Source organism: Dama dama, chromosome 10 (genome assembly GCF_033118175.1).
Source record: "Dama dama isolate Ldn47 chromosome 10, ASM3311817v1, whole genome shotgun sequence".
Taxonomy (NCBI): Eukaryota; Metazoa; Chordata; class Mammalia; order Artiodactyla; family Cervidae; genus Dama; species Dama dama.
In genome coordinates, this window is record NC_083690.1 from 7510207 (window position 1) to 7582295 (window position 72089).

A 72089-nucleotide genomic window follows, 5' to 3' on the forward strand; every position below is an offset into this window, starting at 1 on the left:
TTTCAGTTGCAATAAGAGAGCGGTTCAGACTGGAGTCACTGAATGGCTTGAAAGGGCTGGACATCCAAGGAGGCTTCTTTTCTCACTTGCCTAGCATCTGGGTCAGGTTAGCTGAAATAGCTCCTGGAGGGCCAGGCATCTGTCTTTTCTTAGAACCTCTCTACGTAGATAGCTTGGGCTTCCTTACAGCATGGCTGTCTCAGATACCTTAGCTTCCTTAAATGGTACCTAGTTTTCTCCGGAGTGCAGATTCCAAGGGACTTCAGGGGAAGCTGCGAGACTTCTTACCAAGACCTAGACTCTGAAGTCACATAGCATCCCTTCCAGCACATTCCATTGGTCACAATGTGGGAGGGGGGCCAAAGCAGGGGTGAAGACAGATGGAGGCACAGTCCATGGAAGGGGCATCTTTGGAGACCAGCTTTCAGTGACATGAGAGGCAGCACTCCTGTGAACTGCAAAACCAACCAGGTGATGAGATTTTATACCTTTTCTGAAAAGCAAGGGGAGGGGAAAGTTAACTTCATCTTGGAGGCTCTGAAAGTTGAGGCACAGCATTTTTTCCAGTAAGCTTGGCCGTCTTTGCTGAGCCCTGCACTATGCAGCCATTAGCAGGCGGCCAATGCTTTGCTTTATGAGGCAATTATTCCAACACACTCTATTCAAAATACACATTAGAACTTAACCTTCTGAATCCTGAAGTAGCATTTTTATCACCCAACATTAGAAAAGAGACAGAGTCAGCATATTTCCCCCCCCTTTTATGATCTGGTATCATTAATAAAGCATTGGGTAAGGACCTTCTCACAATTCTTCCAGATAATTTGCGACATGAAAGGCGTCCTGTGATACAATTGTCTGTTGGCTTATTCACATAACAGAGGAAACACATGGATCGTTTAAAAAATAAAGCCAAGGGATGAAAACAGCCAAAAGGAATATTTCCTCCCAGTGCTGTGAATGCACGTCAAGAATAGAGATGTGACGTTCTTGGAAATGCACAAGTAGAAATGGGAAGTTAATATGGAATTTCTAATTAGGGTCACATGCTAATGAACTCCCTCTTCATGTTAGTTTTATGCCGCTTCAGAAATTTTTTATCATATGCTTAAAAATTTATGGCCAGAAACATTAATGAAAATGAGGCGTGAATTGGAAATTGTGTCATTATGGAGATGAGGGTGGCCCGGCATTACTGACTTTCAAGGAGGTATCTTTTATTGCCTTTTTGGAGAACGAGAGAAATGATACAGGTAAAATTAATGGCAAGACTTATCCTCCATCCCGACATAGACAGCCTGGTTATATGTATAGTTATAAAAGTTTGATTTTAATAAGATTTTGAATTAATTATAAGGAGAATATTAATCACCATTGACAGTCATTTTTTTTTCTTTTTTTTAGAATAAAACGTCCCCAGCTAAGTAATATTATAGTTCTTAAGTGCACAAAGATAGGCATTTTCTTTTTCTCTCAGCTTTGTCTTTTCGGAAATTAAAATCCACCTTTTCAGAAACCTGTGGATGGGAAGGCATATGCCGTTTCGTCTGTGAAATAGTCACTGGGTTTCACATTGTATTTTAAAAGTGTCTCTGCTTGCTGAGCTCAGGGGACCAGCAGATTTCATGAGCAGCTGCCGTGTTTATAAGGAGGGGAAGGAACCTGGGTATATTAAACTTACTTTGTTTTTAATCTCTCAGAAACTATTGTTTTCAATTCATCTGATAACTGTCATATTTGAATAGATTTTCAGCAAAGCGCATTTCGAGTTTCTAGGAATTATCTCTGAAACTTATCACGGCAGAGATGAGCACAGAAGTCAGAATAAAATCCCATTTCTAGGCTGATCTCTAGGGAGTGGCTTCTTTCTCTCTCACTAATTCCAGGAACATCAGACCCAGGGCTTTAGCGGCTCCTCAAATGCCACCTCCTTCCTCTGGGTCTTTTCCAGCTCCATCCAAACTCAGGACTCTTGTCTGCAGAGGAGACCACTTCTTTCTCCCTTCCTGCCTTCTTACCACTCCTCCCTCCTTCCCCGTCTCTCTATTTTTCTTTAAAATGATTCCAGTACCAAGACCCTGATGCTGGGAAGGATTGAGGACAGGAGGAGAAGGGGACAGCAGAGGATGAGATGGTTGGATGGCATCACCGACTCAATGGACGTGAGTTTGAGCAAACTCTGGGAGATGGTGAAGGACAGGGAAGCCTGGCGTGCCGCAGTTCATGGGGTCACACAGAGTCGGACACTACTGAGCGACTGAACACCACCAACCAAGTACAAATGGCTCAGCGGTAAAGACTCTGCCTGCCAATGCGGGAGAAGGTGGGTTCGGTTCCTGGGTCTGGAAGATCCCCTGGGGTAGGAAATGGCTACCCACTCCAGTATTCTTGCTTGGGAAATCTCATGGACAGAGGAGCCTGGTGGATTGCAAGAGCCTGGGGTCAGAGAGAGTCAGACACAACTTGGTTACTTAGTGATAATGAAGTACAAAGTGCATTGGTTTTTTCCTGACCAACCCCTGGTTGTCGCACCGTTCATGGCAGTTCTGACCCAGAGGTAGCATCAGATGCCACAGGTTGAGGGCTCAGTCCCACAAGCCTCTCCCCTCCCCCCGTCCCAAGTCACCTGTGATTGTCACCCGTGTGTCTGACCCGCTGATTGTAGAAGGGAGGTTCTGACGAGCTCCTCCTTGGGTTCAATTCGTTTGCTAGCTCCCAGAACTCAGACACATCAACTACTCTATCACCGGTTTATTACAAAAGATGACTCAGGAACAGCCTGATAGAAGAGTTGCACAAGGCTAGGCCTACGGGAAGGGGGTGCAGGGCTTCTAAGCTCTCTCCACCACCTCCCTCTCCCCAGATCTGCACCTGCTTAGCAGCCTAGATGCTCCTCAAACCCTGTGCCTTGAAGTTTCTACGGAGACTTCATTACACAGGCGTGATTCGTGAAATCCTTGGCCACTGGTGACTGAACTCAGTATCTAACCCCTCTCCTCTCCCAGGAGCTCTGTGATGACTGCAATGGGTAGAGTGATGGGGGAGGGGGAGGGCCATGGGGGAGGGGATATATGTGTGCATACAGCCGATTCACTTTGTGGTAGAGCAGAAAGTAAGACAACGTCTTAAAGCAATTATCCTCCTATAAAGAAGTAAATAAACATGGGGGACACAGAAAAGTTTTTGTGCCCAGAAGCCCCACAGGGTCCTGTTTGGTATCACTTTCTCTTTAAAGAACACACTTATTGGATTCAGTGAATGCGTGTCTGCATGCAATGAAGACGCTTGCTTCAGTGTATCCAACTCTTTGCGACTACATGGACTATTGTCCACCCGGCTCCTCTGTCCATGGGATTCTCCAGGCAAGAATATTGGAGTAGGTTGCCATGCCCTCCTCCAGGGTATCTTCCTGACCCAGGGATCGAACCCAGGTCTCCTCCATTACAGATGGATTCTTTAACTGCTGAGCCACCGGGGAAGCCATTGGATTTAGGGCTCACCCTAAATATAGAATCTTATCTGGAGATCCTTGACTTAATTACAACTGCAGACCCCATTTCTAGAAAAGCCACATCCATGATACTGGGAGTGAAAACTTGGACATATCCTTGGGGGGTAGAGGGCAGAATTCAATTCACTACTACCTGTGTAAGTTTTTCTCTGATGTAACTTAAATATGAATTCATCCCCTCCTCCCCCACATATTAGACCCCAGGTTGACACAGCTTCTATTGAAGCTGTGTACCTCAGGCTGGGACTTGAACCCATGGTCTTTTAATTAAAATCAATCACCCGGTATCTAGACCTAACTTAGGCTTAGTCCTTTATGTCTCATCACAGAAAGAATTTCGTGAGAGACAAAATGATTAGAAAGAAGTAGATTTATTTAGAAACATGTGGGCCCTCTCAGAAGGCAATAGGCCCCCAAATATGGGGTGATTCGTTTTTATGGGCTGGGTAATTTCATAGGTTAATGAGTGGGAGGATTATTCTAACTGTTTCGGGGGAAGGAGTGAAGATTTCCAGAAATGGTGTCACTGTACTTTCTGACCTTTTACGATCAGCCTCAGAACTGTCATGGTGCCTTTGGGCGTGTCATTTAGCTAATGCATTACAACAGGCATATAATGAGGCTCAAAGTCTACTAGAAGTCGAAACTTCTGCCATCTTGGACCTGGTTGGTTCTAATCAGGTTTTGTCTTGTCCTGTGGCTCTGTCATTCTTTCAGTGGTTGTGCCTTGCCCCCTTATCTCCTGTTTCAAATGTAGCTCCTATGTCTGCAACCTTGGTCTCTTAATTTCAGAAATCCAGTGCTCAAAATCATCATAACTCAGGTGACACCTCAAAATAAAGCTCGGGGTGCAAGGGGAGATTTTGCCCAGACACCCTGGCAATGTGCAAGATCTAGGAAATAAAGCAATATTGACTCCCGGTTAGGATTTCAGTTCTATAAAACCTGGGTCTGAAACAACATCATTGTATGAATTGCCTGAGCAGTTGATCCAGGCATGATTCTCTCCCCTCCTTCATCGAGGACATCAAGGTCCACGCCTGGCTGCAGGACAAGCTTGGGATCTGGCCCCTGATGGGTCTCCAGCCTAGCACACCCCACCTACATGTTTTAACGTCACTTACTGGATAATCATGCCAAGAGGTAGCATCAGAAGCAGACGTTCTGTGGCCATAAAGTGAGCACATCCCAGCATCGCTCCACAGTGACTGTTTATCTTTTATGGCTGAGCCTCTCCACTTTGCAGAAATGAGATCCCAGCACCATTTTCAGAATTTTAAAAAACCTCAGAAGAACTCGCAACGCTTTGCTTTCAGCTGGACTTCAACCAAGCAGGTGGTGGTAACATAAGTTACCCCAGGTTCATCTGAACCACTGGTCCATAATTGGGTACATCTTAGATGATCTGCTGGCAAAGAAGCAAATGGCTTGACAGAAACTTAAAACTTACATTTTGGTTGACAAAATTCCTGTTGAGCAGAGCTTAAGAACCTCTCAGCAGGGCTGTTTGGAAAGTTTAAAAAGCTAACAGGGGCTTTGAAAAAGACAGGTTGAAATCCCTGCCCACCAACTCCTTGGCGGGTGATGCTGGGTAATTCACTACTTAACCTCTCAAAGCTTATTTTCTCCTCTGAAAAGTTAAGCCAGGCTAATACCTACCTCAATCCTAAAGGAAATCAACCCTGAATATTCATCGGAAGGATTGATACTGAAGCTGCAATACTTTGGCCACCTGATATGAAGAGCCGACTCATTGGAAAAGACCCTGATGCTGGGAAAGATTGAGGGCAGGAGGAGAAGGGGACAACAGAGGATAAGATGGTTGGATGGCATCACCGACTCAATGGACACGAGTTTGAGCAAGCTCGGGGAGATAGTGAAGTGCAGGGAAGCCTGGCGTGCTGCAGTCCATGGGGTCACAAAGAGTGGAACAGGACTGAGTTATGGAAAAGCAACAGTGTATCATCTGTCAGCAATGGGTCAGGGTATCATTTTCTACCAACAGGGAGACAGAGGAAGTAAGGAGACCATGTAAAGGTCAGGTAGGGGTTCCAACAAGTGATGTATTTTGAGCTCGGACGGTAGCCCTGGAGTTGTGTGGGAGCCATTAGGAAGGAGACTAGAAATAGGACATACGTGAGGGACCCGGCCACCTGTGAGTGTCCCCACTGGGCTGTGTCTCATCCGCCGCCCCATTTGCCCTCCCTGCCCCTGCTCAGCACAGATCACTGTTGACCGAAGAGCAAAGCCTTTGCCCAGGAATCCTGTGTCTCTTTCCAAGGGCTGGGGCCAAGACGTAGGACACGGTAGATTTTTGGTTACAATGGGCCTTCTGAAATAGCCTGTGCCTGTCTGCACAGAGAGCTGTGAGTCCCCGGGGAGTGGTGAGCGGCAGCAGGTGACTGAACTGTGAAACTCAGAATTGAAGGAGAGAGCGATTAGACACCATCCGGCACGCTTTCTGAGGACCGGGGCTGTCAGTCTGAAAAAAGACACCGCTTCTCACTGCTTCGATTCCTCCCACCAACTGTTCAGCTGCCCCCGGGTGCTAGAAGGATGAACATGCTCTGGGAGGGAGGCAGAGAGGGTTCTGCTGATGACAGCACAAAAAGTCACAGCTTCTGCTCTGGGAAAGAAGAAGTGCAGGCTCCCAGGGCTGGGGGAGGTGGGGAGGCGCGACCCTGGGCTCTTGAAAGAGTCACTGCGGCAAGATCCCTTCCTCTGTGCTTGCCGCCCTGCATGCCCCCACTCATGGAGGGCCGCCCGCCTTGGCCTTGGGGTCGGAACCTCTGCTTGGGCTTCTCTTTCCTTCCGAGTGACTGACAGCCTCAGCTCCAGGAAGCCTTTAACTCAGCCAAGCCCCCCAGGCGGGCTGTCACTTGGAGGGAAGAACCTTGCAAAGCCGCCTGGTGAAATTAGCAGTGATGCCAATGATGAGATCTTTCATTGCTTTTCTTTCTCTTTATGTGTTCCCCCTTCATCAGGCATCTTACTTTTTTTTTTTTTTTTGGCTTGTTCCCATCTCATGCAACTGGAAGCCGGGAGGACCTCTGGCCATCCCAGTCCTAACTGAGAACTCAAGACTTCTCCCTGACTTTGCGTTAAGTTCTCCAGGGGCATTTTTCGAGAGCGGTTGTGGGGATTCATAAGAGCGAGTCTGGCAGGAGCCGTCTCAGAAGGATGTGAGGGTGTGAGTGATGGATTCCTTCCGTCCTGTCAGTATCACTTTGGATTTACATAAGGTGCCGCATCCCAGAGGGATGGAAAAAACCCACAGGAACCTGCCTGCGATCTTCTCTACATCCCGATTTCCTTGTTCACAGTTGCTGGCCTCCTCTCCCACCCCCCCACCCCCACTTCCTGTTACCGTGCAGACCTGGGTGATACCTTGATTATGCCAAAATGTGTCCATCCAAGTGCCTGGCTTTTTAGCAAAATCTGGGGGTTTCTGGCTGCTGGAGGCCATTCTTGACTCTTGGCTCCGTTCACATAGCAACTATTCACATAATAAGCTCATTGGGCTTCCGTGGTGGCTCAGACGGTAAAGAATCTGCCTGCAATGCAGGAGACCCCGGTTCGATCGCTGGGTCAGAAGATCCCCTGGAGCAGGGAATGGCAACCTACTCCAGTTTGCTTGCCTGGAGAATCCCATGGACAGAGGAGCCTGGCGGGCTACAGTCCATGGGGTCGCAAAGAGTCAGACACGACTGAGCGACTAACACACATACAAAATAAGCTCCTTAGAGGAAAGCCCCTCAGAGGCCAGATTGGTGGGTGCTCAGGAAATGTGCTTTGCAAGACAGAAGATGGCAGAGCAAAGCCTGGATGATGGCAGTTCTTGCCCCCCCTACACCTCCACTTCATCTCCATCTGAGAGTTACCAAGATCACGTCTCACAAAGACTTTCTAACTAAGGCCTTGGTTAAGAGCACTGCTTTCAGAGTCATTCAGACCACTCTCAGCTGTGTGACCCCCAAATAAGTTACTTAACTTCTTTGAGTCCCAAGGGCCCTCAACCTGTCAAGTGAGAATGACAATTAAGTTCCTATGTGGAACTTGGAGTCAAGTCCTACTCTCTGCGACCCTGTGGACTGTAGCACACCAGGCTCATCTGTAGCCCCCCCACCCCGTCTCCCAGAGTTTGCTTCAATTCATGACCTTTGAGTCAGTAATGCTATCTAACCATCTCATCCTCTCCACCCGCTTCTCCTTTCCCAGGGTTAGATCCTGTCTTTATTTAAAATGTTGATATTTTGTCCACTGTATAAAGTTTACATTTATTTTGACTTTGTGAACTATTGCGTTGAAGTGGTATATCTTGATGACTTAGCTTTCTGGTCCCCCGGCAGCTCTGTGCCCCCGCAACTCTGGGCCCTAATTTTGAGCATCAACCATGTGTGAGGCCCTGGGATAGTCAGTGGATTTACAGTGGTGTGTCCATGAGATGCCTCGAGTGGCCTGGGGTAGATTTCCTGAGGAAATGAACAGAACCTAGTAAGTGTTTGTCACTCAGTCATGTCTGACTCTTTGTGACCCCGTGGACTGTAGCCCGCCAGGCTCCTCTGTTCATGGAATTCTCCAGGCAAGAATACTGGAGTGGGTAGCCATTCCCTTCTTCAGAAGAGCTTCCTGACCCAGGGATCAAACCCAGGTTTCCCACCTTGCAGACACATTCTTTACTGTCTGAGCCATCATGGAGGCCGGAACCTAGTAAGGGCGTTGGTTGTTTCAGATAACAAGATTCCTTCTGGGATAAGACAGGGTAGGTTCAGAGACTCAATATTGTCCTCCAAGAGTCGCCCGGATCATTTCTGCCCAGAGATGTTAATTTTCTTTCATTGTTTGAGCACAGTCATGTGGCCTTTAAGCTTGTCCCTTCTCGGTGTCAGGATAGTCACCGCAGTTCCAATCATGACGTGGAGAGATGGCAAGACTGGTTCCAAAGCCTCCTGCCCCTGAGGAGCATCCGGACAGCAGTGGTCCAGGCAGAAGGATCGGGTTCCCACACCTTGTAGTCAGGGAGTGGTTTGCTTGTCGGGGAGTAAAGGGGGCACCAGATGGGCTTGGAGCCGGTGGCAGTGGATGGTTACCTAGAGCCCTTTAAGCTGTGATAGGGAACATAAGGAAGTGTGTGTGTGTAAACCACTGAAAGGTTTTTTAAAAAATATTTACTTATTTATTTTTGGCCATGTTGGGTCTTAGTGGAGGCATGTGGGCTCTTTCTTAGCGATTGGACCACCAGGGAAGTCTCCATTCATTCATCAGTTGATGGACACCAGCATTGCTTCTACCACTTAGCTATTGTGAATAGTGCTGCTCTGAGGCATGGGCTTGCAGATACATCACAGCCTACTTTTCTTCTTCCTGGAGTGATCCAGGGGAAGGGGAGAGACTGAGGATTCAGGGGAACAGGCAGAAAATTGCAAGAGTAAATCCCTTGCGAACTCACGAGTCTTCACGGAGAGGCTGATGGGAGTGGGTGCAAGGATGCCTCTTTCACAAGAGCAGGTGGGAAACGAGGGAGCAGATACACAGGGAGGCTGCTAGATTAGTTGGCAGGTGGGTGAGGAAACTCCTGTTTAAATGCTTCTGTTCCCTAACGAAATTAGAGATCAGACCATCAGCTGTGTGGTGTGTGCGTGTGTGTTGAGGGCGGTAGGACAGGACATCAGAGTTGCCTTCCCATTAATAGAATGAATGATTAGCAGTTAGTACTTGAAGTCAAGTTGATGCACCCCCTTATGTGCCATGCAGACAAAATAAAGCCCAGCTCTGTTGTCAGACAAAAGCAGCTGTTATTACAATGGTTGGCATTGCAGAGATAATTCAACTCTAAGAGATAATAACATATCAATCAGTCAGGAAACATTTCGCCCAGCAATACCCACAGTATAATATTTGAGTAATAATCTGCTCTGGACACAACCAGGAATTTTCTTTCATTGAAATACTCCCCTTTATAGCAGAAACTTAACGCTGATTTTTTTTTTTTCCCAGCTTCTATTTGGAGAGTCTGTTTATTTCTTTTCTTCCTGAGGGGATGGTGAGATAGATATTGTAAATGGTGAGGACTTTTTATTGTTTTTGACAGTTATCAAAGAAAAAAAATTTTTTTTAAAGAGCTGGGCCAATAGACTGAAAAATAAACCCATTTGGGATTTTTGAGTCAAGCGTGTTGAGTTATGTGTGATCGTCACTTGTAGGTTTCAGGGAGCTTAACCGCACTTATTAATGGGGATGGTTATAACCCGCCTGGATGCAGGCGCTCACATGATCCACTCTGGGTTTAATACCACTTCAAGAAATCATAGTCCAGTGTGTGGTGATATAAATCACCTCCTTTGTTTGTATTCTGGAAGGTCATCAAGATGGGGATGGACACTACATGCTGAAATGCCCTTTGCACTCTTTCTCTATATCCCAACTCTCACACTCTCCAGAGACTGCACCCCACACACCTCAGAGAAGTTCCCCTTCCTCCTCAGGGCTTTCTGGCCACTCCCTTGTCTCCTATGCTTTAATATCCACACCATCCTCATAGTTAACACTCCCTGGAGACCCTACTTTTCCAGCATGGCTACCTGAGAAATGCAGATTCATCCTCATCTTTTTTTTTTTTTAAGCATCACTTTAAAAGTGTCTTATTCTGTTTTTTGCCTTTCATTCTGGCAGGAAGGGTGGAGCCAGACCTGCTCAGCTGTTAACACTTTTTCTTTTTGCCCCCATTCTATAAGAAAATGTGAAGGAGCGGGGGAACAGAAAGCCATCTCAGCAACCTCTCTGGGCTCAGAGCAGACTGGGGGCGGCCGGGGTTCATTCTGCTCAGCACTCAGCACTGTCTTGTTGGTCCCTGCGGTGGGATTAAGGTCGGAAGAGGGAGGGCGCTCGCCCCAGGCAAACAGTTTAAGAGGGGCCCTAGAAACTCAGGAACCAAGCTGAATCTTATTTTCATACAAATCATCAAGATTGACATCAAAGTCTAATACATAAAGTATCCAGAGTTGGATTAGGAGAGGGCCAGGGAAGGGAGTCCAGGTGACTCAATGGTAGATCCTCCTGCCAGTGTGGGAGACGTGGGTTCAGTCCCTGGGATGGGAAGATCCTCTGGAGGAGGAAATGGCAACCCACTCCAGCATTCTTGCCTGGAAAACTCCATGGACAGAGAGGAGCCTGGCGGGTTACAGTCCATGGGATCACCAAAAATCGGACACGATTGAGTGACTGAGCATACAAGGCTTGTTTATAGTACCCAGAAAACCTACTTCCCAGTATGGCCTGAGAACATCACGTGAGTAGGGGGAGATGTCCAGAGGAAAAAAAGAGGGCGAGAATGAGAGAAAGGGGCATTTCCCAGTTTGCCCAGGAGAAAAAAAAGGAAGACACACGTCCGACCAGCCCAACATGGCTGAGTGTTCCTTGCAAGGCGCTCAGGACTGGCTAGTATCTTTCTTTCTTGGTTCTTCTGAATGCCACCCTCCCCTTAAGCTTCCCTACTCCCCCTGCACCTGGGTGTCAATTACAGCTGACTTCGCAGGCTCCAACCCCCAACACAACAGCCGGGTGCGATGTCTTGGGCCCCGTGGCATAAGGCGGTGCAGCTAATTAGCCAGGTTTGGCTGTGCCCTCTGCTTCAGCTTGAAAAGCTTCTTGAAAAACACGTTTCTGGCATTGGAGTGCATTGCTTTGTACTTTCTAGATGTTCTAAAATGTCTCCATTGTGTGACTAGCAGTTTCATTTTATGCAAAAAAAAAAAAAGAGAGAGATTTTTTTTCTGATGTTCTGTATAATTTTTAACACTCTACTTTTTTCTGATGCTCTATTTTTTTTTTTTCTTTCTGATGTTCTATTCAGCCGGTCTTTGAAATTAGATGTTATTGCTAATTTAGATATCATGATGACGATGATGACAGCTAACATTTATTGAGCACAAGATACTGCCAGAGACGGTTACAAGCCTTGATGCATATGGACTCAGAATAGTCCCATAACAAGTAGGCTGTATTATTATTCCCATTTTGCAGAAGGGGCAACTGAGGCCTGGAGAATGTAAGCAACTTCTCATGATGATATTGCTCCTTCTTGCCTTTGTTGTAGGTATGAGCAGGTGGTTTCCACTTGTAGTCTCTTGCACTCCTCTCAGGATACTCATGGTCTCGTCGTCTCTATAAATTTGGCAGCTGAGGTTTTGTGAATATAAGTAGGATGCCATACATCACAGACTGAGTTTGGAAGCAGGGTTTGAACTCCAGCAGCGTGAATCTGGAACTCTTGCTCTCTGTGGCTACACACGTCTCCCTTTGTTGTGTAAGAAATGGCTTCACACGGCGCTGCTTTGCTGGGTTACACCCCGATAACGCTATGGGAGGCTGTGGGCTGCCCTGGAAGTTAGACACCTGGGGACCAGACGCATCTTCGTGGGAATTCCAGCTCAGCCATCCCACGCCACCCCCACCCCTAAGTGATCTCAGGCAAATCATTTACTTTCTCTGACTTTCAGGTGTAACTTCTGAGCAAAGGAAATCATATAAAGGTCATGATGAACGTCAGAGATCATCTATGTAAAACGGTACCTACGTGGGCCATACAATGACTATGGAGGCAAATACAATTGTTCCAAGAGGCAGGGATGAATTCAAACCAAGGCTCTCGGATCAACAGTGTTGGGGACATGGTGCTTTACATTTTTCAAGTCTCAGTCTGCCCCTCTTTAAACTGTGAATAACAGGAAAACCCAGTAAAATAATAATTACGCAGCGGGATATAACAGCATTCAGTCAAGAGCAGCTATTAGTGTGATTATGAACACATTGCTTGAATCTTAGCACAGTAGAACCACTGAATTCCAGTTGAAAGAAAGTTCTCTGAAGAGAAGACATAACCATGATTTACAGCTTCTTTTCAACCCCCTGTACCTACCTCTCTATTGATTGAGGGGGCTGCATGTTGTGATTAATTAAAATCAATACCTTCAAGCGGACACAGAGATGCTTTTTATGAAAGAGGAGACAGTAGGACTGTGGCTTGCTAGAAAGGGATGCAACCGTTTAGATGACACTTTGAGGAGCTCACCACTTCAAGGGGCTGTAGAAATAACTCGGGTCTCAACAGAACATAAGTAAATAAACTTGGAAGGCATGATCATGTCGGTTAAGTGTTGAGCGCTCTAATCACTTATCAGAACGGTGGCTGGGCATTTTCTAGAAATGCAGGATTATCTTGGTATTTCAGGGTTTTCTCAGGCTTGTCAAACAAACAAACAAAAAAGCCAGCCTTGCTTTGTCAGCCTCTTACGCAGGTAGGGGTGGCCATGTGACATGTCTGGTCAGAGAGGTGTCACCGTTTGCTGTGGGTGCCTGGGGCAGCTCTTATCTTCCTTGTGGAAGGGAGAACCTGCGGGGCGGGGGGCGGGGCGGTGCTGTCTTTCCCTCTCCTGCCCTTTTCCTTCATCTTTTATGGTGTCCATGGTGGGGCTGCGGGCTTCCCTGGCGGCTCAGATGGTAAACAATCTGCCTACAATGCAGGAGACCTGGGTTCGATCCCTCAGCCGGGAAGATCCCCTGGGGAAGGGAATGGCTCTCCGCTCCAGTGTTCTTGCCTAGAGAATCCCATGGACAGAGGAGCCTGGCGGGCTAGAGTCCACGGGGTCGCAAAGAGTCAGACATGACTAGGGGGCTAACAGCACGAACGTGGTGGGGCTCCCGCCACGGCTTGACAACCACGTGGGACACTGGTGTGATGTAGCACCGCCGAATCAGAGAGAGGATGGGCCATCTCTGAACTCACGTGTTGTGAGAAAATTAAACCCTTATTCACTTATACCTCTGCCATTAGAGTTTCTATTCTTTGCCACCAAAAACATTTCTAACTGAAACAAACTAAAGAGTTACTGCAAAACTTTATTTCATATGTAAGAGTGGGGTGGGTGTGTGTGTGTGTGTGATATGGGACCTTTAGCTTTTCCATATATATTGCTTAGGTACACGGACTGTGTGCTCATTTGCTCAGTTGTGTCTGGCTCTTTGCGACCCCATGGACTATAGTCCACCAGGCTCCTCTGTCCATGGGATTTCTCAGGCCAGAATAATGGATTAGGTTGCCATAGCCTCCTCCAGGGGATCTTCCAGACCCAGGGATTGAACCCAAGTCTCCTGCATTGGATTCTTTTACCTGGGAATCCAGGCACAAGAACCTATGATCATGTAGCGATTTGCCTTGTCTTTCCATTTCTTTTCCTCCAAAACCTCTTTTGCCATTTTCAAGCAGAGAAAGTTCTGTTAGGAGAAGCACCAAGTTGCCTTCTCACTTTCAAAATCCTCCATCTTTGCTTGCATTCCTTGGCCCATTGGCTACCTAAAGAGTCTTTTCCAAGCTGACATCTGACATAGGGATCAGAACAGAGTTTTGAAACAGCTTTAATAAATTTGAGGTGGCAAGTTTTTGCTGACAAATTCCAATTATCAAGAGATGTTGATATTTCTCCAGGAAGAAAATCAAGGTTCCAGCTCTCCTGTAGAGAATTTGGAGAGAACCATGAAATTAAAGAGGGGCAGATTCCTGCATGGGGAGGAAAAGTTCAACAGTGATGGTATTTGGTGCCTTTCCACTTAAGTTAACCCTTTAATTAAAAAAAAAGAAAAGAGTATTTATTTACTTATTTAGCTGTGCTGGGTCTTAGTTGCAGCATATGAACCCTTAGTTGGGGCATGTGGGATCTAAATTCCCTGGCCAGGGATCAAACCTGGGCCCTTTGCATTGGGGGCACAGAGTCTTAGCTATTAGACCACCAAAGAAGTCCCAGGTTAACCCTTTCATGGCAGAAGAGCATATACATATATACCCCTGAATGGTGCATCACATAATTTTTTGAAGGCTTGTGCTTTACCTTGCAGATCCATGTAAAATTTTTCACTGTTTCCTATCATAGAGCCATGTTGGTTGGTACAACATGATGGGACTCCCTCGCCCATTAGTTGAACCAAATTAATGATGCAGAGAGATGTCCATGTTTATCTTATTGGGTTGTCTTTTATCTGGCATCCAATTCGAGAACACTGGAAACCATTCTGTGGCCAGATTAATCACTTTCAATTTGAAAAGCTTTATCCAGGTGAGGAATATCACTCACAGGTATGAGCTCATTTTGATCTTTCTGTAGCTGTGGTGAGTGGGGGCTACTCTCTAGTTGTGATGCGTGGGTTTCTCATTGCGCTGGCTTCTCTTGTTGCGGAGCAGGAGCTCTAGAGAAAAGGCTCGATAGTTGTGGTTTAGTTACTCCAGGGCATGTGGGATCTTCCCAGATCAGGGATTGAACTCGTGTCTCCTGAATTAGCAGACAGATTCTGTTCCACTGCACCACCAGGGAAGCCCCCATTTTGATGTTTATGGAAACCTATGGTGATCCCCCTCACATATGTAGTTTGATTTCTGTGGGCACCATTAGCGAGAAAACCAAGTCTCATTTCAGAGTCAGGGCTCAGATCTTGGATCATCGATTGTCCATCCTTAAGTCCTTACTCTGCAACAGGGTGCTTCACACTCATTAAATGAGCATCATTAACGGGATGGGCCCTGGGATGTCCCAGAGGTCACCTTGCCCCTCCGTCCGTCATCCCATGGAATAGCTCCATGTTAATAGCTCCGAACTGTAGTTACCAAGAGTCAAACATTTGTTTTTCACTTATGTTGCCACATTTGATATTCACAATAAACACAAGAGGTGGGCTTGCTAGCATCCTATTCTGAGGGTTGTAGGAACCTAGGCTCATAGTATTTGGGGAATTGGCTTAACATCACACTGCTGGGACGTGGCTCGGGATGGACTTGAACTTGGATTTCTGATACCCAAGCTCTTAGCCAGTCACTCTGCAGTTTCCTAGCCCCCAGGGCACCCCAACTCCTGCCTCCTCCACTACTGCCTCTCACGTTGCCCATTGTCTGGCCCTGTCACCTGCTTTATCCCATAGGTGGTTGCAGAGCTATTTGAAATCACTAGTAACTTAATTAAAGTGATGTGCAGTTGTCTGCCCAATAAGTTTAGTTCATCACTTCTTTACCTGTAAATAAATTATGAGGAAAGTGGAGAATTATGAGGTCGGCGGGGTAGGGGATGGCGGGGAGACTCCTTCAAAAAGCCAGGGGGAGAAATATCCAGCCTGATAGAATTATCTATTTGCTGCTTCTGGTCCACAGACTTACTGGCTTTTTTATTTATTTTTTATTATATATAGGATTATGGAAGATGAAAAGGAAACGCTTACTTCAGCTTTTAAGAGCGATGTAAGCAATTTTGCATTGCATTTACTCCTCAGGGGTGGTGTGAAAATGTTTCTAGTAAATTAAAGTATAATAAAAGCATTGGCAACCCAGCAACTTTTATATTAATTTCTTAATTTTTCGGAGGCTTAATTATAAATCTCAAAAGGGAAGAGGCGAGGTCTATGGGTTTCTGGGAGAAGAGTGTAGCATTCCTAGGTGTAGAGGTCTGGTTCTCTGCTGAGAGGTGTGTATGCAGTGATGCAGGCTGTGTGGATGCCTTGAGATGCAGACACTCCTCCTGGGTGAAGGCTAGGGATGCCCAGAGGACCAAAACATCAGGCTGTGGAGGTCCAGCTGTGCTGCTCAGTACTAGCTGTTATTGTTGTTCAGTTCCTAAGTTGTGTCCGACTCTTTGCGATCCCCATGGACTGCAGCACACTGGGCTCCTCTGTCTTTCGCTATCTCCCAGAGTTTGCTCAAATCTGTGTCCACTGAATCAGTGATGCTATCTAGCCATCTCATCCTCCACCACCCCCTTCTCCTTATGCCTTCCATCTTTCCCAGCATCAGGGTCTTTTCCAATGAGTTGGCTCTTCACATCAGGTGGCCAATGGATTGGAGCTTCAGCTTCAGCATCAGTCCTTTCAATGAATGTATTTCCTTTAGCTTTGACTGGTTGGATCTCCTTGCTGTCCAAGGGACTTTCAAGAGTCTTCTCCAACACTACAGTTCAGAAGCATCAATTCTTTGGCGCTCAGCTTTCTTTATAGTCCAACTCTCACATCCATACATGACTACTGGAAAAACCACAGCTTTTAACTGTACAGATCTTTGTCGTCAAAGAGATGTCTCTGCTTTTTAACATGCAGTCTAAGTTTGCTGAATTGTTTATGGCACTATGGTGTCATGGGTATGTGCACTGCATCCCTGTCTGGAGTTTGACTGCCTAGGTTTAAAATCCTGGCCCCTCCTTTACCTGAAGAAATTTGGTGAGCTCCTTCCTCTTTAAAAATGGAATTTACGATGGTATTTATGTCATGTGGAAGTTGTGTGAAAAAGCCTGAGTGCTCCTGGCACTCCTGAACCATCAGACTTGGGACCATCTCCTACCAGACTTCCAGCCAGGCAAACAACAAATATCCTTATGGATGCAGCCATCGCTGGCCAGGTTTTGAGACTTGCATCCTAGAGCAACCTCACTTTTAGTAGGTTGCTGCTTAGTATGAGCAGCAGTTCAATGCCTTCTAGATTCACTGAATCATAGAATATCCATGCTGGACAGGATCTTAGATCTTTCCAGTGAATTTTATATATAACTTCTTCTTTCTTACCCGTACATACTTTTTCAGGAACGTGGAAACTGGAGGGGGGTGTGTTTTGAACAATCCATGGGAAAATATGCAGTGATACAATTATTTGTTTTCTGGACAAAGTTGGACAATTTCCAGTGAGATACTTTCTTTGGTCTGTTCTTTTCTAGTCCCAGGCCCTTTTCGGGCACCCGGGTAGGGTGTGTGTGCATGCTCAGTTGTGTCTAACTCTTTGCAACCCTGTGAACTGTAACCCGCAAGCCTCCTCTGTCCATGAAATTCTCCAGGCAAGAGTACCAGCACCGGTTGCCATTTCCTCTTCCAGGGGATCTTCCCGATCCAGGGATTGAACCTGTATCTCCTGTGTCTCCTGCATTGGCAGGTGGATTCTTTCCCACTATACCACCCAGGAAGCCCATCTTTTATTAGGCATAGATTCTAATTGCAGTGTTTACCTCTGCACTTCTATGTGGTTTCAAACACAAAACTCTTTCTATTTTAATCATATTTGTTTTCTGTTTCCTCTATCCTAAGATGTGTGCTACTTGTGAATAGGAGATGTATCTTCTTATTTTATATTTGTACATCTGGTACATAGCAAACGCTCAGTTAGAGAGGAATGAATGAATCAAAGAAGGAGCTAGTGTGTGTTCATGGAATGTTAATTCCTTGGGTAGGTTGATAGATGCTACACACACACACACACATACAGAATTCCATGGTTTTAAAAACAAATGTAGGATACATTTGGTGAGAAAGATTAAATAGATTTCTTTGTGCCAGTCTTCTTTGTACCTGTAATGTGCCACTAATATGAACTGTAAATCTCCAGCAGGATGGTATAGAATGAAGCAGCTTCCAAATTCACTAGACCAAAGAAGTCTTTTTTTAAAGAATGTCTTGGGACTTCCCTGGTGGTCGAGTAGTTAAGAATCTGCCTTGCAATGCAGGGGATGTGAGTTCAATCCCTGGTCAGGGAACTAAAATCTCACATGCCCTGGGGCAGCTAAGCCTGTGTGCCAACACTACGGAGCCCATGGGGCCACAACTAGAGAGAAGTCTATGTGCTGCAACAAGAGAACCCACATGCCAAACTAAAACTGACACAGCCTAATAAGTAAATATTTTTTTAATAAAGAATGTCTTGCAGAAATTCAGTTTAAAGGCTGTACTGAGTTATAATTTTTTTTCTTTTTTTGCTTTTTGAAACTTTGCAACATTTTTCTAACTTTTTTCCTCTGAAAAATTCTGTTATGTTAAAGTAAGGGACTGTGACTATAATGCCTGTGTATCTACCAGAGAGCTTCCATGGTGGCTCAGATGATGAAGAATCTGACTGCAATGCAGGAAGACCCAGGTTCAATTCCTGGGTCGGGAAGATCCCTGGAGAACGGAATGGCAACCCACACTAGGTTCCTTGCCTAGAGAATCCCATGGACAGAGGAGCCTGGCAGGCTACAGTCCTTGGGGTTGCAAAGAATTGGACATGACTGAGCGACTAACATACATACACATCCCTACCAGAACTGCAGATTTTTAACATTTTACCACTTGTGCTTATTCTGTCCTTCCTTCCCTCTCTCTCTGTTCAAATTCTTTTTGGATATCCCTTTCTTGACAAAGAGGCGGGTCATCTTCTGTCTGCCACTAGGATGTACTTCTGTGCTCGCCTTTAAGAAAATAACTGAACGCTCCAGAAAGCAGATACCTGTATGTTTCACACGCCTTTGTTGATTTACTAAATCCCATCCCAACAGAATCCTAGAATCTCAAGGTGGGGAGGGACCTGAAAGGGCATCCTATCCAAGCGACTACCCACCCCCTCTGCCTTCCAGACCTGTATTTTATGCCTTCCAATGCCATTTATTTTTTTTTTCCAGGGCTGGTGAGTTAGTTCTAAGTGGTGTGAAACTTGCAAATGAAACTTTACAGAGATTCTGCCCTCTTCCTGGGCACCATCCAAGTGGTCTATTAGCTGCTTCCATTTATCAAAGTCTCGTGTGGGTGTAGGAAGCCTAATAATAAGAGTTCAGGAAAAGAACAGCATTTTGAGGGAGGACTGAAGTGTTTTGCCAACTCTTGATTACCCGTGATAACGAGAATGAGAACCTTGGCCCCGATTGCCCACTGATTGACTGAATCGTGAACTATCCATGCTGGACAGAGTCTTAGGATCATCGGATACAGCCCCTGCATTTTTCAGACAAGGAAGCAGAGAACAAGAGAGAGTGCAGCACGTTATGTGAAATCCCGTGGCTGCCATCGTTTCTGATTTGGGGGCCAGGTTATTTCCCAAGCCAGCAAGCCGATCTCGGAACAGTCACAGTGTTTAAGACAGACGCTCACACACACCTGTGCGTTCACACAGAGGCAGACATGGACACGGGTACACAGACTTATGTGCAGCCTCATTCATGGATGGAGTTTCTGTCTCCTCCAGATATGACTCGTGATGTGAGGCTGTAAGTCCTCTTTAAAAGAAATAAATAATTTATCCTTGTCTGCACTAAGTGTTTCTGCACATGGGCTTTCTCTGCGGTGCCTGGGTGTCTCCTTGTAGTGACTTCTCTTGTTGCCGGGCACAGGCTTCAGGCACAGGCTCAGGAGTTGTGGCCTGCGGGCTTAGTTGTCCCGAGGCATGTGGGATCTTCCCGGAGCAGAGATCGAACTCACGTCTCATGTCCCCTGCATTGGCAGGTGGTTTCTTAACCACCAGATCACCAGGGAAGTGCCTATACATCCTCTTGTTGGCAATCTAGAACTGTGAACTTGGTAATAGAAACTCTGCCAAATACACTGACATACTTTATTCAGCAGCTTTAGCCCCTCTTGCAGCTCACAGAGGGAGTTGGGATAAAGGAAAACTTCACAAGGCTGCTGGGATGACTGTCTGGTCAGTGGAATGACAGAAGAAATAAAGAAATTCAGTGTTACTGAGAGGGCAGCTCATAGTATTCACACTTTATCCTTATTCAGGCCAGATCTGAAATATTTATGATGCCTAGAGAGAGACCCCAAAGGAAATCTGAGTTTACTGAGCGCCAGCTCCACACTCGGGCACCTGCATTATTTTGTTTAATACTCATGATGACTGTATGACCGGAAAAAAAAATAAGTATGGAAAGACTATTACCTATGCTAAATCACACAGCCAGTAAATGGTGGGGCCAAAAATTAAATGTGCATCCAGAGTTCCTTTTTCTTAGGTTCACAGCCTCCTGGTTGTTAGAACGGTGAGAACATAGTATCTGAGGAAGAGAACAAATTTCAGACAAAAACACCCCAAAGGGTTCATGTTGTCCTAACCGTAAATCTCCTCCTAAATTTTGGGAAATAAACTTACAATTTTCCCATTTGTTTCTTTGGTGAGAGGACAATCTCTTCCCCCCAAAGCCCTATAAACCAGTTCTGTCCAATCAGATTTTCTGTGATGAAGAAAATGTTCTATCATCTTTCTGTCTAATATGGTAGCTACTGACTAAGTGTAATATATGCACAGGATTTCAGAGTCTTCACAGAATGAAAGAGGGTAAAATAGCTCATTGATATTTTTGTAAAAAAGTTGATTGAATTTTGAAATGATAATATATTTGGCTAAAAGTTAATATGTTTTAATTTTTTCTTTTACTTTTTGAACTTGGATAAAAGAACATTTGGACTTCCCTAGTAGCTCAGATGGTAAAGAAAACACCTGCAGTGCAGAAGATCTGGGTTCGATCTCTGAGTCTGGAAGATCTCCTGGAGAAGGGAATAGTACCCACTCTGGTATTCTTGCCTGGAGAATCCCATGGACAGAGTAGCCTGGTGGGCTACAGTCCATGGGGTGGCAAAGAGTCAGACATGACTGAGAGACTCAGCACACAAGCATGCACTCACTAGAACATTTAGAATTACATACATTGTTTGTGTGATATGCCTATGTAGTGTGTTTATGAATATGCCTATGTATTTACAACAATATATGTCTCTATGTATTTATGCTTGTATGCATGTATGTATGTATGTAGCCTCTATCTATTGAAAGTCATTTTACTTTTAATAGAGACAATATCATATAGTATATAATGATTTACAATTTGTTATCATTTAACAGTGTAATTATGATATTTTCCCCTCAGTATAGGTACATATAAATCAACATCACTCTCTTTAATTACTATATGGCAATGCCTACATTGATTTATGAGTTGCTCATCCATTTATACAAAGTACCTGCATGGGTGGATATCAAGCGTAAGAAGAGAAGCAGGCTTGCAGTTGTGGAGAATACAAGCTTTCAAGAGGTGGGCAGAAGTCAGTCCTGCAGACTGGTATGAGAACAGGACAGAATGACGGGACATCCCCGGACAAAGGTACTGATGGAAACCGAGAGGCGGCAGGGCCAGTGGGCATTGATAACGGAGAGGTCAGACCAGAAACCTTCTAGAGACTAAGCTCCAGATTTAGGAACTAAAGAAGTGACTGCTCATCCAGGAAGGGAGCAGGTGGCATCTGAAATAACTCGGGCTGAGGATTAGATGGAAAGTGAAGCAATAAAGGCTATCAATGTCGACCTCTTCCTCATTCTGGAATCCTATAGAATCTTTACAGCACCTTACGTTGCTGAGGATGCTTCAGAAAATGAAACTTAAGCCAGAAAGCATAATAAAAGATAGAATTTATCATACAAATGTTTACACTTTTGGTATTTAAAAATGTACTATGAATAAAACTAAAAGAAAAAGGCAAACTGGGGAAATGTCTGCAGCTGGATAGAATGCAGTTTTGTTTGTTTCTTTTTTTCCTCCTAAATTAGAATTTACACTTTAGGAGGGCAGAGTCTGTATGCCTTTGGCTCAATGTATATCTCTAACAACTAACTAAGTGCCTGGCATACAGTGAATATTCAGGGAACATGTGCTGAATAAATGAATCACATTAGAACTCTTGATTTCGGACTCCCTGGCCTTGCCTTTTCTTTATTCTGATAGTGATAGAAAGAGCACACTCTGCCCATAAACATTGTCTAGGTTTACCAGATTGAAATATCATCACATACAGGTGAGTGTGACCTTGGATACCAACTGATCCTCTGTTTCTATATCAGGATAATTCCAGCCCAACCTGCTTAGAAAGAGCCAGGGAAAGAATATGCACCAATGAGCTTTGAAATGGAAAACCGTGGTTCACCTATTTAGCATGATTTTTGATAAAACAAGGCTCTCATTTTCCACAGTAGATGGTTAAGTAGAGAAAGCCGATTTTCCCAATTTATTGTGAATGAGGGCCATTGAGGTGCTCATCAACTGCTCCTTCCAAGCATTGTCCCTGGATATTCTAATGCCTTAGACCTACAGTGACCTTTGGTCATGAGTATTTCTTCAGTTTCATTCAGTAATCGTTTACTAAGGTACTGCAACTGCATGTACAGACATGGAACAGGATGCTAAGATAAATCACTGGGCAAGACACCCTCCATACCTTGGGATACTCAGTTCAGTTCAGTTCAGTTTCTCAGTCATGTCCAACTCTCTGCAACCCCATGGACTGCAGCACGCCAGGCCTCCCTGTCCATCAACTCCCGGAGTTAACCCAAACTCATGTCCATTGAGTGATGCCATCCAACCATCTCATCCTCTGTCATTCCCTCTCCTCCCACGCTCAATCTTTCTCAGCATAAGGGTCTTTTCAAATGAGTCAGTTCTTCACATCAGGTAGCCAAAATATTGGAGTTTCAGCTTCAACATCAGTCCTTCCAATGATCACCCAGAACTGATCTCCTTTAGAATGGACTGGTTGGATCTCCTTGCAGTCCAAGTGACTCTCAAGAGTCTTCTCCAACACCACAGTTCAAAAGCATCAATTCTTTGGCGCTCAGCCTTCTTTATAGTCCAACTCTCACATCCATATATGACTACTGGAAAAACCATAGCCTTGACTAGAGAGACCTTTGTTGGCAAAGCAATGTCTCTGCTTTTTAATATTCTGTCTAGGTTGGTCATAACTTTCCTTCCAAGGAGTAAGTATCTTTTAATTTCATGGCTGCAGTTACCATCTGCAGTGATTTTGGAGCCCAGAAAAACAAAGTCAGCCACTGTTTCCACTGTTTCCCCATCTATTTGCCATGAAGTGATGGGACCAGATGCCATGATCTTAGTTTTCTGAATGTTGAGCTTTAAGTCAACTTTTTCACTCTCTTCTTTCACTTTCATCAAGAGGCTCTTTAGTTCTTCTTCACTTTCTGCCATAAGGGCGGTGTCATCTGCATATCTGAGGTTATTGATTTTTCTCCTGGCAATTTTGATTCCAGCTTTTGCTTCCTCCAGCCCAGCGTTTCTCATGATGTACTCTGCACATAAGTTAAATAAGTAGGGTGACAACATAGAGCCTTGACATACTCCTTTTTCTGGAACCAGTCTATTGTTCCATGTCCAATTCTAACTGTAGCTTCCTGACCTGCATACAGATTTCTCAAGAGGCAGGTCAGGTGGTCTGATGCTCCCATGTCTTTTAGAATTTTCCACAGTTTATTGCAATCCACACAGTCAAAGGCTGTGGCATAGTCAATAAAGCAGAAATAGATGCTTTTCTGGAACGCTCTTGCTATTTTGATAATCCAGCGGGTGTTGGCAATCTGATCTCTGGTTCCTCTGCCTTTTCTAAAACCAACTTGAACATCTGGAAGTTCATCTGGGATACTCAGAGAGGCCCTTTAGCTGACAGTCCTGATCTACTCATTTCTCAAACATTAATGTGCAGAAGATTTACTTGGGGATTTTGCTCCAAATTCAGGGTCCACTCACAGAGTTTCTGATTCAATCGACAGTATTGTTCAGTTGCTAAGTCAAGTCCAACTCTTTACGACCCCATAGACTGCAGCACGCCAGGCTTCCCTGTCCTTCACCGTCTCCCTGAGTTTGCTCAAACTCATGTCCATTGAGTCAGTGATGCCATCCAACCATCTCATCCTCTGTTGCCCCCTGGGTATCCTAGAACCTGTTTTATTAACAAAACTCCCAAGATTTCCAATGCTGATCCTCCAGTCCACCATCCCTTAATAACTTTTGGCAGAGAGTGAAACTTAGCTCTTTAAAAAAGAAAAAAAAAGAATCAGCCCATGTTTTCTCTGTTGTTCAGAATCTCAGCCATTCGTCAGAGGGAGCAGGTGTGTTTGCCTTTTTCTCTCCACCCCATAGGAAGTTGAGGATCATCAGGGGGCAAATTTCTCACCATCTCATCAGGTGGCCTTTCTCCGGGGTGTTGAAAGCAGAGAAAGGCCTGCCATAAAGCCTAGGGAAGAGGGCAGTTAAGGATAAAAGCTACATAATGTGAACCATATGCTGTTGGAACTGCAAAGGGGCTCGGGAAACCAGCTGATTTTGCAGATGAGGCAGCAGGTCCAGTGAGGTCTCCGGAGTGACCCAAGTCCACGCGGGCAGCCAGCCCCCAGGTCAGTTTTTCTCACTCTCTGGTATCTGGATTTCATGGTGTATCCTGTCATGACTGATGGCCACTGACCAGAAAACCTATTTCCTTCCCTCTCAAACACAGACAAAACATTTCTTATGTTTCATCAAAGAGTCATTACCCATTGTCAAAGTGGGATGTAGTTAATGAGAAAATTATAATGTTTTTTTTTTTTTTTTTTGTAACTCACAGAGTCCTGCTTCCTCAATTACTTCTTTTCTTCCTTTTTTTAAAAATTTTATTTGAGTGTAGTTGATGAACAATGTGTTAGTTTCTGCCATACAGCAAAGTGAACCAGTTATACATATACACACATGCGTGCTAGGTCACTTCAGTCCTGCTGACTTCTTGCCACCCCATGGACTGTAAGCCTGCTAGGGCACCTCTGTCCATGGGATTCTCCAGGCAAGCATACTGGAGTGGGCTGGGAAGTCCAGTGGATATATGTGTCTTTCTTGGGCTTCCCAGGTGGCGCTCGTGGTAAAGAATCCACGTCAATGCGGGAGACTTAGGAGACAAGGGTTTGATCCCTGGATTGTGAATATCCCTTGGAGGAGGAAATGGCACCCTACTTTAGTATTCTTGCTGGGAGAATCCCATGGAAAAGGAGCCTGGTGAACTTACAGTCGATAGGGTCACAAACAGTCGGACACAACTGAACATCTGAGCCACACACACTACGCCACTCTTTTTTAGATTATTTTTTCATATAGGTCATTACAGAGTATTGAGTAGTCTTCCCTATGGCTCAGAGGGTAAAGCGTCTACCTTCAATGCAGGAGACCTGGGTTTGATCCCTGAGTGGGGAAGATCCCCTGGAGAAGGAAATGGCAACCCACTCCAGTATTCTTGCCTGGAAAACCCCATGGATGGAGAAGCCTGGTGGGCTACAGTCCATGGAGTCACAAAGAGTAGGACACAACTGAGTGACTTTACTTCCCTGTGTGATGTAGTACTTCTTTTCTTTAAGCGTGAGGCTGAGAGCCCAATACTGGGAGTGTTTCTTGTCTGAATTTCCAGTAGATTTTCATTTTGCAGCTGCTGTCTGGCCCTCAGGGTTATTCTTTGGTTTTCTTTTTTAGTCCACTGCGTTCACCTTGGGTTCTGCCGTAGGCTCCTTCGATGGACTGAACTGTACCTTGATTTTTCCATTCTTTGTCTCACTTGTCGAGTAAAATCATTGGAGGCTGGGTGGTATAGAAATCTAAAAGGTGCCTGGTGCCCTGTCAGGAAGGTGCTGGAATGACAGACCACAGCAACACACAGCCTCCTGGGAGTCATGCCTTCTCTTCAATGGCTTCTTCCGAGAATCCAGACCTCCAAGCTTACAAAAATAGCACATTTGGACCATAAAGAAGCAGTGAATAGGGCAAACCTTGATTCAACACCTCTCCTAATGAATGCATTTCCTCTGGCTTGTTGGGAATTCCTCCAGCTTTTCTAAATAAACTGCAAATCAAAGGATCCACCGGGGTGGGGGGGTGGCAAGTGGTTGCAAGAAGCAGTCACATTGCATGGAAGAGACGGACTCCGTTCCCTGGGAATCTGGTAGAGCTCTTTTGCTCCTCCTAATGTTATTCTACACCGTGAGCCACAAGGGCTCAGGAACATATGGAAGGCTTTAAGTTTAATTGTTAAAATTCTGCTCAGCCAGGCCACTTCTTCCCCATGATGTTCACTGTTTAGCATTTGTGTGCATTAGGTAATATAGTCAGTGTTTCTCACTCCAATCCAATCTGCGGTGTGTTTGGCAGCAGTCCAGTTCCATGGGCAAGGGGCGTGGGTTGGGGGAGAGTCGGGGGTCACAGAGACCATGAATCTGCCAGGATTGAGTACAGAGGCAATATTGCTGGGTTTGATGGCGTGACTGCGTGAACACTCCAAAATGCTGGTGAAGCAATCCCACTTCTTCCCCGAAAGTCTCTCAGGGACAAAATTAATGTAGCTCATATTGTATTGATTGGAGCCAATAAGTGCCTGCATGATTTGATGGAAGGCAGTGAGATTATGCGGGGAAGAGGGGCGAGAGGCAGCTTGAGAAGAAGTATGTGGTTTAATTACTGGCTGAATTTCGCCAATCTACCTCCTCTCTCAGGAGTTTAACAAATAACCCTAAGTGCACTTTCGCTGTTCTTGACATCTGTTGAAATGATATCTGCCCACCACGAGGGGGGTCTGGGAATTGGGCTTGGGGTACTGGTAAGATCAGCCAGCCACAGGAAGTTCCCTTTCAGCCTGCAGAATGAGAAGGTGGAAAATAACCGCATTCGCGCTTTAAGGTTAAGCCACGGAGAGCAGAGGTTTATGGAATAGAGTCCTGCCCCCAGTTTAATGAAGCCATCTTCATCTTCAGCACGGGGTTAGACGTTTGCGTCTGTATTCCTTGGCGCTGAAAAGCACCGGTGCCGGCCCACACACAGAATTGAACCTGAAAAGTGGATGGTGGATGGCTAAACACTTTATGCACCTGGTTTTGAAAACCCCTCCCTTTAATGGCTTGGTATGGATCATTAGGAAACTCTCTTTATCTTTTAGGTAAACAAGAGATGACTGCTGTTTTCTTTCTTTCTTTTCTAAATGGAAAAAAAGAGAGGGAAGCCAAAACCCAACTATAATTCTATGTCGACCCCAGCACCGGGAAGACTGATGGTGTGAATTTGAGAGTGTTTTGATTACATCAATAATTCAAAGAAAGTACCATCCACTTAATCTCTTTTACTCCTCTCTCCCAGAAAGGATCCTGGTTTTATTCTGAAAGTCCTAAAGCCATCTACTTCAGGTCTTTCTGAGATATGTATTTGTTTTTCATGCTTGAGACATTCAAGTATATTATAGACCAAATTACATATAAGTCATTTGTTTTCAGAGACTTGATAAATATCCATGTGAGATGAGATGTTATCAAATCAAAATTCCAGATTCAACTTGGAAATGTCTTTATTGGTCTGTGTCCCTGATTGAGGACTTGATATTTGATACTTTGTATGTATTCACCATTCTTAAAAAAAAAATACATGTTTTAAATATATCCATATATTTCTCTGTGTATATATATGGTGGTGTGGTTTAGTCGCTCAGTCGGGTCCAGCTCTTTGCTACCCCATGTAGCTTCCAGGCTCCTCTGTCCCTGGGATTTCTCAGGCAAAAATACTGGAGTGGGTTGCCATTTCCTTCTCCAGGGGATCTTCCCAACCAAGGGATGGGACCCACATCTCCTGCACTGCAGGCCGTCTCCTCCCTTGCAGGTGCATTCTTTACTGTTCAGCCACCTGGGAAGCCTATATATATATATATATATATATATATATATATATATGGAGCCAGGGATCGAACACAGGTCTCCTGCATTGCAGGCGATTTCTTTACTGTCTGAGTCAGCTGCGAAAGAAATCACCTGCAATGTAGGAGATCTGTGTTCAATCCCTGGTTGGGAAGATCCCCTGGAGAAGGGAATGGCAGCCCACTCAGTATTCTTGCCTGGAGAATCCCATGGACAGAGGAGCCTGGCGGGCTATGGCTACAGTCCATAGGATCACAGAGCCGGACACGACTGAGCAACTAACACTCACTTTCATGTATACACACACACACACACACCCACACCCACACACACACACATAAATGCCACATATATGGTACCAGATAATTATGATTAAAACTTTGCTTAATTAAGTGGAGAATTAAAATTTCAGAACAACCATAGTCTGTTACCTGACTTCTGTGATTTAGGCTAATGTCTCAGTTCACTATTAAGGTCATTTCTCCTAAGGTTTCGCTCTTCTTTTCATCACTTTTACTGGTGACGCCTAAAATCACTGAGGAGTTGAATATAATGTGCTCAATTAATTAGAGGATATAATTTGCATTATTTAAGCCTACATTGCGGAGAAGGCAATGGCACCCCACTCTAGTACTCTTGCCTGGAAAATCCCATGGATGGAGGAGCCTGGTAGGCTGCGGTCCGTGGGGTCACGAAGAGTCAGACGTGACTGAGCGACTTCACTTTCACTTTTCACTTTCATGCATTGGAGAAGGAAATGGCAACCCACTCCAGTGTTCTTGCCTGGAGAATCCCAGGGACCGGGGAGCCTGGTGGGCTGCCATCTATGGGGTCACACAGAGTCGGACACGACTGAAGTGACTTAGCAGCAGCAGCAGCAAGCCTACATTGATTGCAAAGTAATTGGGATTTAAAAGAAGCTTCACGTGTGTTGTGTGTAGGTGTCCCTGTGTGTGTCTGTGTGTAGGTATGTGGTGATGTGTGTGTGTGTGTGTGTTGGAGGTGATGTTTCTATTCCTGTATATGGCAGACTTTGGGAGGAATTTTGTACTTTATGATTGTGATGTGTGACAGTCCTGATAAGGTTGTTTCAAAATTCCCAAGCGAATAATCTGGCTGGTGGAAACAGAGGAGGTAGGTTTAGAGTAAAAGCTAGACATGCTCATACTTTAGACTGGTTCAGGTATCATAACTCAACACATAACTGTCTGCTTTTTTTTCCATCCTCCTATGTATGACCCTTTAAATTATTAGAACATATATATAGATATATATGAAAAAGAACCTAGTTCTTGTGGGTCTAAAACTTTCCAGCCCCTACCCACTCTTTCCCATTGGAACTATATTTATAGCATAAAACATCTAAACTTAAAGACTTACCTTGATAATTGGTCCCCATGTTGATGGCCCTGGGGCATGTGGAAGGACCATCAATGATCCAAGTGTATTCAGTTAGTGATAATGTCAAGGGTGTTTTATTGTATCCTAATTCTTTCAACATTGGTCTTGCAGGATCCGTGGCAGCTTCTGATGAACCGTAGTTCTCGCATTTCTTGTGCATAGTGAATATAAAAGTTTATTCCAACCTGCTTTTCAGTGAAAATAAATCCATTGATAATCAGTGTCTCTAGCTTAGAACAGCATTGGAAAATACTGGAATTTTCCCCATTTGATATTGAGTCAGCTCTGTTTCTCTGTGCGGTGTGTATGTGTAGAAACAGGTATATAATATGAATATCTGTTAGTCTATCTATCCGCAAATTGTTACTTAATAAACATTTATGTAGGGCTAACTCCAGGCACTATTTTAAGTGTTTTACAAAACTCCAGGCACTATTTTAAATGCTTTAAAAATAATTTATCACCTTACAACCCTGTGATGTAGACACTATATCCCCATTTTATGGATGGGCCCTGTGAGGCAAGTAAATTTGTCTAGGGTCACAGCACTAATAAGTGATAGAGCTGGAATTCAATCCCAGGGACCCCATATCCCAGTGCTTATAGTAAAAAATAATAACTCTTGATTATCAAGTACTTTCTACATTTCAGATAGAGGACTTTTTTTTCTCATTCAATCTTCACAACAAACTTATGAGTTGATTACTGTTATACTTATTTTGCAGAGCCAGATTCAGAAGCTGAAAGAATAATGCATTTTTGATCATACAGCTCGAAGGGGTGGGGGTGAGACAATTAGATTAAAAAGCTCTCAATATTTTATAGTGAAAGCATCATACATATACATGCACGCATGTTTCTTTTCATATATACATGTATTTATAATAAGTAAAATACTGATGCATGCAAGAAGTGAAAAGACAAAAACACCTTACGTTGACTGTGTTTGGCTCTCAAACCCACACCTCCATAAAGAAGTGTCTTTTTTTCACTATTAGCTTCAATACAGAATTATCTGAGCATTTCTCCCCCCAAATCTGAAGGTGTTTGAAGAGATAGAAAGTCCTTTTGAATGCCATAGACTGCATTCAACTTCTTCTTCTAATGAAAAAGACAGATCTGCAGCCAATACATGTTTATATTTATTAAAAGAGCATGCTTATGAATATCGAGTGGCATCAGCCAACCAGTGACTGAAAGGCACAGTTGGAGATCGTGGTTGAAAATATGCTGAACTTCCAAGAGAGAAATGGGCTGCTTGATCAGAGTTCAGTTATAACCAAGAGCATTGCATCAGCAATAAACTTTAAGTTAATGTTAACAATTTTAATTTGTATCTTTTAATTGTTGAATTCTGAATTGCTTTCCAATTTCCCACCGAGTTTAATGTGTATGCAAATTACGCAGCCAAGAAATTCAAGATACAAAAGATAGACTGCGTTTTGCAAACATACCATAATTATTGCTTAATTTTTAAAGGTTCTTTCTCTTCGTCAGGGTATTGTTCAATTTCCTGAAACTGAGCAGAAGACAACTTTTGGTTAATGATTAATATAAATCTTGTGATGGAACTTAATTGAATGTTAACTTTGTTGTTCTCACAACTGCAAGCTACTCAATTCCCTATTTCTCTGAAGTAGGGTTTCTTGCTCTCTTAGCACAAATAACTCGTCTGCTAATAATAGCAGGAAAGAATTATCAGAACATCCTTTTAATTGTCTGAAGGCTCTGCACTCTCATGCAAGCTGTTACAGAAAGGTAAAAACAACTTTCACATCTATTTTAATACTGCATTTCTTATTAGTTCCAATTAGACTTATCAGTGATCAGACCAAGCAAATAAAGGAAAAAGATATCAGTGAAGAAGACAGATGCTGTTCTACTGTTAACACTCAAGGTAGGAAATGTCTAGATTTAGGATGATATATATATATAATATTTAGTGTAAAATGGCAGTAGCTAAACCAATGGATCTGGTGGAATAGCAGTGATCAATGTATTAAGTGGGCTTCCCAGGTGGCACTAATGGTGAAGAACCTGCCTGCTAATGCAGGAGATGTAAGAGATGCAGCTTCAGTTCCTGGTTTGGGAAGATCCCCTGGAGAAGGGCATGGCAACCCACTCCAGTATTCTTGCCTGGAGAATCCCATGGACAGAGGAGCCTGGTAGGCTACAGCCCACAGGGTCACGAAGAGTCAGAAAACTGAAGGGTCTTAGCATGCACATAATCCCATTAAACATTTAATTTTCAATTGTTTTTTGATTACCTGCTGGACTCCAGGAGTTATCTTAGATATGTGTATTCAGTGTTGAACTATATTTACTGGTTGCTGTCATTGTGATCAAGTGTTTAAACATGAAACCAAGAAATAAACAAGCGGCTATAGATGGTGATCCATGATTGGAAGGGGGTGGGGGTGGGTAAAGTTAGTAGGCTACAGTGTGATTTGGAGTTGGGGGCAGTGGTGGTCAAGGAAGACATCCGGGAAGAGGTGATGTCTAAGCTGGTGGTAAAGGACTGACCCTGGAAGAATAGGAAACAGAAAGTTCCAGAAACGGGGCAACCACAAAGGTCTAGGTGGGAACAAGCGCGACACACTGGAAAACCAAAGGAGGTTTGGTTTAGGTTCTGTTGTTTTGACAGAAGAATGGCATTTCTCTTTAGTGTCTCACAATGCCAGTCCCCTTGCCCAGTTGGTGGTCTTCCCTCTGAGACTGTTCCAGTGATGAAGGACAGTTGATGGGTGGATACAGGCTGTTTGTACAGAAGACTTAACACATCAAGCTCCTTTGGAAAACTAGGAAGGACATTTTAGTTATGGTCTCAGTTCTGGAATGGCTCCTGAGTTTTCCTCAAGATCCTCAGTAATCCTGAAGCTGTGTTTTTTATTCCAAATTCATCAGTGGACCAAGGTGATTTGATGATACCTAAACTTACTCTTTTATTTTTTCCCTTTAATGGTGGTTTTAAATTCTTTTGATTGTGAAAAATTTCAAACATAAATGTAGGAATAATTAATATAATAGTATACATACCCATTGCCAGCAATTTCAAAGTCATGGTTGAGCTGCTTCTTTTTTTTTTTTTTTAATTGATTGATTGATTTCTAGGGCTCCCAGGTTCAGTAGTTGTGGTCCTGTGGTGATATGTGGAATCTTCCCAGACCTGGGATTGAACATGTGTCCCTTGCATTAGCAGACAGATTCCTAACCACTGGACCACCAGGGAAATTGCTGAGCTTATTTCTTTTGTATGAATGTTTTAATCTACCTCTCTTTACCCCATGAATATTTTGAAGCAAATCCCACTCTATTATTATACATAATTTTATATATAATATATATTCTTATATTATTTGAATATGTGTATTCAAAAGATGAGGACCTTTTAGGAAAAGTATTAACATTATTGCATATTAAAACTAGCAATAATTCCTTAATAAGATCAACTATTCACCCATCATATTATTTAAATATTTATATATGCATCTTAAAACGGTGAAGACTTTTAAGGAAAAAAACTGAGTTTATTAACATTATTAGGCCTTAAAATTAACCTGACTTCCTTAATATAGTCTAATATTCTATCGGTGTTCAAGTTTACATGGTTGTCATCTACATATGGGTAAACCTATGGCTGATTCATGTTGATGTTTGGTAGAAACCAACACAATACTGTAAAGGAATTATCCTTCAATTAAAAATAAATAAATATTAAAATACTGTATTCTGAAAAAAGGAGAAAAAAAGGTTAAAGGAAAATTGGCATACAGTCCTCACTCAGTATCCATGAAGGGCTGGTTCCAGGACTTCCTATGGATCCAAACTTCAGATATCCAAGTCCCTTCCATAAAATGGCACAGGACTTTTCCAGTGGTCCAGTGGTGAAGACTCTAGGCTCCCAGCACAGGGGACTCGGGTTCCATCTCTGGTCGAGGAACTAAGATCCCCCATGCCAAGCTGCATGGCCAAAACAAAACGAAACGGGAGTCGATTAAAAAAAAAAATGGTGTAGTAAGACTGGCCGTCTGTATCCGAGGTTTCTGCATCTGGGCAGATGGAAGGCTGATTGTGGCTCAAATATGACCTGTTGACACCTCGCTGAAGTCTCTTTCACTGTCGTTGATGTCGTCCGGCCCTGGCACTCTGCTTGCCCAGGACACTTGATCCTTGTTATTGAAGGGACTCTCCACCGTCCAGCTTTGTTCTCTATGTTCTCTGTCCTCTGTTTTCTGCAAAGTGGTGGTTAGATTCAGCCATTTGATGAAATGTTGGTTCATTTTTTTAAAGCAAAACCACATCATAAATGTCACTGTGTGCTTCCCTTAGGAAGCATGACCTGTCCGGCTGGCAGTCTTTCGGGGGATTTTTCGCGGCTATTGCCAAGTGATTGCCAAGTGATATAATCGAAGTGATTGCCAAGCGTGGCCATCACTCCTCTCCGTCTGTTACACAGGACCCTTCTGCAAAGAGAAAGCCCCTCTCGTTAATTTGTGTTTATTTTTGCTTACCCTGAAGTGTGGTTTCACAAAAGAAATGTAGGATTCACACATCTTTGTTTGTATTCTTCCACTTTTCAAATCACAGGATTTGTTTGCTTGAACCCCCCAGAAGTGACCAGTGACTTTTCCTGAGTTCTGTTTTGAAGCCCTGTTGTGGCTACTGGGAGCTACTTCCGGCTGGTTTCTTCTTGTCTGAGCCCAGAATTTGCTTGCTTTATGAGATGACAAGGTGTTCCTAGATCAACCTGTACATTTCCAGCCTCTGGCCTGGACTCAATATTTTCTTTTTTCTTTTCCATGAAAGCTTTCAGAGCCAGTAGGTGGCTTAGTTTGGGAGTTAGTGAATGTCTTCACCTTCTTCTAATGGAAGGGTCCCTGTCTTCTAAGAGCAGTTCCATTGGGTTCTTATGAGCAGGGCTGAGGATTCGGGGACATTGAGACTGACTCAGAGTCCTGAGCGTAGCAGTTCATGAGGTGGGTTCGTGATCCGGACGGACCACCCAGAGTCCCCTGTGCCCCTTGGCAGTTAAACTCTATGGAGAAACCGGCCACTCCTCATGGCTTGCAGGCTGGTCAGAAATGAGTGAGTCTCATATTGTGGCCGTTCTGCTCCAGTATACAGAAACACAATCTAAGAAATGGAGAAAGGAAAAATCTGTTCAGGCAATATATTTTTTAACTGACATGTAGTTGATTTTCAGGGCTGCGTGCCCATCTCTGCTGTATAGCAAAGTGACTCCATTATACACACATGCACATCCTTTTTTTAAACATTCTTTATCAGAGCAAATGCTTCATTGGCAAACTCTGTTTCTTATCCTCTTCACCTTGAGGATGATATTCTGGGGGACCTGGTGTCTGTGGGTCTCGCATGGACACCATAAAGTTTTAGAAAGTAGAGTTCAGTTAACGAAGCACTAATTCCAGCTACAGTCAGCTGTGCCAATGAAACGTTATTCTAGCTTGCTTGCTTGCTTTCTCTCTCCCTCTTTCTTTGCTTCCTCCCTCCTTTCTTTCTTTCTCTCTTTCATCCATACATGTGTCATCTGAAAACACTGCAGAAAGGCGGCCTGATGGGATCAGGAGCATCTTCAAATGAGAAAAATCCCCTGCCCCCGTGACAAATCTACAGGTCTGGCGAGAAACTCCAGGGCTGGCTCACATACAGCCAGAAGAATATATTGACTGTGGCCCAAGCTCTTGAGAAGATTGATCAATCCAGGAGACTTGCATTAATTGTGAAATAGAAGGGACGGTGCGATCAGTGGTGGGAGTGAGGTGCTGTGGGAACCACGCCATGTCGAGCTAATCCAATAATGGAGAAGCTGATGTATAGCATATTGGAATCCTACCGTCTGGGCACTTGTCACCATAAAAAATATCCCGCAATTATGGGGAAAAATTGAGCAGGCAGCAGTTGAGGCAACCTAATCAGCCCAATGCCACTGTAGTTCTCCTGATTAAACACTAAATTAAGTGGCACTCAGCTTGGTAACCTGCTGGCATTATGAAAAATAATCCTGGTGCTCACGTGAAAAGTTTGTATTTTAATCAAAGCCAACTATGAATATGAAGCTATTCCTGGGCTATTTGGGTGTTGTTTAGCTGTGAACACGTTTAACAATTTATAAATGAATCTTTTGCCATTAGCTACGAGGAAAAAGGGACCCATGCTGTACAGGGAGGTAAGGCTTTCTGTGCTAAAAATCAATTAGACTTGATACAAGCTCAGAGAACTCTTAAGAAAAAAAAAAAAAAGGAAGAAGAATGCATTCAAGAAACCCTGGGAGAATTCAAATTTAGTTAACTTCTATAACATTTTGCCTAAGGGCATCAACTCTATTCTTTGCTGAAAAGCACGTGATCATTCCAGGAGGGTTGAAGCTTAATAAGCTGTGGGTTCCACTAATATGTCTTAACACGCATGCGTCCTTTTTAAGTCTTGCAGCACAAGTCCATTGACAACCCGGGACTAAATGGCAGATTTTCCAGGACCAAGAGGAAACTGCTTTTCAGGGGCATTGTTGTTGTTTAGTCTCTAAGCGGTGTCTGACTCTTGTGACCCCATGGACTATAGTCCACCAGGCTCCTCTGTCCATGGGATTTGCCAGGAGAGACTACTGGAGTGGGTTGCCTTTTCCTTCCCAAGAAATCTTCCCAGCCCAGGGATTGAACCCTTGTCTCCGGCATTGGCAGTCCTTGCAAAGATGTTCTCAGTATCTCATAGATTCAGACTTCTTTCCCCAAAGAGAATCAATTGTTGGACACTGGCTGGTGACCAAAATCTTGTGTTGCCATCTTGAAAAGGCAGGTGAGAAGCTGACACTTTCCTACTTTGGTGCCACCAAAGCTTCAGCCACAGTCCTTACCTGATGGGTTGATTTTGCATTTCTTGGAGACCCAGGATTTGGGGTCTCCAAGTCCTGGGACATGAGGACATGGAAACATGGGGAATGGGACATGGGGAACACATAATTTTCTAGTGGATTAGTGCTCTTGCTAAGATATCGAATACATTTTACAGTTCATGTCTGCATCAATTGATCTGTTGAAAATAAGGTGAATGGAAAGCAGAATTACCTTTGGGAGGAGTGCAGAGCCGAGGAAAAGGTGTGGACTTTGGGATCAAGCCCTGGCACCCACTGGCTTCATTATTTTATATAAACGTTGATATACAAATAGTTCCTACTCACACAGGACTGTGGACAGAATTAAGTATGTGTGCTTCAGTCATGTCTGATTCTTTTGTGACCCCAGTGGACTGTAGCCCACCAGGCTCCTCTGTCCATGGGATTCTCCAGGCAGGAATACTGGAGGGGGTTGCCATTTCCTCCTCCAGGGGATCTTCCTGACCCAGGGATCAAACCCACCCCCGTCTCATATGTCTCCTGCATTGACAGGTGGGTTCTTTACAACCAGCATCCCTTGGGAAGCTCTAAAAGAAGTGAGGTGTGTTAAAAACCTAACTCAGTGTTTTGCTCATAGGATACGCACACTAAACAAAAGCCAGTCTCTCTTACCTGAAAGTGATTATGTCCTCTGCCCCCCTCCCGGAGGGGGAGCCATGTGCCAATGACTGGAGACGTTTTGGATGCTACAACTGGGAGAGGGATGTTATTGGCACCTGGTGGGTGGAGTTAAGTGAGACGGCTAACCATTGAGCAGCGCACAGGGCACCTCCCAACAACAAAGAATCGTCCTCTGTAAACGTCAATCGTGCCAGGTTAAGGAGCCCTGATGTAATCTATTCTGGCGGCATCACTATTGATGGTCCTCGAAATCGGAGAGAAGGGACAATGCTCTTAACAAATCCTATACTTTCTATCCCTCACATTAAGCTTCTCTCTAAAAGAAGGAAGGGGAGCTTTCAGGGGACTGCAGAGGCAAGCACCAGTTTTCATTCAATAGAGTGAAAACAAATGCATAAGGTAATTAAAGTGGCAGAGGTTTACAATAGCAAATTTTGTATGCAGAATAAATGAACTGTTCAAAGTGCTGAAACTTTGGCTAACAAATATTCAGAATGGCAGGTAGACTGAAGTCTCGGATGGACTATAGTCTTTGCAAAAATGCATCAAAAAACTAATGCATCAAAAACCTTCCAGAAATAACATTATAAAACAACTGTACTCCAATAAGGGCTTCCTCGGTGACTCAGATGGTAAAGAATCTGCCTGCAATGCTGGAGACCTGAGTTTGATCCCTGAATCAAGAAGATCCCTTGGAGAAGGGAATGGCCATTCACTCCAGTATTCTTGCCTGGAGAATTCCATGGACAGAGGAGCCTGACAGGCTACAGTCCATGGGGTCACAAAGAGTTGGACATGACTGAGCAACTAACAGTTTATACTCCAATGAAAATTTTTATTTTAAAAGTTTTGGGAAAACTGTTCTAGCTTAAGGTGATGACAATTGTATCTTGGGCAGGAGTGAGTGGATAATAGGCTAAAGACAAAGTTTATTACCGAACTGTAAGCTTCATGAAAGCAGGAATTGTCTTTATCCTTTTTCTCTTGCAAGACCCATGATTAATTTTTTAGGGGTATGGACTTTAAAAAAAAATCTTTTTGTAGTAGAACACTTAACATAAGATATACCCTCAACATATTTTGACATGTACAATACATTATTATTGACTACAGGTACAGTATTACACAGGAGATCTGCAGAACACATTCATTTTGCTCAACTGAAGCTTTATTCCCATTCATCAGTAACTCCCCATTTGCTTCTTCTCTTGGTCCCTGGTAACCACCGTTTCACTCACTGATGCCATTCATTTGACTAGCTTAGATATCTCATGTAAGTGGAATCCTGCAGTATTTTTGTCTTTTTGTGACTGACTTATTTCACTTAGCAAATGTCCTCAAAGTTCATCCATGTTGACCTATATTGCATAATTTTCTTATTATATTTTTTTAAGGTTGAATCATGTCCCATGTGCTGTAAACCACATTTTGTGAATATTTTGTGTCAGTACTGGACGGCACAGACTCGGAGTCTAGGCTAGAGTAGATAGTGAATATTCTCGCTTCTCTCCCCTCCCCCACCATCAGCGGTCTGGATTTGTCATGGCGGTTGAAGTAATAATAGTTGTATCACACCACAGGAATCGAAATTGCTCAGTTGTGTCCGACTCTGTATGGCCCAGTAGACTGTAGCCCGCCAGGCTCCTCTGTCCATGGAACTTTCCAGGCAAGAATATGGAGTGGTTTGCCATTTCCTACTCCAGAGGATCCCGACCGGGAATCGAACCCGTGTCTCTTGAGTCTCCTATATTCTTTACCTCCAGTGCCACCTGGGAAGCCCACATGTATTGAAAAGTGTCCACATATTTTCTAATATCATTTTCATAATCAGATGATGTTGTAAGGGCATTGTATCATTGTGGAAAAGGACACCAAGGCTTTGAGTGAGTATATGGTTTGGGACTGGAAACCAAGAATTCTGAACATTCCTGAATTTGCTCTTGTAGGCTGTGGAGTGGATCTAGAGCCTGGTTTCCCAGCCCTCACTGGGTATAAAATCAGCTTACAGAGCTGGCAAAAATTCAGAGACCTGAGTGCTACTCCAAACCTATGGGAACAAAATGACCTGGTATATAAGCACAGAGCAGAAAGCTTTTGTAAACAACTCATACACAGAAAGACTGGGAAGAGGAACAGGCATTCTTCTTTTCCTGTATCAAACATCATCTTAATTTTTAAGACTGCTTTGGATAGAGGCTGTTTATATTATTCTGAGTTTCTGGCTAACGTAAAAGCTTAATTAGACACCCATTTGCGATTCATCTCCTCTTGTTAAAAAGATTCTTTTAAGTAAACAAGGAACAGTGATTATATATGAAATTTTCTTTGATGATTGGAAGTCTTCCATTTCAGATCGCTATTCAATTCTACTCTGTTACATTTCATTACTTGTGTGTGTGTGTGTGTGTGTGTGTGTCTGCACGCACACCCATTTGCTCAGTCATGTCCAACTCTTTGCAACCATATGGACTGTAGCCCACCAGGCTCCTCTGTCCATGAGATTTCCCAGGCAAGAATACTAGAGAGGATTGCCATTTCCTTCTCCAGGGGATCTTCCCAACACAGGAATCCAACCCATGTCTCCTGCATTGGCAAAGCAGATTCTTTATCACTGCACCACCAGGGAAGCCCCCAGCCTTTATGCTTGAGTGGCTGTGAAATACATACATGCATATATATATATAAAACATGGTGGACTTGAATTCTGTAGACTGGATTTAACTCTAGGCTTACACTTCTCTGCAGTGCAGGAGACCTGGGTTCAATCCCTGAGTCAGGAAGATCCCCTGGAGAAGGGCATGGCAACCCACTCCAGTCTTCTTCCCTGGAGAATTCCATGGACAGAGGAGCCTGGAGAGCTATAGTCCATGGGGTCCCAGAGTTGGACACAACTGAGTGACTGACACACACATCACGCTTCCCAGCAGCCTTCAGACCTAACCAAAGTAGCTTAGCTGCTTGGATAACAGATCCAGCTGAATTGTATTAAATGTGTCTGCGTGCCAAGCACCACACACAGGGTTTTCCCAGGCATCGTCCCATCGGATCCTTCCAGATTCTCCTTCCCCTGGGTAAACACATCGCCTAGTGGGTGCAGAAACAGGCATAATACTGGATGCAGATCTAGAAAGCAGACCTGCTGGACCTGCACCAGATCTGATTGATGCCTGTGTTGTGCTCACCTCTGAAGTGGAGTTGATTAAAATACTGCCCTTCCTGGGCAGTTTGAAGATCCGATGAGCAGCTTATGTGACGGAAGATCTGAACGCTGAGTAGGTAAGGTGATTCATTATTTGGTTTCTGCCAGCACTTGTTGGAAAGAACGTGCGTGTTTTCTCTGGGTTCGTCCCTGGCACCTCATTTACCAATCTTGAAATCCCCGACTTGTTTTCTTTTTCAAGTGGTAAATGTTTCATCATTATTTTTGTCTCCTCTTGGAGCTGACCCTCTCGCTCCCTCTCCCTCTCTCTCATGACATTTGGCTTCATCCTTCAGCCTTTTTCTCTCTCTCTTTTATGGTTCCATGTTGCTGTGAGCAGAACTCATTTTTCAAAAGACAGATGGTGGCAACCCTATTCTCTCTAAATAAAAAAAGCAAAACAGCTGTGAAGGTGCAAACAGACTTGCGGCCAGCAAATTGTATCTGCTTCAAGTGCTGGCGAAGTCTCCCTTTAGGGAAGAGGAGCCAGCTAAACAAAATATGCAGCCTTGGCTGGGCTCTGCCAAGGTCCAAGTATAGAATGATGGCAAAGAATGGAAATTTATAGCCCGCGATAGATCCAGCACCTTTCTGTCTTGGCGGGTGCATATTTAAATGCAGTGCTAACGGAGCTGAAATTTATTGCTCTCTAATAACGATAAAATGCCATCAGAGAATGAGATAAATCTTGGCCCCAAATCTTAGGATGCAAGGCACACACTCCCATGCACACACATGCTTGTAAAATACAGCCAGATACTGCTAACTCAGATGGTGTGGAGGTCGGCCGAAGAAGCCAACGGAACCGAGAAAGGAAAGGAAGTGTTTTATAGACGACTGCAAATTGTTGTTTTCATGAGGCTGGGGTCAAGGTACATTGTGGCCTCGGGTTGAAATGACTGTTGCTTTGTCTCACGGCTGATATATACTTGACCTTGGCGGGAAAAGCATTTTCCTTCTCTGTATGCTCCATCGCTGTCTCTTTACCTTTTCACAGCCCTGCGACAGGCTGACTTCCAAACAAATACCGATGAATTATAACCCTCTGGGAGAGGAATGTTGCCGTTGTCTTCTTCTTCTTCTTTTTTTTTTTTAAGTGTGTTTTATTTATTTATTTATGATTTGGAGTCTCAGAGGCTGTGTAAGGAGAAAGTGAGACAGGAAATAAATTTGCCAAAATGCCATGTTTGCAAACTGCCCGTGATGGGAGAATGAGGTGTGCCTCCCGCCCGCCTTCAGGCACATTGCACATTCAGAGAGTGAGGTTTTACCAAGTTCCATTCAGGGGTGGTCGTTCTCATTTGAAGGCAGATCCTCCTCGCTCATCCAGCCAGTCTACATGGACACCCGCCCATCTCTCTGAGCGTGTATGACTCATGGAGTGGAGCCCCACTTGCTTGGGAATCCACGTGAAGCTTGGAAGAATTTCCATCCTTTGTGTGTGTGTGTGTGTGTGCAGTTATGATGTCTGACTCTTTGTGACCTCATGGGTTGTAAACCCTCCAGGCTCCTCTCTGTCCATGGAATTCTCCAGGCAGGAATACTGGAATGAGTTGCCATTTCCTACTCCAGGGAATCGTCCCGACCCAGGAATCGAACCCACATCTCCTGCATCTCCTGTGCTGGCAGGCAGATTCTTTAGCCCTAGCCTTGGTGGCTTATGCCAAAGTCACTGCCATGTAGAGAAGGGGGTTGTCTCTTGCTGACCCTCCCTCTAGATGTTTGCTTGGCTACCAGTTCTTGCAAGGTGATTTCTAACATTCCAGGTGAGATTTTTATTTTCTGTGGGCACCCTGAATCCAGGATGGCTTGGTGTTAATCCCAATAAGAGCAAGCATCTCCTTTCTGGAGGCATCTTTGAATATATGTGCATATATGATTATGTTCCTCTGTGTGTGTGTTTGCATGTCTTGGCTTAACTGATCCTGTTTTGCAGATCTGGACAATGCTTATAAATGGAAATATTCTTGCTCAGAACCAGAAAGACTGTTCTTGGTTTCCTAGATTTTTACAAGTGTATGTGTGTGTGTGTGTGTGTGTGTGGACGTGGGGTGTGTGGTTGGATATGAAGAACAAGAAGTGATAATACTTGATAAGCTTGAAAATCTTAGCCATGTGGTTAATGTGGAGGACTCTCAGAATTTTTTAGTGCATGTGGTGTTGTTTTATAGAAAACTGTTGTTATAAACACTTTCCTCTCATATGCATTTCCTTTTCCTGCATGGAAGAAAGCTCTGAAATACTGTAATTTGGTGCATTTACTTCATTTACTTCATTTTGGTTTTCTTATGTTGTTGCCTGAGGAAAAGGCAAGTAAACTGGGGAGATGTTGATAATTGGGTGAAAAGGGACCTAAGTTTTCATATGAAATCACCTTTTTGGAGTGGGACCTTTTAACTGAGTTTCCTGAACTTCTTGAAAGTGTATTGGGTGAGGCAGGAAGGAGAGAGGGCAAGAGAAAGAGGGACTGAGAAAACTCATGCTCTATGTATTTCCACTGCCAAGAGATTCTGTAGCTTTGCTTAGGGTCTGAGAAGCATGCTGTGTGCCACCCTGACCCTTAGTTCCCCTGCTTCTGCGGCCTGTGGAGTGAATATTCAGCCACTTTAGAGTTTGAATTACATGGTCAGAGCTTTGAGCTCAAGCTAACTCATTTCTGGGAAAGGCATGACATTATCCAGAAAGTGGATCTTATACAAAAAACGGATGCCCAGTTCCAAACACCACATCTTGGTGGGTTTTGGCCCAGCCGATGCAGCTCATCAAAGGGAACCCTCACACCTTGATCCCATTCATCCCGAACTCCTACAGTCTATTCAACCGTCACCTCCATCCCCCAGTCTGTGGTCCAGCTAGACCGACCTTCTCTCAAGGGTCCCAAACAAGCCTCGCTCTGTCTCACCTCCCAGGCGTCACATATTTTGCTCTCTCCACCTGCAACAGCCTTCCCTTTCCTCTGGCCAGGAGCTTCTCTTCTTTCTTGTTGCTGATGAAACACTTCTTCCTCCAGGAAGCCTCCCATGATGTTTTCTAGACTAGGCTAGATGAACCTTCGATATCTTCTTCTAGAATCCCCGCTTCTCCTGCCAGAATCTTTGTCACACACTCTCATTTCTTAGGTGAGGTATAGGTATATACATACATATATGAATAAAAAGATAAAGGAATGTTGGAGAATTTATCTGTGTTTTATCAAAGTACACAGAAGATCAGAAATATCCACCTAAAAAGTAATCACACAAAAATGGACATGTAATGAGATACAGCCTATGTGGTCATATTAAAAAAGGAAGAGGCAGAGGAGGGAAAACATCTGTCTTTCCCAGAAGTGCACCTTCTAACTGCATCGTTACTGTTCTCCAATATCTACCCCACTGCCTGATTTTAGTGAGAGCTTAATATTTGTAGAAGAAATGTATAGACAAGTCCATGAATGGACAGCAGATTATCATTATTACATCATTATTGGTTGGATGCAAGCTGGATGGATTTTCTTTCCCAGCAGGTACTGTTCTGACCCCCTTCTTTCTTGTTTACCACCTGGGTCCCCTTGGTTTAGCTTTTACCTTGAATTTCAACCTAGTATATCTCTGGCTAGGGCTACAGAGACCTGGTCACATCATTGGTCTCTCTTCTTCTGCCAGCCCTGGCAGGGGACTTCCCCAAAGGCCTGTCGAGCTTCAGAGTATCACCCGTGTGGGGAGGAGGGTATAAGAAGGGGTGATCCATGATGAATGAAATGAAAAAGTGAGGAGTATGCTTCACACAGGGCTTCCCTGGTGGCTGAGCAGTAAAGAATCTGCCTGCAGTGTAGGAGTTGAAGGAGATGTGGGTTCAATCCCTAGGTCAGGGAGATTCCCCTGGAGGAGGAAATGGCACCCCACCCCAGTATTCTTGCCTGGAGAATCTCATGGACTGAGGAGCCCGGCTGGCTACCATCCACAGGGTCGCAGAGAGGCAGATGTAACTGAAGTGACTTAACACGCACGCAAGCTTAACACACTTAAAGGCTTTTCCATTCTTCCCCTTTGTCACGTACTCAGATCCCTTCAGTATATTGGATTTTCCTTCTGGGGCTTGACTTCCTAGAATCACAAAATCACAAAGCCAAACCAAAGAAAATACTTACCACTTTGTCACACTCGGTTAATAGCAATGACCACAGCAATACGTTTTGTTTTATTTTCCTGTGATGGGGGCTTGTGGATCCAACCATGATTTGTCATGTGAATGAATGATTGTTTTGATCAAATGTGTCCCACCTCAGTAAAAAAATGGTAAATATGGTAATAGCTAATATTTTACAATATTTTGAACATTTCAGACATGTGCTTAGTGCACATATATTGGTGATATAACCCATAATTGTTGTTAAGTTGCTAAGGAGTATCTGACTCTACAACCCCATGGACTGCAGCACACCAGGCTCCTCTGTCCTCCACTATCTCCCGGAGTTTCCCCAAATTCAGACCACTGAGTAAGTGATGCTATCTAATCATCTCATTTCTGCCACCTTCTCCTTTTACTTTGAGTCCTTCCCAGCATCAGGGTCTTTTCCAGTGAGTCAGCTCTTTGCATCAAGTGGCCAAAGTATTGAAGCTTCAGTGTCAGCATCAGTCCTTTCAGTGAAAATTTCAATAAATATGATTTCCTTTAGGACTGACTGGTTTGAGCCCCATGTTGTTCAAAGGACTGTCAAGAGTCTTCTCCAGCACCACAGTTTGAAGTTATCAATTCTGCAGCGCTCAGCCTTCTTTATCCATACATGATATCCATACATGGATCCATGGATCCATACATCCATACATGACTACTGAAAAAACCACAGCTTTGACTATACAGACATTTGCCATATATCTATACCTATCTATTTTAATTCTTGAAGGTAGATATTATTTTCCAAACAGAAGCTGCAGAGATGAAGTAACTTGGTCCAGGTCATACTCTTAGAAGTGGCAGAGACAGCTTTCAAACTCAGGTTTCCCTGACCCAGAGGATGTTTTTGTCCTAGCAGACCACCCTCTCTCCTTGGCCTTATGAGACTGAACTGAAATATTTAGACTTCTTTTTCTTTCTTCATAGCCTGGGCTCCCTCAAGAGGGCAGAAACAATGCCTCACTCCTTATAACCCAAAAGAAGCTTCTCATGGCAAATTTAGCTAGTATTTATTGGGCAACTATTATGAGCCAGACACTATAGTAGGTTCTGGATGCACGGGGCCCAGGCCCTCATAGGGCTGACATCTTGCAGAAGAAAGCAGAAAAAAACCCCACATCATGAAGTAGGCAGAATGAGAAATTGAATCATCTCTGAGTACTTACTCTGCAGCTCCCCTGGTGGCTCGGTTGGTGGAGAGCCCGCCTGCAATGTAGGAGACCTGGGTTCAATCCCTGGGGCGGGAAGATCCCCTGGAGAAGGGAATGGCAACCCACTCCAGCAATCTTGCCTGGGAAATCCCATGGACAGAGGAGCCCATCGGGCTACAGTCCCCGGGGTCTCAAAGAGTCAGACACGACTTAGCAACGAAACCATCACTTACTCTGTACTGAGCACTTTCTTTGTACTCTTTACATATGAGTTCATTTAACCCATGAGATGGTCCCATTCTGTATACATATATATATATATATATATATATATATATATATATATATATAATGATGGATTTTATTAGAACCCTAACAAGTCTTTCATATTACAGAATATTCTCTTAAATATTTAATCTTGAATACAATTAGTACTATCTGAGTAACTCATTTTAGCCTAAGAATCAGTCAATACTATCTTGGAGTGTTCATAAAGGCAACTTGACAGAATGTGTTTAAAAAAAAAAAAAAAGAACAGTTTAACATGAATTCAGTAATTATTTTGGGGGGTATAATCTTATAATTGAAAATGTGGAATGAAATTTTAAGAAAGACTTTTTGTATCGTATTTTGAAGATCCATAGAATAATTTACATTAATATAGTGTATCAATAAGTAATATATACACACATATTTCTGTTGTTGAGTCGCTAAGTCATGTCCAGCTCTTTGTGACCCCATGGACTGTAGTCCATCAGGCTCTTCTGTCCATGGGATTTCCCAGACAAGAATACTGATGTGGGTTGCCATTTCCTTCTCCGATCCCATTCTTATCATCCCTATTTAACACCGCCGGAGGATATAGCGCAGAGAAGGGGAAGAACTGGTTCCAGAATGCACGTGGCTAGGAAGCTGAAGAACTAGAACTTGAGCCGCACCGTCATAATCTTGACTCACAGCTCTTTGTCATGAAATAAACACAGTAGAGCAGAGGCAAGGTGGGGAGTGGAATACACAGGCAGGAGGTGGTATTCCCTCCCACATGAGAAAACTAAGAAGGGATCCTAATCAAAAAATAAAAGCCAGGGACCTCTGAGCAAAGAACCAGCCTGGGCAAAGGTACTGCGGGGGGCAGACCTGGGGGAGTCCAAGGAAAGAGGTGCGGTGGGCCACTGCTGGAGAAGGGTGCTCATGATCTTCAGGAGATGAATGAGAGGCTGGCTGGGCCACAGAAGGAAGACCTTTCAGTGCTGAGGGAACGGCGGTCTATTCTCTGTCCCTCTTCCCATGCAAGATCTTTAGAAGCTGCTTTCCTCTTTGATGCCTTCTTTCGTGGACTTGCGGATATGCTGCTGCTGCTGCTGCTAAGTCGCTTCAGTCGTGTCCGACTCTGTGCGACCCCATAGACGGCAGCCCACCAGGCTCCCCCATCCCTGGGATTCTCCAGGCAAGAACACTGGAGTGGGTTGCCATTTCCTTCTCCAGTGCATGAAAGTGAAAAGTGAAAGTGAAGTTGCTCAGTCGTGTCCCACTCTTCGCGACCCCATGGACTGCAGCCTACCAGGCTCCTCCGTCCATAGGACTTTCCAGGCAAGGGTACTGGAGTGGGGTGCCATTGCCTTCTCCGTGTGGATATGAGGCAAGCAAAATAGAAATAATGACCTTCAGGAGGGGTGTCTCCTAGTGTTGCTGGCCAAAATCTTGACTTTCTCTGCCCACCGAAGCTGAATAAAAAATAGAGAGATAGAGTCTGGAAGAGAAAAGGTGGCTTTAATTCTCATCTGGTGGAGACAGGGGCACAGTTCTTGAGCTCATGCCCCAAGAACTGTACCCCCTGCCCCCATGAGGAATCTCGGGGCTTGTATAAGATGAGGGCTCAGAGGCAGGAGGTGGTGATGAGGAACAAAGGTGATAGGATCTTAATTTCTTCCTTTTGCATTGTTTCAAAGACAGTCATAGGCTGGTGCCAGGAACCCAGTAACTGAGTCTGGAAGTTGGGTGACTCTGCAGCCTTCCTTCTGATGTGTAAAATGAAGATCTACAAGGGGAAGAGTGTTGTTAAGGGTAAACAGCAGATACGGGATGCACTTATCATGGAGTCAGAGGAGAACAGGTGTGGAGGGTCGCTCCTGCAGAGTTCGGGGGCAGAAAAACAAAGTCAGTTACAGACCTTAGCGTTGTCATTCAGTCGCTCAGTCATGTCCGACTCTTTGTGACCCATGGACTGCAGCACGCCAGGCTTCCCTGTCCTCTACCATCTCCCGGAGTTTGCTCAGACTCATGTCCATTGAATTGGTGATGCCATCCAACCATCTCATCCTCTGTCATCCCCTTCTTCTCCTGCCCTCAATCTTTCCCAGCATCAGGATCTTTTCCAGTGAGTCAGCTCTTTGCATCAGGTGGCTGAAGTATTGGAGCTTCGGCTTTAGCATCATTCAGAGTTAGGGGGCAGAAAAGCAAACTTAGAGACATACAGAGTTAGGAGCAGTTAAAGTTAAAAAAAAAATAGGAATGTTCAGGCTTGCTCACTATTCTCTTTATTTTCCTTATTCTCAGGAAAGGGAAAGAAAAATCCTTATTCCTTTTTTTTTTTCCTTTTCACTGCAACACTGGCACATCTTGCAAGCCTTCTGACTAGATCGTCTCCCTTTCCTAGATCAGAGGTGGGTGTTACCAACTCTGCAGTGACACGTGCAAGTACAGGACACACGACAGGCATCACCACTAATCACCGTATTCTTTTCCACTTAGCTTTCAAATAGAGCCTCAGAATCCTTCTCAACACAGTGCAGGCTGCCATTTCTAATCAACCAATGGTGAAACGGATCATCACTGTAGGTGTTTTCTGGTTGTTTCTGCCAGAGCTAACTCACAGCATTTAGGAAAGGAGTTGACAACAAGGAAGACTTGCCGTTTCTGATGCCCATGGGGGTGATACCCACTATCATCCCAGGGGATATTTCGATCAGGCAGCCACTTACGTTTCTGTATCTTCATGATAATCATATCTTGGGAAAGCCTTTAGGAAGAGGATCATAAAACCAGGCATTGCCTAACAGCGGGTGATGGCGTGACTTGCTAAGAATGTGCTTCTAATGCATTTTAATGACATGCTTTATAATATTAAAGATTATAAGAGCATCTAATAATCATTTAATAAATATTAATGAAGCATTTACAAATTGCACCTTAATTTACAACACGCTTTCGTATTCTTCCCCGGACATTAATACACGGGGACGTGGTGACTCCAGCAGGGACCGCCATAGAGAGTCTAGTTCTGTGTCATTGCGCCATCTTGGTAGCATAAGTGATTTTTTAAAAATAATAATTCTTAGAGTGCAGTTCAGTGCAATGAAGCTTGATACCCAAAGCAGTTTTAGCAATTATTATTCTGTTTGGGGAACATTAAAACATAATCTACCATGAATTTATAATCCATAGCTTCTCTCTCATGCATTTAAAAAAAAGAAATAATAGGCAATAATTAGAGCCCCTCGTGCAAAGACTCCCGGACAAGTTGGCCAGCGCCCTGTCCCTCCCTGGCTGTTAAGCTTGTGAAGCAGCGGATTCAAGGTTGAGTTCAGAGGCCTCCCCTGCAATTTCCTCTGGATCTTGCTGGCCTTCAGCCAAGCTGGTTTTCATACCTGAAGTCACAGCTCAGAGAAATCCACAGCCAGGAAGGACCCTTGGAAATCGGCCTGTCCACCTCCACTCTTTGGAGAGGAGGAAACAGACCCAGAGAAGGGATGGGCCATCCAGACCTGGCCACACAGTAAAGGCAGAGTCTCGATGGGACCGGATCCCAGGGCCTGAGATGTGCAGACCCGGGTTTCCCACACCCGCAGCCTAGGAGAAACGGCCTGTACCTGGAGAGGCATTGGGGTCGAAGGTGGCGCCGCCTCCTCGGAGGTCCTGGGCAGTGCCTGACTTCAGGACCAGAGTCTTTGCCCCCAAAGTACCGGCCGCGCCTGGACCACGAGCGTCCGCGGGCTCCTCCGTACTAAGAGGAGTTGGCCAGCAGATGGCGCTGCAGGGATTGGAACTGCAGCATCCGCATCCTACGGCGGCCCGGGGCTGGGCCGGGATGCTTTGGCCCTGCAACAGGGGCTGTTTGGAAAGAGGGGCTCCCTCCCGCCTGCAAGGACCGGTGGACCTCCGACCCCTGTGGGGATTGCCAGCCTTGTCTGGGAGAGGGAGCAGGTCTAGGGTGAGCTGGTGCAGGCACCGGCGGACGCGCACACTGGGGCTCAGATTCGGATCCCGGTGAGCGGTCCAGGGAGCTTGCTCTTCTGGCAGGACGCAGCCAGGGCTCAGGGTGGAGATCAGCCGGACGCCCTCCCTCCGCGTTTGGTCTTCCTAAAACCCACCTTCGGCGGAATCTCTCTAGGGAACGTGAACACCGTCCTTTCCATGGAGGTGTGAGGCCAGTGTTTAAGGCTCATGTTTCCTCTTCTCCTTTCCTGACTCCCAGGCCTGGGCCTTGCCACCAGCCTGTGTTCGATGTGTTTTAACTAATAATTTCATTTGTGTGCCCATGACAATACAGTTTTGCAAAGGAGTTTGATTTGCTTTTCAAAATTGCAGAATTAAGTGACTGAAGGGCAGTGTGGGGCAGCCCTTGTATTTTTGAATACGTTGACTCCCTTCTGTTCTTGCGTCTTTGCTACATTCCCAGCAGAATTCTCAATCTCCTCTCTCTCTTTCTCAGTCTCTTACACACACACACATACATGCGGCAGCAGTAGCACTTATAAGCCTCTCTCCCTCTCCTTCTCTTTGAAGCTGTGGCAATTCTGCATCAGATGCAGAGAAGATGGAAAAGCCTAGATCCCCTGGCTAGGGCAGGCTGACCCATCACATACTCTCCCTTCACTTCTCAAATAAAGCAGCCCCTTATACCTGTGGGTTCTCTCCCTGCCCCCTTGGTTCTCAGGCTCCACCTCCCAGGTGCGAGCTTCATCACCTGTTGTTGTTCAGGCCCTCAGTCATGTCCGACTCTGTGACCCCGTGGACTGCAGCATGCCAGGCTTCCCTGTCCATCACCAACTCCTGGAGCTTACTCAAACTCATGTCCATCATTATCTCCCGGCGTTTGCTCAACTCATGGTGATGCCATGCAACCATCTCATCCTCTGTCCCCCACTTCTCCTCCTACCTTCAATCTTTCCCAGCATCAGGGTCTTTTCATATCGGGTGACCAAAGTCTTGGAGCTTGAGCTTGAGCTTCAGCATCGGTCCTTCCAATGAATATTCAGGATAGATTTCCGTTAGCATCACCTTTAAATCAAATTTAGGGAAAGTTGGCCCGTGGCTCCTGCTGCTCCACAAGTTACAGTCTTCTAGTTGGGAGGGAAGGATTGGCCTAGAGCAGCCTGTGCTGTGCCTGAGGATACAGGGGCAGCCGGGGCAGCTTCTGGCCCTTCTCAGCCCTGGAGTCTGAGCCGGGTCCCCCTCGGAGGGAGTGAGACCAGAGGTCTGGCAGCTTCTCAGCCCAGGCCTGCATGGCCTTGTTCTATCTGGGCAGCAAGACCCGTGCTGAGATAGCCCAGGGGTTTCTAGGTCACTGCCTCTCCAACTTCTTTGCCTGAAGCAGCTTTCATAAGTATTTGTTCAATTAATAATCAAGGAAATGAATAGAGAGGATGAATCATCTTTCTGAATAAGTTAATTGTTGTTCAGTCACTCAGGCATATCCAGCTCTTTGAGACCCCATGGACTGTAGCCCACCAGGCTTCCCTGTCCTTCACTAGCTCCAGGAGTTAGCTCAAACTCATGTCCATTGAGTCAGTGATGCCAAAGTTTGTTTGACAAAGTTAATATAATGCAGTCTGAGCCAGGAACTGCTCAAAGTGATTTTTACATATAAACTTGTATATGCCCAATAGAAACCCAATAATAGACACTGTCATATCCCCCCATCACCCCCCCCCCTTTTTTTATTCAGGTGCTATAGTAGAGGTGGAAATTGGTTAAGTAACTTATCCAAGGTGAGATAACGAGTAAGTGGGTTTCAAACCCAAGCAGTCTGACTCCAGAGTTTTGTTTTCTTTTCTTCTTCTCTAAATGTCTCCACTCAACTTCCTCTTATCCTTAGTCTTTTCCTCCTCTGAGCAAGACTAACATACTTAGATTAAACCCAGGCAGAGAACAAGCATGCATAGAATTTAATCCCTGAAGCCCACCTTCCAGAGCTTAGCTTTCAAAGGACATTGCAGGCAGGTTTCTGGATGAAAGAAGACTAGTGAAATTATTTGATTTTACCAGGAAAATGAGTAGATTCCTTTCCTTTCATATCTGTAACCTATAATTGTGTTTTTGGGGTGTTAAAGTTGCAGAAGAGGAAGAAAAAAAAGGAGGAAGGGAAAAAGAGAGAAGGAGGGAGAGGAGAAAGAGAAAGGAAGGCAAGAGAGGGAGGGAAGGAGGGAGGGCTGGAGGGAGGAAGCAAAGAAGGGGGAAAAAAAACAAGCTTTATTTAATCTCCAGCACAAAAACGGTGTTCACAGCCCTGACTTCTCATTTGCCTGTTGCTTGGCATGGTTTCACTGCCTCGAAGCCTGCAGAAATATTGGAAGTCAAGATCCAACATAATAATTGGCTTACAGATTTGAAGAAGGATAGACAGATTTTTCCATTTCCAAGATTCATTAGTCCAGCTCTCCGTTTAATAGACAGGGCTGGCCCTGCGTGTTAGCCATTTTCTAATCAAATTGGCACACGGTCTATGCTGTCTCTGGGTGGAAATGGACTGCTGTAAAATTGCTGCGCCTCTTGGTGCACGGCTGGCGTTGGATGGGGTGAAATTTTTCTCACTGCTGCTTGATCATCTTAAGCTCTTCATTTAATCACAATAAGGAGCTCCCACCTTTTAGAAAATTCAACCAAACATCCTTATGACTTCTATTTATCGAAGACTCCCAAAGGAATGTTTCGTGCTCCTGTGTTTTTTGAAGATGTGAACCATCTATGAACTATCGGAGCACTTGGTCTACCTAGAAAATCTAAGAGGAGTGTGGGGCTTGCTGATGGCAGCACAGAACACTTAGACTATACCGAAGTTTGCCATTAACAAAGAAAGCCGTGTGGCAGAGGCTAATGAGAGGGGCTTCCAGCATCAGTATGATAACGGCTCTAACCCTTAGCTGTGTATCTGTGGAAAAGCATTTAATGCACCTTGGTTTCCTTATCCGCAAGTTTAAATCACATCAACCATCCTGCTGTTTGGAAGCCCGACCTCCAAGTGAGCTTAACTAAGGGTCACTATGGTCTTCCCTGGTAGCTCAGCAGCAAAGAATCTGCTTGCAGTGCAGGAGACCCGGGTTCGATCCCTCGGTCGGGAAGATCCCCTGGAGGAGGGCATGGCAGCCCACTCCGGTATTCTTGCCTGGAGAATCCCATGGACAGAGGAGCCTCGCAGGCTACAGTCCATGGGGTTGCAAAGAGTCGGACATGACTGAAGCGACTTAGCATGCAGGCATGCTCTTCAGCTCACTGCAGGAAGTTACAGGCTTGTTCAAGGTCAAAGGGCCAAGGAGCTGGTCTGGGCCTCAAGCTCAGCCTCTGCCTGACTTTACAGAGGGAAGTTTCCCCTTCATTGGAGAGGAAATGATCAGAACAGGAAAAGGACTCCAGCCCTTGTCATTTTTTTAATGTGTTTATTTTTAATTTTTAGCTGTGTTGGGTCTTCATTGCTACACCTGGGTTCTCCCTACTTGCTGAGAGCATGGGCCTCTCACTGCAGTGGCTTCTGCTGTTGCAGAGAACAGGCTCTAGGGGGCGCAGGTTTCGGTAGTTGTGGCACCTGGACTTTGTTGCCCCGTGGCCCGTGGAATCTTCCCCGACCAGGGATCGACCCTGTGTCCCCTGCACTGGCAGGCGGATTCCTGGCCATTGGACCATCAGGGAAGCCCAGTCCTTGTCATCTGAGGAAGAATCGAGGAAATGTGGGTATCTGTCCTTGAAACGATGCTCAAGGGAAGGAATCATGGGAACGGGGCAGAGTGGTACCCTAGAGAGAGTACCCATTGGGCCCAGCTTGCCTGGTAGGAGCAGAATCCAGCTCGCGTGGTCTATGGTCTGTGACGTTGCCTTGCTCAGAGCTGCAGCCAGGGCAGTGCCTTAGATGCCTGAGTGAGCAGAGAGGAAGTGAGTGGCAAGTGTGCTTCAAGGACGTGGCTACCACTCCAAGGGCAGAGAAGCAGGAAGAACTAGTGGTTAAGAAAACGGACCCTAAGCCTTACTGCTTGGCCTCGAATCCTGGCTCTGCCGTTTATTTGCTATGTCAGTTTCGGCAGATGGCTTAACCTCTCTGAGCACAAACTGGGGATTTAAAAAAAAAAAAAAAAAATAGCATCAGCTTTGGGCTTCCTTGGTGGTTCAGTGGTTAAGAATCAGCCTCGCAATGCAAGGGACACTGGTTCGACCCCTGGTCCCGGAAGGTCCCACATGCCACAGAGTGACTAAGTCCATGTGCCACTACTGAGCTCATGCCTTGCAACTACTGCAACCCTCACACCTAGAGCCTGGGCCCTGCAACAAGAGAAGCCACTGCAATAAGAAGCTCGGGCACTGTGACGCAGAGTAGCCCCCGGCTCGCTGTAACTATAAAGAAAGCCCACATGCAGTAACGAAGATGTACCATGATCAAAAAATAAAATAGATAAATAAATAATCTTTAAAAAAATAGTATCGGCTTCATCAGCCATATAGGATGATTCATTCTGATGAGACCGTGTGTGCAATGCCTGGGATTCAGCACATCTCAGTGAATAAACGCTGGTTGTTGTGATTATTTAAAATATTTTCTGGGCTCCCAAACATCATGCCAGGTATAACCCACGGCCCAGAGAACGCAGACGCCCCATGTCCCGTCTGGCCGTGGCGGTCCTCGCTTGCCTGCCTCACGCCCGCGGAACCCTACCACCTCATCCGTGATGACCTGCAGTTCATCTCCTCCTCATTAGTGTAATTGCAGAGACCTTCCCCTCTTCCAGGAGCACTGCCAGTGGCTGCTAAGCAGGCTTGCAGCCAAGTTGACTGGCCGGGCTTCCTCATTATTTAAGGCGCTCATTATTGTGGTTAGCATGGCTTCCTAGACTCGCTCAAGTCCAGGGAAGGACACTGACTCTCCTGCATGTGTGGTTTAGTCCTCCAGTGGATTCTGGCAAGCTCTGGATGGCCACGATGTCTCCTCCTCTTGGTCCCCATTAGAATCGAGGTAGGGAGGTTGGGATGGGACTTGGGTCAGTATTGACCCATTGAAAGGGGCTGCCTTAGACATTTTATGAATTCATTGATTTCTCTCCATTGTGCAGATGAGGTAGGATGGCCAGGGAGTTGGGTGGGAGGTACACAGTGGATGAGGGGGCTCTGCATTCAGGTGGGTCTGGGTTGGACTCCTGGCTCAGCTTTTTTGTAACCCGGAGAATATAGTTTAGCTTCTCTAAACCTCCATTGTTTCACTTATTCAAAGGGATCCTAATAATGAGACTGCCTAACACACAAGGCAGTGAATGTGGGATGAAGTAGGCAGAAAGCGAGGTGGTACCTGATGCCAGAGGGGAGGGGCTGAGGTCAGGAGTAATCAACCCTCTAGGAGTCCGGGGTGAAGGAGAGAGGGGCTGAGCCCCTCGTCTGCTCCCCGCCTCCTTGCTGGGCTTCAGCTGAACAGAAGAGTGTGACCACCTCCAGCGCACCTCAGAAAGGCGGATGGAAAGAGGACGGAGCAGATGGGGGAGCTCTGTGGCTTTACCTTCCAGGAACTATCTGGAGATGTCTTTGGGCATCCTTTTGGTACCCAACACATGTAAGATACAGGGCTTCCCAGGGGGCACTAGTGGTAAAGAACCTGCCTGCCAATGCAGGAGACGTAAGAGATGTGGGGATTTGATCCCTGTGTGGGGAAAGATCCCTCAGAGGAGGACAGGGCAACCCACTCCAGCATCTGTGCCTGGAGAACCTCATGGACAGAGGATCCTGGCGGTCTGCAGTCCTCAGGGTGACAAAGAGTCGGACATGACTGAAGTGACTAGCACATACGCGTGCGTGTGTAAGATAGAGGAGCACAGCTGCAAGTGGGTCCTTCTTGTCGGTGGATGCAGGAACAGGGATGGCCCCGACCAGCAGTGAGGACCCCGACCTCGGTGACTCCTCCAGATTTAATCACCTGAGGAATTACCTGGGGTTCACCCAGGGTCTTGGAAAACCCAGCTTGTGATTCACTTGCTCCGGAGGGCGGAGTTTGAGATGTTGCGTTTCTAATCGGCTTCCAGTTAATGCGGATACTGGTCCCACGGGTGCCGCCTTGAACATCAGGGACCCGCAGGGCTTCCCCGGGGGAAACCACACCAGGCTTCTGCTCGTGCGTCTCCTTGCTGGCCCGAGATCACCCCTCCACTGCGGAGCCGGCCCATTTATCCTAGTTAAGGGGTTCTCCTGCGCCCGGTGATTATCCCTCACGACGCTGATTACGTTATACACTCAAATTAAATAAAACACACCCTATCAAATGCACTGCAAACAAAAAGAATATTTATTTGAATATTAAGTACAAATAAGACCTCCCCTGGGATTATCTCAAGGCTCATTTGCAGAATTTAATTGCAAGGGGTTTTGTTGTGGTTGTTGTTATGTTTTTTTGTTGTGACTTTTTTTTTTTTACCACTCAGGTTCTTTCAGAATGCCACTTATGAAAATATTTTCTTTCCGAAGGTAAAGCTGTGCTCTGCTGGTTTATTATTATTATTATTATTTTAAATCTGAAGAGCTCACGGAGCTTACTCATTACATCCAGTGTCTAATTAATACTAATGGTGACAAAGCAAACAGCCAGATGACCTAGATTTTCAATTGCTTGCCGTTTCCATGAATGGCTCCTTGTTGCTTCAGAACTTTTGGGAACCTAGTTCTTTCAGTAAAGATTCTTTAAGTTTAGGGTTTGAAGAGCTCGTTTTTTCATGAAGCATTCGTCTTCCAGCTTTCCTTCCATTACGCTTTCCAGAAAGGGTGTGAACACACACACACACACACACACACACACACACACACAGAGCAACAATAACCACCACCACCCAGGCAACCCTTTCAGACAACTGAACTGGAAAATTAGAAAATGAATACTCCTCAAGCTTCTCCAGCTACACAATTGTTCCCATTTCTTAAACGATGACATTTTGTAAAGTCACAGATCAGAAAGGGAAAAGACCTCTTATAACTGTGTAAAGATTTCTTCAGATGCAAAAGGCAGTCTGGCTTAGAGAGCCAGCCCAAGCTGCCTTCCACTGGAAAGTCATTTATGTTCCTATTTCCTTGTCTTGAAAATTGGTTCAATGGGACTTAGTTCACCTCACTTTTTTTTTTGTCTTTCTGATAGTAGAGTGGTTGTTACATGATTTATTTCTGTTGACACACTCTACGATCTATAGAGTGAACTTTTAATGTCACAGCACAAAACTTTCAAAAGTATCAGCCTCTTTTTATAACCTTGATTTTTCTACCACTGGGATATTTTCCACCCAGCATCTAAGCACAGAGCTGAGCAGATTCAGGCCATTCTCAGTTTATAAAAAGAAGAGATAACAACAGCAAACAGACTTGGACTACAGTTCAGTTTCTTACATTGAAAAAGCACTTTGGGACTTTCTTGGTGGTCCTGTGGATAAGAATCTGCCTGCCAGTGCAGGGGACATGGGTTCAATCCCTGGTCCTGGAAGATCCCACATGTCATGGGGCAACTAAGCCCCTGCACCACAACTACTGAAGTCCGAGAGCCTAGAGCCCCATGCTCTGAAACAGGAGAGGCTACTGCAGTGAGAAGCCTGCAACTAGAGAGTAGCCGCCACTCACCGCATGTGGAGAAAGACCCCGAGCTGCGACCAAGACCCAGCATCACCAAAAATAAATAAATACACACATATTTTTCAAAAGGCACTTGAGCAGTGCTTTCTGTAAGTTGCTTTTCTGGTTGCTTTGCAAATATGAACTCTTTCAAATCCTATGATGACCCTTAGGGGTGAGGCCCAGCTGTGAAATTTGTTCAAGGTTCCTAAGCTAATAAGTAACAGCATTGAGATTTGAACCTTGTAAGTCTGGCTTCTAGAGTTTACCCTCTGAACATAAGATGCCTCTCAGATGTCTTTCAATTAACAGGATCAGGATGACTGCCCAGATAAGGCTGTGGCCTGTGTATTTCTGCTCAATCTGTTTAATTGGGATGTAGATGATAAAAATATCAACTTCTCAAGAAATCATCATCAGATTTTGCAACATCTAACCAGAAGGGGGGAAAAAAAAAGTCTAGTTAAAACATCTCAATTTAAAAATGTCTTGAAAACTATATTCCATCTAAGCAGAGGTATGCAAATGTTATGTAAATCACCCACCTGGCCCTCCCCACTCTTTCTCACCTCTGGATGTGGAGAAGGGGATAATGGGAAAATCTGAGTTGAGAGCCCTGTGCTATATAATCAGAGTTCTCTGGCTATAAGGTAATGATGGTCCCAGGGGGCTGGTTCAGGGACATATGCCAAGCCCTTTTAGTTCCTCAGGACATTTCGGTGAGTGTTCGGATTTTCTTGGGCTGAGCAAGGGATTGGGGTGGAGTTGAAGGAGCAATTATAACCCTTGATTATGAAGGGAAAAGTGGTGATTGCTTGTGCATCTGAAACAAATAGAAATCATCTTCATAATAACCACAATTGTTTTCTCCCTCCCTCCTCTGCCTCGGTTCACAAAATACCTTATTAAATCTGGAGAATAAAAATATGCCTGGGGTAATGGTTTATTATTAGAAAAAATAATAGGCACTAGGTCTTCCCCCACCTTGCAAGTTATCAGATGCAAAGACACTTTTCTGGTTTCGCTGGTAACTGGGCATACCTGTGTTAGGCCAGCCTGGCTCTTGATGGCCCTCTCACTTCAAGACCAACATCAAACCTGAAATCAACAGCTCCAAGAGGTCGCATCTTTGCAGGAAGCGGGGTGGCTGCAGGAAGCAGAATGGGATCCATGCCAGGGGCTGCTTGTGACTGCCACCTCTTGCTGGCTGCTTGTCTGTTGAATCTGCCTGCCTGCACAGCCTCCTCCCAGATCTGGGGAACTTGTTCTGTTGCTAATGGGGTATTTAACAAGTGGGTTCATGGCGCAGCAAGTGCGAAAAGCATTTCCTCCAAAGAAAACAGCTCTTTAAAACCTGTTATTGAGGCGCTCTCAAGTTCCGCAGGCATCCTGACCTCTGACACCCCTTTAATCAGATAACCAACACTTGACTCTCCCTGATGACTCATATCAGGAACAGTAGGCCTCTTGTGATCTGTACCAACATCATCAAGCGCTATGGTTTTACGGGGACCAGCAGGAGAAGCGGTGCTCACTCAGAGGCGTGTAGTGCTGGTGTATGCCATACTCAAGTCATTTAAGGGCTAAAAATCCTAAGTCGTTTGAGATTTTCAGGACATGCTTAATAAATTACCGTTTAGCACTGTTGGCCATCAATTAAACATGTTAGAGCTTTCAGTCTTTGAGTTTATCTGTTCATATTTACATGTAACACCAACCGATTTTTTTTTTCTTTTTCCCAATTAGGATTTAGCCTTGCCATATTCTTTCTTGTTCTCCTGACCCCCTTCAGCTCCTCTCAGAAGCTGGTACCTTTACAAAATCAGATGAGATTTTATCAGCAGATTGTGGTTCTCCCTGAGGTTAAAATGAAAATAGTGGGGGAGAGATGAGTGGATCCCCAAGTTCTCTCAAATGCATTTTCTTCAATAATACAACCTGAGTTAAAATTGAGTTAATTCATCATGGCTGACCTCACTCGTTGTTGTGGCTTTTAGTTTTCATTATTTTTTCAATTGATTATTCCTCACTTCCTTTTTTAAGTCTAAGGACTTACTACTTTCCCACACTATTTTTTTCTCCTTTAGACCAAAAAGAAACAACAGCCAGAACTATTGATGGGATTTATAGTTGCTTATAACATAATAGTTGCTCAGTCATGTCTGACTCTTTGCAACCCATGGACGGTGGGCTGCCAGGCTCATCTGTCCATGGGATTGTCCAGGCCAGAATACTGGAGTAGTAGCCTTTCCCTTCTCCATGGGATCTTCCCAACCCAGGGATCAAACCCGGGTCTCCTGCATTGCAGGCAGATTCTTTACTGCCTGAGCTGTTATAGGTATATGCATATACATACATATTTATATTTGTTGAGTATATGGAGGGACGAAAGGATGGAAAAACAAATGGATTTCAAACATTATCCTGATCTCTAGAAAAAGAAAACTGAATAAGACAGTTCTTTCCCTTGCAGATCCTGTCTGATGTGTGGGAGGGGGAATCAGACTGGTAATAAGGTCAGGATAAAGCAGGAAGAACTGATAAGAGACAGCTCCAAGTCAGGAGAAGATGAAAAAGGCTGAATCTGAGAAAGCGTCTGAGTCCTGTTGACTAGATGAAGATAGGAGATGGGGGGAAGATGAATCCCCGCTATTAAACATCTTGTTCAACCAGGAGAGCATAGGGTCTCATGCTGAAGTTTATTGCTTTAGTTTCTAACCTTTCATAAGTGCTTACTTGGCAGCCCTATCGAAAGTGGTATTTGATTCTCTGGAAGCATCTTAAAGGAACAGCACCAGACATCCCACTTTTTTTTTTTTCCATTTAGGCTATAAACTATATTGGTTTTGTGCATTAGTCCCATGGGAGGGGGAAAAAAAAATCACATGCTAGTTTCCAGATGACATGGCATTTAGTAAAGTGTACATTTAAGGTATTTTTCAGGGCTGGCTTTTAAAAAGTGCATGGGGAGGGTATTTCTTCATAATAGATGACAAAGAGTTACAATACAGGTGAACCTCTTCTCCTGAACCGCTCCCATAATGGTGTTTGGGAATTTTTTTTTTGAGAACCTCATTAGATATGAAAGCGAAAGTCTCTCAGTTGTGTCCAACTTTTTGCGACCCCATGGACTATACACAGTCCATGGAATTCTCCAGGCTAGAATACTGGAGTGGTTAGTCTTTCCCTTCTCCAGGGGATCTTCCCAGCCCAGGGATCAAACCCAGGTCTCCTGCATTGCAGGTGGATTCTTTACCAGCAGAACCACAAGGGAAACCCAAGAATACAGGAGTGGATAGCCTATCCCTTCTCCAGTGGATCTTCCTGACCCAGGAATCGAACTGGGGTCTCCTGCATGGCAGGTGGATTCTTTACCAACTGAGCTATAGTGATAACTTATTAAGGCTTCAGAGCATCATCACACTCTGCGGATGGAGCTCTGTGTGATGACCATCACTGTAGCAGAAACACAGACCCATCATGGGACTCAGACCATCAACTGGCAATTTGCACTTGATGACCTCTAGGTGACGAACAGAAGGTCACCTGCCACCAGAGCCCAAAGATGCGGGTGTTACCAGGTTGATTTCTAAACAAAGAGGTGACGGTAGGTGTAGGTTCTATTAGACAGCAGTAGAGTGTATGGTGGGCTTTCCAGGTGGTGCTAGTGGTAAAGAACCTGCCCGCCAATTCAGGAGACATAAGAGACACGGGTTTGATCCCTGGATCAGGAAGATCCCCTGGAGGAGGGCATGGCAACCTGCTTCAGCATTCTTGCCTAGAGAATCCCATGGAGAGAGGAGCCTCGCAGGCTGCAGTCCATGGGGTCACTAAGAGTCGGACACGACTGAAACGACTTAGCACAATACAGCACAGAGGTGTATGGTGGAGATGACATTCAACTCACAAAGACTTTATGGCATGAGCAGGAACACCACCAAAGGAGAAGCTGGTTATTGTTACTAGAATTTGAAGAATCTTGCTGCTACTGCTGCTGCTAAGTTGCATCAGTCTAGGCTAGGCTAGGCTCTGCCATCCCTGGGATTCTCCAGGCAAGAACACTGTTGTGGGTTACCATTTCCTTCTCCAGTGCATGAAAGTGAAAAGTGAAAATGAAGTCACTCAGTCATGTCCGACTCTTCACAACCCCATGGACTGCAGCCTACCAGGCTCCTCCGTCCAATAGAATTTTCCAGGCAAGAGTACTGGAGTGGGTTGCCATTGCCTTCTCCATTGAAGAATGTTACTAGAATGTAGATGCTGCCCAGAAAAAAGTATTACCACCACTCTTTAATTGCATCTCCCATTTAGTTTGTTTTACATGTAGGTATGTGATCCATTTCAAGTTAATTTTTTGTATAAAGTGTGAGGTTTAAATCAAGGTGTCTTGTTTGTTTTTGCTTTTTTGTTTTTGCTCTGCATACAGACATTCAGTTATTCTAACACCATCTGGGGCATATCAGTTTCCATAGAATGTGTGGTTACTCTAGAGATTAAATACATATACTTAACTTCTCTTAGTCTGCCTAGAATCAGGTTTTTTTTTTTTTCTTCACTATTTTGATTGGGGTGTGGAACCTTATAGACATATATGTTTCTTACCCTCCTCTCTTGATGCTGTGTTTATCTTATATATTGCATATGTTGTTGTTTAGCCGCTAAGTCGTGTCTGACTCTTTTTCGAACCCATGGAGTATAGCCCTCCAAGGCTCCTCTGTCCATGGGATTTCCCAGGCAAGAATACTGGAGTGAGTTGCCATTTCCTTCTCCAGGGGATCTTCCTGACCCAGGGATTGAACCTGAGTTTCCTGCCTTGGCAGGTGGATTTTTTAACCACTGGGCCACCAGGGAAACTCCATATGTACATAGAAAACCAAATTAGACAATTTTGTAATTTGTTAGCTTTCAACCATTAAACATATTTGAAAGAACTCAAAGGAGTAGACTGGTCTATTATATTCTCATTTACCCTTGTATTTACCATGTCTTTGCTCTCCATTTATTCTTCATGTTCCAACTTTCCTTCTGGTTTCATATTCCATTTGTCTGGCAATTCCTGTAGCAATTATTTCAGAGCAGTTCTGTTGGCAGAGAATTTACTTAGTTTCCTTAATATTTCATATTCATTTCTAAGGGACATTTTCATTGGAATTAGAATTCTGGATTGAATTTAGCACTTAGAAAATTGAGTGCTGCATCTTTCCCGACTCCCTGGGTTTTGTTTGCTTTTTAGATGAGAGATCCACAGTTATTTGAATTGTTGCCTTCTTACAAAGAGAGCATTATTTGTCTGGCTGTTTTCAAAGTCCTCCCCCCAACCTAGGTTTTAGACGTTTGATTATATTTCTTTGGGTTTACCTCTTAGGGTTTGCTGAACTTGTTGAATTTGTGTGTTTATATCTTTTGCCAAATGTGGGGAGTTTTAAGCCATTATTTCCTCAAATAATTTTTTCTGTGGTGAACTTTATTCTAGAATTCTTCATCCTAGAATTATCTTTATTCTAGAATCCTTTATCCTAGAATTATCTTTATTCTAGGATTCCAGTGACATGAATGTTATAATTTTTTTCTGTTGTTACACATCCCTGGACTTCTTTTTCTTTTCTTTTCCTCACTTTGTTTAGTTTGGATACTTTTTACTGACATGTACTCAAATTCGCTGAGTTTTCTCCTGCTGTCTCCATTCTACATTTGAACTTTCAGTGATTTTAATTTTTTTTTAATTTAGATGATTGATTTTATAGTTCTAAAATTTCCATTTGGTTCCTCTTTATGTCTTCTGTTTTTTTGCCAGTACTGTCTATTTTTTTTTCCCCCTTAGTATTAACCATGTTTTCCTTTGCTTGTTGGAGTATTTTTATAATAGCTGCTTAAAATCTGTATTTGATAATTCCAAATTACCATTTGTCTTTATTGTGGTCTGCTTCCCCCCTCCATCTGCTACTGTTTAATTTTCAAATATTTTACGTATGTATTCTATTTCAGATTTTATGAGCAAAGGAGACAGAGTAATGTAGGCTTACTCCATCTTAGCTAGAACCAGAATCTCATTACCTGCTTCACTTTATGTGATTGTGAGCAAAAGCCACACAAAATGAAAGTTCCCATTGTAGCGGCTCCAGAGTGTACAATATGAGCATTAAATACATACACAATAGTGTGCAACCATTGCTGTCTAGTTTCAGAACTTTCTCATCACTCCAAACACACAAACTCCAAGCCCACAGAGCACGCACTCACCCTGCGTTGTTGTTATCGCTGCTGTTTAGTCACTAAGTCACGTCCAGCTCTTTTGCTACTGCGTGGACTGTAGCTCTCCAGGCTCCTCTGGGATTTCCCAGGCAAGAATACTGGAGCGAGTTGTCATTTCCTTCTCCAAGGGATCTTCCCCACCCAGGGATCAGACTTGGGTCTCCTACACTGGCAGGCAGATTCTTTCCCACTGAGCCACCAGGGCAGCCCTATGACCCCTCTTTGCCCCCTCCCCAAATCCCCGGGCAACCACGAATCTGCCTTCTGTCTCTATGGATTTGTCCCACTTAACAGTTTGTGGAGACACAAGCTTTACTGATCATATACACTTTGCACACCATTAACGTTACCTATTTTGACTCACCATGAGTGTGTTTTGTATATTTAGAGAATTGGACCCATTTCCTGTTTTGTAATTTTAAAATCGTAATTTTTTTTTTAAACTTTTCCGTGCACCATGCGGCATGTAGGATCTTAGTTCCCCAACCAGGAATTGAACTCGTGGTCCCCGTGGTGGAAACGCAGGTTCTTAACCACTGGACCACCAGGGAAGTTCCTTCTTCCTTTTTAACATTTTGGAATATTTCCTCCCAGTCATTTCCTCTCGTCTTTCTTCTTTTTCTTTAATAGTCCATTTCACTGTATTTTTAACACAAAACAAGGATCACTTTTGTAGTTGCTTTTACTAAAGACTAAATTGCACCTTTTAAGCATTTCCCATCTCTCTGTTTTTCAAAACATTTGTTCTAAATGCTGCCCATTTTGCCATCCTATCCGTGTACTACGGGGCTTCCCTGGTGGCTGAGTGGGAAAGAATCTGCCTGCAGTGCAAGAGCGCAGGAGACTCAGGTTCGATCCTTGGGTCAGGAAGATCCCCGGGAGGAGGGCATGGCAACCCACTCCAGTGCTCTTGCCTGGAGGATCCCATGGACAGAGGAGCCTGGTGGACTGCAGTCCATACGACTGCAAAGAGTTGGACGCGACTGAAGCGACTCAGCACTCAGGCACAGTAGTACTAAAATTTACTTTTATTTTTTTCCTGTTATCACACATGGTAATACTTACAGCTTTTAAATAATGCTGCAGTTAATTGACACATAAATAAACATTTGTGTGTAACTCTGTTTTCTTAAGAGCTATTCTTAGAGGTGATATTTCTGGGTTAAAGGACTCAGCAAACAAAGCACTGATTTATAGATTTGGGGCTCTGGCATAGCCTAAGTAATGATTCCTGGTTTTGTTTTAGAGAAAGTCAAAAAGAAACCTTCAATATAAAGTATGTAAAATATACATCAAAAGTCAGCTCCTAAACCTTCTTCTCCTTTAGTATGTTTCAAAAATTCACGATATATTGTCAGATGCTAGGTATCAGGGGTTGCCTCATTGGTGAAAAACAGCGCTAGAAATATACAGAATAAATTGTGAATGCGGACCCAAATCTCATTTTGGTTTTGTTGTTGGAGTTGAAGGTGGAGTCGGCTAGTCACTCAATTGTGTCTAACTCTTTGTGACCCCATGGACTGCATGCAGCCCGCCAGGCTCCTGTGTCCATGGAATTCTCCAGGCAAGCATACTGGGGTGGGTAGCTGTTCCCTTCTCCACGGGATCTTCCCAACCCAGAGATCGGACGCAGGTCTCCCACACTGCAGGCATATTTTTTACCGTCTGAGGCACCAGGGAAGCCCAGTCCCCATAGAGGGAGAATGACCACAGGTCCCAGGTTGCCTTGTCACCCCCACATTGCATCTGCTGACCCCAGGATAATCAGTACTAATAGCCCACACACTCCTTTAACACCATATATTTTTTATTTTTTTTAATTGGAGGATCATTGCTTTCCAATGCTGTGTTAGTTTCCGCTGTCCGGCAGCATGAATCAGCCTTATGTACACATGTATCCCCTCCCTCGGAGCCTCCTCCCCTTCCTGCCGCCCACTCCACCCCCTAGGTCATCACAGAGCATGAGGCTGGGCTCCTTGTGGTATATGGCAGCTTCCCGCTAGCTCTCCGTTTTACACCTGGTAGCGTGTATATGTCAGCGCTACTCTCTCGATTTGTCCTACCCTCTCCTTCCCACTCTATGAATGTGTTTGCCAGGACGGGATGGAGTCTCTCTCTCACACACACACACACACACACACACACACACACACACACGGGATGGAGTCTCTCTCTCTCTCTCTCTCACACACACACACACACACACACACACACACACACATATTTTTTTCCTGTCCGGTCAATAAATTATATGGTTATTCTAAAGACACATCCTTGCTTTTAAGAAGCACATTTTGGTAGGACATTGCATAGTTATCACTAATCTTTTCCTTTTTTGAACTTGTGGGAGATATCACAAGTTGATCAGAGTTCCCTTCTCTGATATAAGCACTGAGCTCAGAATTCCCCCCAACACAGTCCTCAGGGACATACATACACACATACATCTGATTAGAACTGGCCCATAAAATATAACCCACTTGCCAGGTGATAGGTGATACTGTGGGCCCTTAGCATCAGCAGAGATGCTGTGTGCTGACCAGTGCTTATCCCTGACCATCTTTTTTATTTTTTCCTTTTCATTTTATATTGGAGTGTAGCCAATTAACAATGTTGTGGCAGCTTCAGGGGAACAGCAGAGGGACTCAGCCATACACATGCATGTAACCATTCTCCCCCAAACCCTCCCCCCATCCAGGCTGCACACAGTATTGAGCAGAGTTCTCTGGGCTGTAGTAGGTCCTTGCCGGTTATCCATTTTTTTTTTTTCCTCAGGTTATCCATTTTAAATACAGCGGAGTGCATGTGTCGATCCCAAACTCCCTAACTATCCTTTCCCCTCTGGCAACCATAAGTTCATTCTCGGAGTCTGTTAGTCTCTCTCTGTTTTGTAAGTAAGTTCCTGTGTATCATTTCTTTTTAGATTCCACCTATCAGGGATGCCATATGATATTTCTCCTTCTCTATCTGACTTCACTGAGTATGACCATTTCTAGGTCCATTCATGTTGCTGCAGATGACATTACTTCATTCTGTTTAATGGTTGAGTAAGTGGACCTTCCATGTTGAATGCCTGCACGTGTTAGGGCAAGAGGGAAAGCTTCACCCTGGTCAGATTTTACCTCCCACACCCTCACTCACATCCCTCTCTTTATCCACCTTCAAGACTCTAGCTCATCCTAATTGTGTTTCAGGATCACACAACTGAAACTCCAAGAGAAGCGGAAGCTATTTGGACCTAAAGAAAACATTAAATGCAGAATTAATTAATTCTGGGTCTGCTTTGAACCAAGTGATTAGAAGTAATTTTCCATTTTCTTTCATGCTGTTTTCATGCAGAACCGTCTGATTTTCCCCCTTTTTCTTCTCTTTGTAGGTTTCAAGACAACAGATGAATTGTGAAAGAGAGCAGCTAAGGGTAGGTGTATCTGCTTGTAAAATTCTTCCTGGATCTCGTTTCTGTGTGATAAGCAAAAATTTCCCTGTCTCTCCCCAGACACAGAATTCTAAATAACGGGCTTCATCTTAAGACTGGTTGAGTTGAAAATATTTATCCCGGCTAATTTAGTATTGATTGAGTTGGTAAATACAGTATATCTTCTTTTGAAGTGCCATTATAGTAGATATGGATTTTTTGATTTAGATCCAGCAATAAATACTTCTTTTCTGGAATTTGTTTGACATCATTGTACTCTTTTTATGGACAGTACGAGGTCTAAGTAATAACAAAGGTCAAAAGAACGCCTTGCTGCCGGCTTAATGTGAATGCCAGGCGCTTTGCTGAGTGGCCCAAATGCTATGTGGCTGTTAACTGGGGTGGGTGAGCTGCTACTAAGTCAAGGACATTTTCTAGGAGAATTTGAGTCCTCCCTAGACCTTTTAGTTTTTGTGGCATGTGTGTGTCTAGGAGGAGACAGAATTTTAAAACTCAAATGCTATTTACCTTCCTAAAAATGAAACTCTCTCAGTGCTGAAGTGCATGAGCTATAAACAGTGTCGCGTCAATGAGAGCAGAGAACAGTTTGCTTATCAGTGCGGCTTGGTGGCTCTGTTCTGCCGTGAAGGTGTCATGGTTGAGATCCTTGATGGCCTGGGTGTGGTATTTTAAGAAATGTCTGGATTGCCTCCCCCACCCCCCATTTGTGTTTTTAAAAAAATGCATCATGTCTTGGATGGATGAATGTGAAGTCATAGTTGACCTGTCTTTAATGTCACTGGTAGAAACTGGCAATTTTTACTGGACTGTGTGTCGTATAGTCGTGTTTATTATAAAAACTAAAGGAATCTGTTACTTTTAAAATCATAACAGCAAGGTTAGGGGTTAAGGAAGCCTTGTGCTCGAAGAGAGCTTACAGCCGCCTAGTTTATTGATGCGTCCTCATGTTGTTTATACTCTACCTTATAACTTTTCAGAGCCTTTACTTCCTGCCAGTCTCAAGATGACAATGATTTACAGAGTTATTTCCATTTTACAATAGCTTTTGGCATCAGGTGTGTTAAATCCTTATGTAAAACAAACAACAAAATCCAGTTGCATGGAACGGAGAGCGGGTGGGCTGAAGCTTTCTGCTTTTATGCATATTTATTGTATGTGGCGTCCCAGCACGGCCCTACGGATTAACCTCTCATCTCTCCCCACTTCACTCCTAAGTACCTGTGCCTGCATTAGCTGTGACTTCTTCATGAAACAGCCTTCAAGACGTTTTAAGCTTTCCTGAGATCTCTTATTGCTTTTCCCTGCAGTCTGAATTACTGGTTCATCCTAGTAAATAATGTATTGCAACTTCAGATTTCTCTTCCTGTTTAGATGGGGACGATGTGGCCAGAACTAGGTCAGAGCTAGATAAAGAGGAATGCGTGCTTTTTTTTTTTTTTTTTGTCTCCAGGAGGCCTTGATAAATTCCTCAGAATTAAGAAAAAATTGAAATCTCTATGGCAAATGAGACTCCCCCGGCAAATTAAGGATGTAGGAGGTAATGAAGTGCTTGTGTGCAGTTGGAGGGCTTTATTATTTTGCATTGATGGGGGTACTGTCAACAGGGGTGTAGCCGAGGAACAAGAATAGAGTGCACCCCCCCCAACACACACACACACACACACACACACACACACACACACTCTGTTGAATACATTTCAAGCTGCGATTTGATATGAGGAGTCATACAGTTAACTCTACCCTGGTACTCCAATAGCCCTGTATAAGACCATCCCTGATACCATGGACCAGAGCTTTGTTGTTGCTCTTGAGGTCTGCTTTTACATTTTAAAGTAATTTATGTTTTGAATCGATAGATACATTCCAATCGATGGGAAACACATTTATGGGGTTTGAAATTTAAATGATGCCCAAGGGAATGCAGTGAAAATTTCCCTTCCTATCTGAATCTTAGGCATCCAGTTCCCTCCTGGGAGACACCCAACTGTTATTAGACTCTGTCTCATCTTTAACAGCTGTGTCTTGTCTATGGATATTTTCTCTATCTTCTCCTTTTCTGTTTTCTTTCTCCTCCTTTTTCTCCCTGCTTGATCCCTCCTTTCCTTTAGTCCTCTCTTGCGTTTATACTCTGCCCCCCTATTATCTGAAAAGAAAACTTTCTTGAGGAAGGTGATTGCTTTTTTGTTAGGGAGACACACTTTTGGGGGTGTTCCTGAAAAGAAATCTGGCTCTCATCTGAAATACCTGGCTATTTTAATGAAATGTGGTATTTCTTTTTTCCTTAGAAAAAGAGGCAGTGGGAGGAAAATAGATAGTGGTTTACTTACCAGCATCATTGAAGGGTGTCTATCTGCCAGCCTCACTTCTTAAAACACTTTTAAATACAGCAAACTGCATTTGCAGTCCAGAATTATTGGACCACGGCCATGTTGCCAAGTTTATATCCCTTCACCAGTACATTCTGTTGAGTTGTCAGATTTCAAGGAGGCAATTGGATGGTTATACAATGTACCCCTTTAATCTTGGCCTCCTGGAACAGCAGATAATATAAAAAGATGCAGCTACTCAGTCATGTTTTGTGCATATAGACACATGTAGGTATTGGTACATCTAAAACCCTCTCGTTCTCCTTTTCTCACAAATCCTATTTTTTTCCCCAAAAATGCATTCTGTGAGGTACTTATTCTAAAAGATATTATAAAATCTTAAAAATATTCTTCACTCAATTCATTATGTTAAAGAGAGTCAAACTTACTTTCATTTAAGCTGCAGGACTTCTCAGAGCCTTTAATGTGCAAAAACAAAATACATTTTTTAATTGGAGGAAAATTGCTTTACAATGCTGTGATGGTTTCTGCCACACAGGAACACAAATTAGCCATAATTATACATGTATCACCTCCTCATGAACCTCCCTCTCCTCTCTGTATGCAATTTTTTGTAAACTCATCTGGTCACAGACCACTTGGGGATGCAGAATACACTCTGAGAAACACTTGAAAAATTATTGCAGTTTTGTTTTTCCAGTTAGAATGTTACTGTCTGAAAGTCATAGCAAAACTAAGCATTCTTTAAAACATAAAAATATTTGGCCACCTCCCAGTTTCAGCATTGATTCAGTGGATTTAGGGGTAGGAGGCAATGATCTAGAATCTTTGTGCCTCTCTTGGTCTGTCTGTCCTTCTTCCCAGAGGAAGAAGCAGCATCACATGCTGAACACAGCACTCTCAAGCGATGAGGAGCTGTTTCCTCAGAGCTTTTGCTTTTGATTGGAGGAAAATCATTCCCAGAAACCTTCTAGGCAGATGTTCTTTTTCATCTCATTGGCCAATTACCATGCCAATCACTGCCAGAGCGACCTGGGAGATCAGTGATTGGCCACAGCGGCCATGATTTCCACTCCCCCCCCCCCCCCCCGCCCCCCAGGGACAGGCACATTGTCACCGGAAGACGATAGGATTTTCTTAAACAGGAAGAAGAGGAGCTTGTTGGTTGGTGGAGTTTCCCAATAGAGTCGGCCATGAAAGGAATCACTATGAGTCCTCTCTGTCACTCGTGGGGCTGGTTTTCTGTCAACCCCTTTAACCCTGCACATAGGACTCCGGGAACCACACTTAGAGCCTCAGCTATGCCCAAACTCTGGCTCGTGGAATCTGAAACAGATGTTTTCTCTGCCAGTCTCAGGGGTCGCATCTCCCCTTCCGAACTGCCTTTTCTACCCAGTTTGGCACTCTCTTTGTATTTCACCTTATATTCTTTGGAACCATCCTGGATCCTGTCTTTGCTGATTTTCCCTCATCATCGGGTATCGGCAGCAGACCAAAGACCTCACTCCAGGACCTAGCTCAGCCCCAGACATATCATCCATGAGTTCCTGGCCTCTACTCCTCCCAAGAGAAGGCCTCCAGCCAGTCATTCTGAGCAATGACTCACCCTTCTCGGAAGGCTATTGGAATTACTCTCGTTGCCAGTGGGCAAACAACAGAACAGAACATCTGTTCATTCCTCCATCCTAAATTTTGTCAATCTAGTGTAGGCTAAGCCTTCTTCTAGTTTATGTTTTCAGACTGTTGATGGATCCCCTTGGGGTGATAGCTCACAAGGGCTCAACACGAAATCTGTGCATTGAAAGTTCTCCTGACAGTGGGCTGCATTTACGCAGATTTGCTGCCAACTGATGCCCAACAATGCCAGTTGGACAGTTGTCATAACCCACCCATCAACATTTACCTCTCCGGCACCTGAGACCAACAAAGTGAGTGTAAGTCGCTCAGTATGTCCAGCTGTTTGCGATCCCATGGACTATACAGTCCATGGAATGATCCAGGCCAGTATACTGGAGTGGGTGACCTTTTCCTTCTCCAGGGGATCTTCCCAACTCAGGGATCGAACCCAGGTCTCCCGCATTGCAGACAGATTCTTTACCAGCTGAGCCATAAGGGAAGCCCCCCCAAAGGGAAGCCAACAAGGAAACAAACAACTAAGAGAGAAATTGCATGATTTTAGTACATTATTGTCACTCTCATCCATCTCCCAGTGGGAAAGATTGTATGGTCATAGAATCCAAAAATCATTTTTATTTGCATTCATATAAAATACTTGGTTACAAAGGGATCTTTTGTGCTGTGGCTGTCAGCTGTTGGATTTGGGTGAGCGACTGTTGAAGAAGTTTGGTCAGGTCACTACTGGGCAGGTGAAGGTTTGGTTCCCAGGTGGATCAGAATCATCTGTGGACTTAAATTTTACCTGTAACATGGCAGATGACTATCACGGGAGGCAGCATAGTTTGAGTGGTTAGGGGCAGTTAGGAGCTCTGGTGATGGGCTTAGGTTCCTGTCTATGCTTGAGTTTCTCTATGTGCAAAATAGGGAGACTTTCTTAAAGGATTGTTGATTGAATTAAATGACTTTCATAAAGCTCTTCCCCAAAAAAGTATATACTCATCATCAATGATGTTCTCAATTATTGATCTAACATTCTTCTGACTGGTCCTCTCATCCCTCTTCCCACTAGGAAGGTGTGTGAGTGTGGTTAGTTGCTCAGTCGCGTCCTCCTCTTTGCAACCCATGTAGCCCACCAGGCTCCTTTGTCTATGAGATTTTTCAGGGAAGAATACTGGAGTGGGTTACCATTTCCTCCTCCAGGGGGTCTTCCTGACCCAGGTATTGAACCTGCGTCTCCTGTATCTCCTGCATTGCAGTCGGATTCCTTACCCTCTGAGCCATCAAGGAAGCCCTCCCACTAGGATTAACAGGCCAGAAAATGCGCTCAGAGTCTGTCTGTCCCCATGCTATCCCCAAACTAAAAAAAAAAAACAACAAAACAT